The following is a 68,913-nucleotide window of genomic DNA, read 5'->3' on the forward strand; positions in this document are numbered from 1 at the left end:
CTATCTATCTCAGATTTAAATTCAGCAATTGAGCTAGCATCAATTGCCGTTTGCAGAAGAGAGTTCCAAACTTCTACCACCCTTTGTGTGTAGAAATGTTTTCTAATCTCACTCCTGAAAGGCCTGGCTCTAATTTTTAGACTGTGCCTCCTAGTCCTAGAATCCCCAACCAGCGGAAATAGTTTCTCTCTATCCACCCTATCTGTTCCCCTTAATATCTTATAAACTTCGATCAGATCACCCCATAACCTTCGAAACACTAGAGAATACAACCCCAATTTGTGTAATCTCTCCTCGTAACTTAACCCTTGAAGTCCGGGTATCATTCTAGTAAACCTACGCTGCACTCCCTCCAAGGCCAATATTGTGAATAATTGAGGCCCCAAGACAGATCCCTGCGGGACTCCACTAGTCCCATCCTGCCAATGTGAGTATCTACCCATTATCCCTACTCTCTGTCACCTTTCGCTCAGCCAACTTCCTAACCAAGTACATACTTTTCCCTCGATTCCATGGGCTTCTATCTTAGCTAACAGTCTCTTATGTGGGACCTTATCAAGTGCCTTCTGGAAGTCCATATAAATAACATCCATTGACATTCCCATGTCCACTACTTTAGTCACCTCTTCAAAAAATTCAATCAGGTTTGTCAGGCACGACCTACCTTTCACAAATCCATGCTGGCTCTCTCTGATAAACTGAAAATTCTTGAGGTGTTCAGTCACCCTATCCTTAATAATAGACTCCAGCATTTTCCCCACAACAGATGTTAGGCTAACTGGTCTATAATTCCCTGGTTTCCCTCTCTCTCCTTTCTTAAAAAGCGGAGTGACATGTGCAATTTTCCAATCTGGAGGGACTGTTTCTGAATCTAGAGAACTTGGAAAGATTATAGTTAGGGCATCTGCAATGTGCTCCCCGACTTCCTTTAAAACCCTGGGATGGAAACCATCTGGTCCTGGGTATTTGTCACTCTTTAGTGCTATTATTTTCTTCATTACTGTTGCTTTACTTATATTAATTTTATCGAGTCCCTGTCCCCGATTCAATATTAGTTTTCTTGGGATTTCTGGCATACTATCCTCTTTTTCTACTGTAAATACTGACACAAAGTAATTGTTCAACATGTCCGCCATTTACCCATTGTCAATGACAATATCCCCCCTTTCAGTTTTTAAGGGGCCAACACTGGACCTGACCACCCTCTTTTTCCGAATGAAACTATAAAAGTTCTTCGTATTGGTTTTGATATCCCTTGCAAGTTTCTTTTCATACTCTCTTTTTGTAGCTCTTACTATCTGTTTTGTGATCCTTTGTTGATCTTTATATCTTTCCCATTCGCCAGGATCTGTGCCATTTTTTGCCTTTTCGTATGCCTTTTCCTTATGCCTTATACTGTCCCTTACGTCTTTAGTTGTCCATGGCTGTTTGTTTTGGCATGTAGAGTTCTTGCCCCTCAGGGGTATAAACCGATTCTGTATCATGTTAAATGTTTCTTTAAACATTTCCCACTGATCATCAGTCATTTTACCCATTAACAGATTTGCCCAGTTTACTGTGGACAGTCTCTGTCTCATCCCATTGAAGTCGGCCTTGCCCAAGTCTAGAATCTTAGCAGCTGACTCACATTTTTCCCTTTCAAACACTACATTGAGCTCGATCATGTTATGATCGCTATTGGATAGATGTTCGCATACAGTTAAGCCGTTAACTAAATCTGGTTCATTACTCATTACTAAATCTAGTATGGCTTGCCCCCTTGTTGCCTCCAGGACATACTGCTGTAGAAAACTATCCCAGACACACTCAAGAAATTCACTACCTTTCTGACAGTTGCTAATCTGCTTTTCCTATCTATGTGAAGGTTAAAGTCCCCCATTAAGACCACTATGCCTTTCTTACACGCTTGTCTAATCTCTGCATTTATACAATCTAGTACTTCAGAGCTGCTGCTAGGGGTCCGATACACAATTCCCACTATAGTCTTAGATCCTTTCCTATTTCTCAATTCAACCCCTAAGGTCTCTGTGGCTGCTTACTTCTTGATGAAATCACTTCATTGAAGTGATTTCATCTCTAATCATTAAGACTACTCCTCCCCCTTTTCCATTTTCCCTGTCTCTCCTGCAGACCTTATAACTCGGTATATTTAGTTCCCAATCCTGACCATCCTGCAGCCATGTCTCAGTAATAGCTATCATGTTATACCCTCCAGTTTGAATTTGAACCTGTAGTTCATTTAATTTATTCCTTATACTTCATGCATTTGTATATAGAACTCTTAGTTGGGCCACACACCCTTGCCTGACCTTCAGCTTTGATGCTGGGTTAATCGCCTTACACCTTCTAGTTTTCACTTTATCTGTAGTGTCTAAAGTACACTTTCTTTCTGCTGCTCTATGCTTTTCCATTTCACTTATTCTTGAACAACTGTTTGTATTATTTGTATTGTAAATTTCCTCTGGGTCTTCCCCTCTCTTGCTGCTCTCAACTTTACTCCCTTCTGTTTCCCCGCTCAGGTTCCCATCCCCCTGCCACTCTCGTTTAAACCTTCCCCAACAGCACTAGCAAACACCCCCGTGAGGACATTGGTCCCGGTCCTGATCTGGTGTAACCCGTCTCGCTTGTACAGGTCCCACCTTCCCCAGAACTGGTCCCAATGTCCCAGGAATCTAAATCCCTCCCTCTGACACCATCCCTGCAGCCACGCATTCATCCGGTCTATTCTCCTGTTCCTATACTCACTAGCACGTGGCACCGGTAGTAATCCTGAGATTACTCCCTTTGAAGTCCTGCTTTTTAATTTATCTCCCAACTTCTTAAATTCACCTTGCAGGACCTCATCCCTTTTTTTACATATGTCGTTGGTACCGATATGGACCACGACTACTGGCTGTTCACCCTCCCCCTCCAGAATGTCCTGCAGCCGCTCAGCAACATCCTTGACCCTAGCACCAGAGAGGCAACATACCATCCTGGAGTCACGTTTGCGGCCACAGAAACGCCTATCTGTTCCCCTTACAATTGAATCCCCTATCACTATAGCCCTGCCACTCTTATTCCTCCCCTCCTAAGCAGCAGAGCCACCTGTGGTGCCACAAACTTGGCTCTTGCTGTTTTCCCCTGATAAGCTATCTCCCCCAACAGTATCCAAAGCGGTATATCTGTTTGAGAGGGAGATGGCCCCAGGGGACTCCTGCTCTACCTGCCTAGTCCTTTTACTCTGTCTGGCAGTCACCCATTTCCTTTCTGTCTGTATAATCTTTACCTGCGGTGTGACCATCTCACTGAATGTGCTATCCACGATAGTCTCAGCATCACGGATGCTCCACAGCGAATCCACCCACAGTTCCAGCTCCGAAATGCGGTTAGCCAGTAGCTGCAGCTGGACACACTTCCTGCACACATGGTCGCCAGGGACACTGGTAGTGTCCATGACTTCCCACATAGTGCAGGAGGAGCATATCACGGGTGCGAGCTGTGCTGACATTACTTGCCTTAGATTTACCCTGCGTTCACCTCTCAGACTCTCCTCCCACACTCAGTCTCTCCTTTTATACTGTGCTCACCTCTCAGACTCTCCTGCCTCACCTGTGACGTCGCACAGTAGTTTTCTCTTGTTGCACGTCTGCTGCTGCTTTTATTCCCCACTCTCAGTCTTCTGCCGCTCAGGTCCGCCACCTCTCTGCGGAAAAAGTTAGGAAAAGCAAGGCAAAGCAGCACCTCCATCCCCCACTTCACCGAGCTGCCACATTCACCAAACTCGCAGATGCTTCAATCTGTTCTGCCGCACTCCGTGCTGGTTACACTAACAGGCCCCTGTTTTTCTACAGTTTGTGACTCAGATGAGTCAGGCCTGCTCCACCTTCAGGAACCAGTATAATCGAGCAAACCAATTAACTTACTACAGCAGCTTCCTGCTGAAGCCTGACAGAAACTTAAAAATTTAAACTCTAAAATTGAACTTAAACAGTTGATGGCAATTTACACTAGATTTTAAAGAGATTAACCCTTAAAATCGCACACTCACCAAACTCGCAGCTGCTTCACTCTGACCTGCCGCACTCCGTGCTCAGATCTAGCAGCTCAAAACTGGGTATCCATGAGGCGCTGTGGGCATCAGCAGCAGCAGAATTGTATTCCAGCACAATCTGTAACCTCATGGCCCTGCATATTCCTCACTCTACCATTACCAACAAGCCAGGGGATCAACCCTGGTTCAATGAGGAGTGTAGAAGAGCATGCCAGGAGCAGCACCAGGCGTACCTAAAAATGAGGTGCCAACCTGGTAAAGCTACAACTCAGGACTGCAGGTATGCTAAACAGCGGAAGCAACATGCTATGGACAGAGCTAAGCGATTCCACAACCAACGGATCAGATCAAAGCTCTGCATTCCTGCCACATAGAATCATAGAATCATAGAAGTTTACAACATGGAAACAGGCCCTTCGGCCCAACATGTCCATGTCGCCCAGTTTATACCACTAAGCTAGTCCCAATTGCCTGCACTTGGCCCATATCCCTCTATACCCATCTTACCCATGTAACTGTCCAAATGCTTTTTAAAAGACAAAATTGTACCCGCCTCTACTACTGCCTCTGGCAGCTCGTTCCAGACACTCACCACCCTTTGAGTGAAAAAATTGCCCCTCTGGACCCTTTTGTATCTCTCCCCTCTCACCTTAAATCTATGCCCCCTCGTTATAGACTCCCCTACCTTTGAGAAAAGATTTTGACGATCTACCTTACCTATGCCCCTCATTATTTTATAGACTTCTATAAGATCACCCCTAAACCTCCTAATCTCCAGGGAAAAAAGTCTCAGTCTATCCAACCTCTCCCTATAAGTCAAACCATCAAGTCCCGGTAGCATCCTAGTAAATCTTTTCTGCACTCTTTCTAGTTTAATAATATCCTTTCTATAATAGGGTGACCAGAACTGTACACAGTATTCCAAGTGTGGCCTTACTAATGTCTTGTACAACTTCAACAAGACATCCCAACTCCTGTATTCAATGTTCTGACCAATGAAACCAAGCATGCTGAATGCCTTCTTCACCACCCTATCCACCTGTGACTCCACTTTCAAGGAGCTATGAACCTGTACTCTTAGATCTCTTTGTTCTATAACTCTCCCCAACGCCCTACCATTAACGGAGTAGGTCCTGGCCCGATTCGATCTATCGAAATGCATCACCTCGCATTTATCTAAATTAAACTCCATCTGCCATTCATCGGCCCACTGGCCCAATTTATCAAGATCCCGTTGCAATCCTAGATAACCTTCTTCACTGTCCACAATGCCACCAATCTTGGTGTCATCTGCAAACTTAGTAACCATGCCTCCTAAATTCTCATCCAAATCATTAATATAAATAACAAATAACAGCGGACCCAGCACCGATCCCTGAGGCACACCGCTGGTCACAGGCCTCCAGTTTGACAAATAACCCTCCACAACCACCCTCTGTCTTCTGTCGTCAATCCAATTTTGTATCCAATTGGCAACCTCACCTTGGATCCCGTGAGATTTAACCTTATGTAACAACCTACCATGCGGTACCTTGTCAAAGGCTTTGCTAAAGTCCATGTAGACCACGTCTACTGCACAGCCCTCATCTATCTTCTTGGTTATCCCTTCAAAAAATTCAATCAAGTTCGTGAGACATGATTTTCCCCTCAAAAAACCATGCTGACTGTTCCTAATCAGTCCCTGCCTCTCCAAATGCCTGTAGATCCTGTCCCTGAGAATAACCTCGAACAACTTACCCACTACAGATGTCAGGCTCACCGGTCTGTAATTCCCAGACTTTTCCCTGCCGCCCTTCTTAAACAAAGGCACAACATTTGCTACCCTCCAATCTTCAGGCACCTCATCTGTAGTTGTCGATGATTCAAATATCTCTGCTAGGGGACCCGCAATTTCTTCCCTAACCTCCCATAACGTCCTGGGATACATTTCATCAGGTCCCGGAGATTTATCTACCTTGATGCGCGTTAAGACTTCCAGCACCTCCCTCTCTGTAATATGTACACTCCTCAAGACATCACTATTTATTTCCCCAAGTTCCCTAACATCCATGCCTTTCTCAACCGTAAATACCGATGCGAAATATTCATTTAGGATCTCACCCATCTCTTGTGGTTCCGCACATAGATGACCTTGTTGATCCTTAAGAGGCCCTACTCTCTCCCTAGTTACTCTTTTGCCCTTTATGTATTTGTAGAAGCTCTTTGGATTCTCCTTTGCCTTATCTGCCAAAGCAATCTCATGTCCCCTTTTTGCCCTCCTGATTTCTCTCTTAACTCTACTCCGGCAATCTCTATACTCTTCAAGGGATCCACTTGATCCCAGCTGTCTCTGCATGTCATATGCCTCCTTCTTCTTTTTGACTAGGGCCTCAATCTCCCGAGTCATCCAATGTTCCCTACTTCTACCAGCCTTGCCCTTCACTTTATAAGGAATGTGCTTACCCTGAACCCTGGTTAACACACTTTTGAAAGCCTCCCACTTACCAGACGTCCCTTTGCCTGCCAACAGACTCTCCCAATCAACTTCTGAAAGTTCCTGTCTAATACCATCAAAATTGGCCTTTCCCCAATTTAGAATTTTAACTTTTGGGCCAGACCTAACATTCTCCATAGCTATCTTAAAACTAATGGAATTATGATCACTGGTCCCAAAGTGATCCCTCACTAACACTTCTGTCACCTGCCCTTCCTTATTTCCCAAGAGGAGGTCAAGTTTTGCCCCCTCTCTAGTCGGGCCATCCACATACTGAATGAGAAATTCCTCCTGAATACACTCAACAAATTTCTCTCCATCCAAGCCCCTAATGCTATGGCTGTCCCAGTCAATGTTGGGAAAGTTAAAGTCCCCTACTATTACCACCCTATTTTTCTTGCAGCTGTCTGTAATCTCCTTACATATTTGCTCCTCAATTTCCCGTTGACTATTTGGGGGTCTGTAGTACAATCCTTTCAAAGTGATCTCTCCCTTCTTATTTTTCAGTTCTACCCATATAGACTCAGTGGACGAACCCTCGGATATATCCCCTCTCACTACTGCCGTGATGTTCTCCCTAATCAAGAACGCAACTCCCCCTCCTCTCTTACCTCCTGCTCTATCTTTCCTATAGCATCTGTACCCTGGAACATTGAGCTGCCAGTCCTGCCCCTCCCTTAGCCATGTTTCAGTAATAGCTATAACATCCCAGTCCCATGTACCCATCCATGCCCTGAGTTCATCTGCCTTGCCCTCAGACTTCTTGCATTGAAATAAATGCAGTTTAATCTAGACTTCCCTTGGTCTTTGCCCTGCTTTCTCAGACCATCTGTCCGGTCATGTTTTGTACACTCTCCCTTACTGCCTTTTGTTTCTGTCGCTACTTTACTTCCCACTGACTTCCTGCATCGGTTCCCATCCCCCTGCCACATTAGTTTAAACCCTCCCCAACAGCACTAGCAAACACTCCCCCTAGGACATTGGTTCCAGTCCTGCCCAGATGCAGACCATCCAATTTGTACTGGTCCCACCTCCCCCAGAACCGGTTCCAATGGCCCAGGAATTTGAATCCCTCCCTCTTGCACCATCTCTCAAGCCACGTATTCATCCTAGCTATCCTGTCATTCCTACTCTGACTAGCCCGTGGCACTGGGAGCAATCCTGAGATTACTACCTTTGAGGTCCTACTTTTTAGTTTAACTCCTAACTCCCTAAATTCAGCTTGTAGGACCTCATCCCGTTTTTTACCTATATCGTTGGTACGTATATGCTCCACGACAACTGGCTGTTCACCCTCCCCCTCCAGAATGTCCTGCAGCTGCTCCGAGACATCCCTGACCCTTGCACCAGGGAGGCAACATACCATCCTGGAGTCTCGTTTGCGTCCGCAGAAACGCCTGTCTATTCCCCTTACAATCGAGTCCCCTATCACTATAGCTCTGCCACTCTTTTTCCTGCCCTCCAGTCGTGAATGGTGGTGGACAATTAAACAACTAATGGAAGGAGGAGGCTCTGTAAACATCCACATCCTCAATGATGGCGGAGTCCAGCACATGAGTGCAAAAGACAAGGCTGAAGCGTTTGCAACTATCTTCAGCCAGAAGTGCAGAGTGGATGATCCATCTCAGCCTCCTCCAGATATCCCCACCAACACAGAAGCCAGTCTTCAGCCAATTCGATTCATTCCACGTGATATCAAGAAATGGCTGAGTGCACTGGATAAAGCAAAGGCTATGGGCCCCAACAACATCCCAGCTGTAGTGCTGAAGACTTGTGCTCCAGAACTAGCAGCACCTCTAGCCAAGCGGTTCCAGTACAGCTACAACACTGGGATCTACCCGACAATGTGGAAAATTGCCCAGGTATGTCCTGGCCACAAAAAGCAGGACAAATCCAATCCGGCCAATTACCGCCCCATCAGTCTACTCTCAATTATCAGCAAAGTGATGGAAGGTGTCATCGACAGTGCTATCAAGCAGCACTTACTCACCAATAACCTGCTCACCGATCCTCTATTTGGGTTCCGCCAGGACCACTCAGCTCCAGACCTCATTACAGCCTTGGTCCAAACATGGACAAAAGAGCTGAATTCCAGAAGTGAGGTGAGAGTGACTGCCCTTGACATCAAGGCAGCATTTGACCGAGTGTGGCACCAAGGAGCCCCAGTAAAATTGAAGTCAATGGGAATCAGGGGGAAAACTCTCCAGTGGCTGGTGTCATACCTGGCACAAAGGAAGATGGTAGTGGTTGTTGGAGGCCAATCATCTCAGCCCCAGGACATTGCTGGAGGAGTTCCTCAGGGCAGTGTCCTAGGCCCAACCATCTTCAGCTGCTTCATCAATGACCTTCCCTCCATCATAAGGTCAGAAATGGAGATGTACGCTGATGATTGCACAGTGTTCAGTTCCATTCGCAATCCCTCAAATAATGAAGCAGTCCAAGCCTGCATGCAGCAAGACCTGGACAACATCCAGGCTTGGGCTTATAAGTGGCAAGTAACATTCGTGCCAGACAAGTGCCAGGCAATGACCATCTCCAACAAGAGAGAGTCTAACCACCTACCCTTGACATTCAATTGCGTAACCATCGCCAAATCCCCCACCATCAACATCCTGGGGGTCACCATTGACCAGAAATTTAACTGGACCAGCTATATAAATACTGTGGCTACAAGAGCAGGTCAGAGGCTGGGTATTCTGCGGTGAGTGACTCACCTCCTGATTCCCCAAAACCTTTCCACCACCTACAAGGCACAAGTCAGGAGTGTGATGGAATACTCCTCACTTGCTTGGATGAGTGCAGCTCCAGCAACACTTAAGAAGCTCGACTCCATCCAGGACAAAGCAGCCTGCTTGATTGGCACCCCATCCACCACCCTAAACATTCACTCCCTTCACCACCGGCGCACAGTGGCTGCAGTGTCTACCATCCACAGGATGCAGTGCTGCAACTCGCCAAGGCTTCTGCGACAGCACCTCCCAAACCCGCGACCTCTACCATCTAGAAGGACAAGAGCAGCAGGCACATGGGAACAACACCACCTGCACGTTCCCCTTCAAGTCACACACCATCCTGACTTGGAAATATATCGCCATTCCTTCATCGTCGCTGGGTCAAAATCCTGGAACTCCCTTCCTAACAGCACCGTGGGAGAATCTTCACCACATGGACTGCAGCAGTTCAAGAAGGCGGCTCACCACCACCTTCTCAAGAGCAATTAAGTGCTGGCGTTGCCAGTGATGCCCACATCCCATGAACGAATTTTAAAAAAACTTACCTGTCCTACCATTCCACTACCGTTGGAGCTGGACTCCTCCATCGTCTCCGCTATTGTGGAAAGTGTGCATGGAACTTTTCTCGTTACCTCGCAAAGTTGCTGCTGCACCTCTATCATTCTCACTCTCAGTGATGGCCCCCGGGTTTCAGCATCTATGTCCAGCTGAGCAGAGATTGGAGAGGACTGTGCCCCCAACGTGGCCACAGCTGCCCCTGCCACCAGTGTCTGCTCGTGCTCACTTGTGGTGAATCACCAGGTGACAACCCAACTAACTGTCCATCAGGGCCCACCGAAGTGTGAGTATCAGTGCTGGTGCATGGCTGTATGTCCTGTGACGGTGCACCCTCAGAAGGAATGAGCTCCTCTGAGGAATCACTTTCTTCCATTTCTGCTGATTCCTCGTGAAGACAACAGAAAGCAATAATAATGATTCATCGCAAAAGTGACAATCTTTCCAATGAGCATACTGAGGTCTGACACAGTTATATCATTGATAAAATCAATTCATCATGTGTGTGAAGGATGTTAAAGTTCTGTCACCAGCCATCTGGGGGTTTCCAGTCTCTCCATCTCTAATGGATGGGCATGCGACGGTCTGATTTATTTCCCGGGCCTACTCCTCCACATCTGTCATCTCAACTATGTGGTGGGCCACCTCCAGTTCTGCTCCTCTCCCTTGCGTTTTGTGCTCTCTTCTCCTACAAGGGGAGAAAGAACAGACCTGTGAGTGACTGAAGGTGACGTATTCATCCTATGAATGCATTGCTTTGGGTGAGGCTGACCATGAAAGAGGTGAATCAGAGGGTGACGATCAGACAGATACATCACATTGCATCAGGATTGGGGTGAATGGCAGTGGTGGGTGAATAAATGGGCAGTTGAGGAGGTGCACAGACAGTGAAGGATGATTGCTGCTGCTGACACTTAAGTGGGTGTAAGGAGTTATGTGATGAGGTAGGCGAGCCAACACAGAGTGACAGACGGTGAGAGGTGGGGGGGGGTGGTGGGGCTTGTTGAACAACACAGGACATGGGTGAATCAGTGAATCAGCAACTGTACTCACTTTTCCTGACCTGGTTAGGTCATTAAAATGCTTCCTGCACTGAACCCAAGATCTGGGCACCGTGCTCCTGCTGCTCACCTCTTCTGCCTCCTCCAGCCAAGCATTTTTGGTTACAGAGCCAGGTTTCTTTCTGCCATCCATTAGAAACATTACCTCCCTCTTGGCTCTCACTGCAGCCAGCAGTACACCCAGGGAGGCATCATTAAATCCTGGACTCCATTTCTCCTTTCTCCTTCAAAATCCATTCTTGGACTGGTCCTTTAAATAGTGGGCTTTAAATCGCGTCATTCGAGTGCACAGCTTGCAGACATGAAACCAGAAGCAAAGATAATTGACTGCAATTGAGACACGATCGCAGATTTAAACGCGCTCACTTTGCCTCTGATTTCCCCACGCGCAAATCCACCCACCCATTGCCATGCTAAAATCATGACCAGAGTCTCTTCTCCCCTCCCAGGAGGACTCGATGGTAGAGGCTGAGGAACCTGCCTGAAAAATTCAAATGGCCCTGAGGTCAAAAAAATCAACTGAGATCATGGGCAGACCCTTAAGACAGACGAAGATCCGCTGGGATGTTGCAAAAACAGAAAGTCCTCATTGTGCTCGTGTACATGACCTGTTCTCCACTCTTTGGATCATGCACATGGCAGCCAACTGTTGACTTTTTCCAGAACACAGCCGCAAGACACTAGCTTGAATTTTCCAATCGGGCTTGCCAATTTTCCGGCATAAGATGAGTGAAGCCAGTAAGAAAATTTGGTGGAGATCCATAACATCAAATCATCGCCTCCCCCCCCTCCCCCCCCCTCCCCCCCCCCCACCACTTATATGATAATCTGATCAGATTTGTGCTGATTCCAGGAATCATCTGCCAGTTTGTAAATGACAGCAAAATAATATAATTTGCATTATTTTTCATCATTTCCAGCTCTTTAACCTGTTTCATTTATTTGCCCATATTAACTGGCAATTCAATGTTGCTACGTACTGACCTCCATCTGGAAATCATTTTAAAGAGACCAATAGTAATATCGTCACATTGTCAGACCATTGCTGAAATTTTTTCTCGTCTTTTTTTCCTGTCGCATGACAGAATGTACTGGGGCTTGGTTTGTCATTGTCTGCTACGTCTAGGGAAAGAAATGAGGTAGACAGGAAGGACACTGGTGAGCAGCCTTCGCAAACAGCTTTCAGTCAAAATAGGGACATTGTAAAGGGCTTCATCGGATGCTGCACTAGTAGCTAGTGAATGAGAGAATAGGAAGAGATAGAAGATCAGCAGAAGTTGGCACCAAACACCAAGCGGCAACTCAACCACCATCCTACTTCCCCTACCTCCAGCACCTCAGTGATCTTCCCTCTGAGGCTTTTGAGGGCTTTTTCCTCATATAGGATGAGGTCCGAATTTTGGGTTCCACCAACTCTCATAAATCTTTCTTAGTTGTTATGGGCAGTCTTCTCCTTTAAAAAGTGTACAAGAAGTTTGAAGTTGTAACTGGTAAGGTGACAGGCAGTACTCCCCAAGTTTCAGCATGCAGTCCACAGTGAGTGTGGTGACATAAAAGAAGAAAGAACTTGCATTTATATTGCACCTTTCACGACCTCATGTCATCCCAAAGCGCTTTACTGTACTTTTGATGTGTAGTCACTTTAGGAAGGATGTGAAGGCATTTGAGAAGATGCAGAAGAGATTTACTAGAATGATTCCAGGGATGAGGGACTTCAGTTACGCAGATCGACTGGAGAAGCTGGGCTTGTTCTCCTTAGAGCAGAGAAGGTTGAGAAGAGATTTGATAGAGGTATTCAAAATCATGAAGGTTCTAGACAGAGCAGATAGAGAGAAACTGTTCCCAGTGGTGGAAGGGTCAAGAACCAGAGGACATAGATTTAAGATTGGACACAGGACATGGATTGGCAAAAGAACCAAAGGCGACATGCGGAAAAACTTTTTTATACAGCAAGTGGTTATGACCTGGAATGCACTGCCTGAGGGGGTGGTAGAGGCAGATTCAATAGTGGCTTTCAAAAGGGAACTGGATAAGTACTTGAAGGGAAAAAATTTGCAGAGCTACGGGGATAGGGCGGGGGAGTGGGACTAGCTGGATTGCTCTTGCAGAGAGTCGGCATGGACTCGATGGGCCAAATAGCCTCCTTCCGTGCAGTAACCATTCTATGATTCTATTCTATGATTCTAATGTAGGAAGCACGGCAGCCAATTTGCACACAGTAAGTTCCCACAAACAGTAACGAGATAATGGCCAGATAATATGTTTTTTAGCGTTGTTGATTGAGGGATAAATATTGGTCGGGACACCGGGGAGAACTAGAATGGGACTTGAGCCCAAAGCCTTCTGACTCAAAGGTGAGAGCACTACCACTGAGTCAAGGCTGACATGTACATGCAACGATCAGTTACACTAATGGAGAGGATTCTTTTGTGCCGAAGACATGTAAGGATGTGAGTGAAGGAAGACTTGTTGGTGATGGATGGGATGTAATCGGTAGCCATTGTCCCAGGGGTATTAATTGAGAGTTTTAATGTGTATTGTTCACTGAGGGATAAATATTGGCCAGGACACCGGAGAGAACTCCCATGCTCATCTTAGAAATAGTGCCATGGGATAATTTACATCTACTTGGGAGGGCAGAAAAGTCCTTGGTTTAGCGTCTCATCTGAAAGACGGCACCTAAACAGTGCAGCTCTCCCTCAGTCCTGAACTGGAGTGTGAGCCTAGATTATGTGTTCAAGTCCCTGGAGTGGGATTTGAGCCCACAGCCTTCTGACTCAGAGGTGAGAGCACTACCACTGAGTCAAGGTTGACATTTTTTTTATTCGTTCATGGGATATGGACGTTGCTGGCAAGGCCAGCATTTATTGACCATCCCTAATTGCCCTCGAGACATGTACATGCAATAATCAGTTGCATTAATTGGGAGGATTCTTTTGTGCCGAAGACATGTAAGGATGTGAGTGAAGGAAGACTTGTAGGTGATGGATGGGATGTAAAGGGTACCCATTGCCCCAGGGGTTTTAATTGTGAGTTTTTATGTGTTTTAAGACAGCGTGAGGGAGAAGTAATTGTATTTCCCTACAAACTTGGAAAACTGCACTAATGTAAAGTCATGGTGGGTTCCTCTTCCTTGGCTAACCTGGTACAGTCGTCGAACATTTTCCTGTGCTGCTTCCATGCGTATGGTGTTGTGGATGTGACCCTCTCCTATACTCACTTCTTGAAGAAGACTGTCTATTGCCCCATCAGAGAAACGGGCTTACTTGACTCCCTCAATATATTTTTACAACAAAAGCTTGCTGCTTTCTCCAAGTTGAAATTTCTGGATGCCTGCCCTTTTTAGCAGCTACAGGTATTTACATTCCTACAAAATGTTATTTCCTCGCCCCTGTACAGGTGAGGTCCCAATCAGTGGTATTTCCCACACTTGGAGCTCGCCCAACATTACTGGCATTAGGCTGACCCTCAAATTTCATGCAGATTCAGCACACTACAACCTGATTGAAAAATCTGGACATAGTTTTGATAGATTTTCACAAATAAAGGAAATATCTTGTTGAGCACTTTTCATTTTAGTTACATTATGCACTACTGACACTCATGCTGAGCACAAAACAAAACTTAGTCCTTGGCTTAACGGTGGATTGATACATTGCTAGTAGTGAGAAGATACTTAAAAGTTATCGCAAAACCCCTCTTCCTACCTCCATGTGATAGTCCAGCAATTTTATTTTAAATTCACAAGCTTTCGGAGGCTTCCTCCTTCGTCAGGTGAACGATGTGAAAAATGTTATTTTTCACCTGACGAAGGAGGAAGCCTCCGAAAGCTTGTGAATTTAAAATAAAATTGCTGGACTATAACTTGGTGTTGTAAAATTGTTTACAATTGTCAACCCCAGTCCAGCACCGGCATCTCCACATCATACCTCCATGTGGACTGCGCATCTATAGAATGTATGTCAGTCGAAGTGAGTAATGTTTGACCTCTTTGTAAGTCTGGAAAAATAGCAAGCAGTCTGGTCCCAGACAGCAGTTCTTGGAGGCATATACAAGAAACCCCTCATGAATTCATCAGCACACCCCACGGAGGAAGATGTAGGCTAACAGCAGAGAAAGACAGGTCTACGAGGCCAATCTAGGCATCACGAGAGTAAGGACATGGTCCCAGTGGCATTCGTAGACAAGGCAGAACAGTTTCTATACTTTCCAGACCAGTTACCACCTCTCCCCTAAACAAAACAACCCAATTCCGTAGTGTATAACACTACTCCATCAATATCAACAACTATGTCTTATATCAATATATGATCCTGTAAAGGAAAATTGTACAACAATGTGTGATCCAATGTAAAATTATACAGAAAAAAAATACAAATGGGTTCCGCTGTTCCAGATGTGCAGGTTAAGATTTTTGGCTCTCTCTGCACGATGTAAAGATGCGTAACCAGAACTGTGCTGTTTTCAATAATGTTCATTCCCACAGCTTCTGGAAATTTATACAACACATCTGTTTCTTGCCCTTTAATGTCAGAGAACTTTATAGTTTTTCAACAGAATAAGTTTCCTGTCTGCTGAAAGTTACATGATTAAAAAATGAACAGTCAATTGTTCCTGATAAGATTTCAGACATGTCTCCTGAAAATGTCTGAAAATGTCCGATTCAAAAGTTTTCCAAAAATCAGCACTCCCAAACTATTTAAATAACTTCACAAAGACAGACCAAGAAATACAGACTTTATAAAAATTAGTTTTCGCCTTTTTTTTATAGGTGCAAGAAATGATTATTGGATGACGCAGCTGACATCAATGAATTGAAACATGTTTAATGTAGACTTTCTCCCAGAGAACCTTTTCTCTTCAGACCAATCAAAAAAACCAAGGTATTTAAATCAATAGTGATTGATCGTTTTTGCTTAATGATATGGTTTAATTTCCACTGATGTGCCCCCACGAAGAGTCTTCCCCTGTATGTCCCATTATTGCTTGTGGAAGTCACATTTTTTGCATTAATACTGTAGCATCTGAATCCCTGCACAGGATCATCTTTTGTTAGATGTTATAAAAGTCTTAATTCTCTCTCCTTTCTCCTAGAATCCCTTTGCACCATTCGTTTTTGTCAGCTGAGAACGCAGGCTGAAAACCGACTTCCAGGCTGTTGCAAATGGCACTCCATAGATACCCACTTGGAAATGTGGAGGATTGGGCGTCACTTAAATTAGTTGGGGGTGGGGGAGGAGAGTCAAGGCTGTGCATAAGAACTGCTAGGATAATGGAAGTGATCAGGACTGAGCCAAGAATGCAGCATCAGAAGAAGTATCATTTTTTTTTATTCATTCATGGGATGTGGGCGTTGCCTTCTTGAACCGCTGGTGAAGATACTCCCACAGTGCTGTTAGGGAGGGAGTTCCAGGATTTTGACCCAGCATCGATGAAGGAACGGCGATATATTTCCAAGTCAGGATGATGTATGACTTGGAGGGGAACGCCTACTGCCATTGTCCTCCTAGGTGGTACAAGTCACGGGTTTGGGAGGTGCTGTCAAAGAAGCCTTGGCGAGTTGCTACAGTGCATCTTGCAGATGGTACAAACTGCAGCCACGGTGCACCAGTGGTGGAGGGAATAAATGTTAAAGGTGGTGGATGGGGTGCCAATCAAGCGGACTGCTTTGTCCTGGATGGTGTCGAGCTTCTTGAGTGTTGGAGCTGCACTCATCCAGAGTATTCCATCACACTCCTGTCTTGTGCTTTGTAGATGGTGGAAAGGCTTTGGGGAGTCAGAAGGTGAGTCACTCGCCACAGAATACCCAGCCTCTGACCGGCTCTTGTAGCCACATTATTTATGTGGCTGGTCCAGTTAAGTTTCTGGTCAATGGTGACCCCCAGGATGTTGATGGTAGAGGATTCAGCAATGGTAATGCCATGGAATGTCAAGGGGAAGTGGTTAGACTCGCTTTTGTTGGAGTTGGTCATTGCCTGGCACTTGTCTGGCGCGAATGTTACTTGTCACTTATCAGCTCAAGCCTGGGTGTTGTCCAGGTCTTGCTGCATGCAGGCACAGTCTGTTTCATTATCTGAGGGGTTGCGAATGGAACTGAACACTGTGCAATCATCAGCGAACATCCCCACTTCCCAGACAGCAAGACCAGAAAACCAGTTGGGGGCCTGAAATTCTAGGAGTCCCACTCTGCTGGCGGAAGTGTGGCAGAGCAGAACTCCTGGCCGTGCCTTGGAGGGCGATGTGGACTCTGTCCTAAATCCTGAGCGTGGGGTCATTTGCATGATCAGGGCAGGCAGTCTGTTCCTGTAAGAACACATCAGTGGCGCCTGCAAAAGCAAAGATTAGGTGCATGTATATGAATGCCAGAAGTATTTGCAATGAAGTGGTTAAAGTAGAGGCATGGGTGGCAACCAGTAATTATGGTTTCATACAAATGACAAATACTTGGTTAATCCAGAACAATGGAAATTAATATTATTTACAAGGATACGGGGAATTCAGGAAAGATAGGGAAATGGGAAAAGTGGAGAGGTTGCCTTACATACAAGGGACAACTGGGAGGTAAGGGAGTTGGGTCAAGAAATGCCATGATATAACACTCTCTGTATATGTATATATAATATATATATTATGTGGTTATGTTACTGGACTGGTAATCCCAAACCTGGACTAATAATCCAGAGAACATGAGTTCAAATCCCACCATGGTAGTTTGAGAATAGGTATTAGTGACCACAGTGAAATAACATTCAATCTGACTTGAGAAACGGTGCAAGCTAACAGCCAAATCCTAGTATACAGCCATAGATAAACAGATCTGGAGTATAAGCGCTAAGCTTGGTTACATAAACTTCAGAAATATTAAGCAGCTCATGCAAAATGTAAAGTGCAAAATAAATAAAGATGCTCCAAAACAGATCAACAAAGAGATTAGGGGAAAAAAAGGAAGATTTAATAAGCTTGTAGAAAAAATGTCAACCACTGACTTGAATAACAGAACCTAGTTAAAAAAATAGAGACTGGGGTGTCAAGAGAAGTGAAAATGAAAACTGCAGAATATGCACAATATAAACACCATAAAAATTCCAACATTGTAACTGCGACAGAATAGTCAGGGAGGAAGTCAAAACTCTAAAGAAATCATATGGTTACGCAAAAGAGGATGAACATAGGATAGTTAACATGTCAAATGACTACTTGAAGGCTTTTCTTTTACCAGGGAGGATATTAACAATATGCCATCCAGCATCATACATATGTCATGTGTCCATCAGAACTTTAACATTAGCAAAACAATAGTTTTAGATAGGCTTAGAAACTGAAAAGCAATACATCTCCCATTATGAATAAACCACACCTTCGGGTACTTCAAGAGACAAGTAAGAGATTAATGAAGCACTGTCATATGGAGAGGTTCAATTAATACATGGGAGATTTCAATAGACTGGCAAGAAACAAAAAATCTTCATATTCAAGCATGACAGAGCAATACCTGGCAACTATAAGCTCAATAACCTGACTTCAATAATTGAAAAACTAATGGAATCAGTCATCAGAATTAAACTAGAAGAGTACTTCTATGAAAATAACCTTTTTTGAAGAGTAACATCCCAAATTGATTGGGGTGGGGAAGAAACCATATGTGTAATAGATAGATTTTCATCTTCACCACCTGGGTGGTAATCTAGGGACAAATTGCTTTGGAATTCCTTATCTAAACCTCACTCTTTCTCCATTTCACTCTCCTCCTTTAAGACCCTCCTTAACTCACTTCTTTGAGCAATCTTTTGGTCACCTCTCCCAAAATCTTCTTCTTTCGCTTGGTGTGCATTCAATTCTGTCTACACCTCTGTGAAGTCCCTCTGTTAAAGGTGCTATGTAAATGCAAGTTTTTGTTATTGTTGAATAATAACTTAGGTGTTGGAAACTACAGGCAACCTACTAAAGTATTTAAACTGGGTTGTCTCCATTTTGATTTTTTGGGAATTATTACTTTCTCCTTATCCCATTTTACATCTCCCCACATGACTCACAATTACCTGGCCCAAGGCCTCGATCAATGCACTCGAAAACCAATCTCCAGAAGGTGCATGACAGCAGCACAAGGTGACTGAATGTCACAGTTTTTCTCCCCTTGGGTGGGAAGGTGCCTGGCCTCTATTCATTTCAATGCATTTCAATCAGCATTTCTGGGATTTAGAAGTTTTCACATCATGGGAAAGAGAGGGACCTAGCTTTAGATTAGCAGTTCCTCTTGTTCAAATAAACAATTAGTATTTCATTAAGGCTAAATTTTCCTACTTATTCAGGGTAATTCTCTCCAATGAATCTCGTGGTTACAATAGGCTTGATGACCTGTATGGCTTTTTCTTATTGTATGATTCTGATGTTAATATCTGCACTAGAGATATGTTAAAATGGGAATTTCAGAGTGAATGCTTCCATTATTTGAAGTATGAGAAGGACGTGATGTAAGTGAGGTTAATGTATATGAACAAAATTAAATACCCCTCTACCTTGATGCCTTTTGAATACGTTTGTAAAGCTTGAAAAGGCAACTATGAAGCTCTTCTTGTCCATTTGTCTGTCTGTCTCAAATTACATGAGCATTCAATAAGATATCAATTTGTTTTTATCTAGGTAATATAAAATAAAAGCCTACAATGTATTTTTGGAGTTCTCAGTCATTTCTAATCTAATTAAGATAAAAATTAACGGAGGGAGTCACCTGATTCTGTCAGTGAGCTGTGAACTTAGTTCCATTTCTTTTAAGACTATTTTACCACCTGTATTGAATAGAATTTCTATAATAATTTGTCAACAAGTGGTGTCTCTGCTCTTTGTACATAACTTTGTGATTATTCCAACACAACAGATATAACAGGTAATAAGTACAAGGGTTTTCTGCACAATTATATAACTACAGTTTTGCAATCTGCTGACAACTGGTGAAATGTTGTAATGGCTCAGGATTTAAAGTTCATAAAATTGAAAGAGAGATCTGAAAGCTCATTGGGTAAATGCAACATTCGATGTGTTATTGATTCATCTGAACCAGGAAGGTCTCGTGTTCAGTTTGCTGCATCAGTTGATTTAGCAGAGCCACAGTGGGGTGCTATAACTGGCCTCAGAATCCCCAGGGTTAGAGGAAGGGGGAAACAGCCGCGGTTTCAACTCCTCCTCACATTCCAGTGATCCTTAGGAAAGTACATATGTGAATGTTAGGTGAGGATAAGATCCTGCTTGGTTCTGCCATCCAAAAGCCTACTGGTACTCATTGTCCAGGGTATCTTTTGGGCAAGGTGTATACTGGAGGGCATATAGAACCATACAGCAGCATGTATTTACACTTTCAAGAAGAGGGAAGAAAACCTGAGAAGGGGGTAAAGGGAACATAAATACTTGAAACTTTATTCATAACAGACTTCCTTAAATTTCAGTTGTACAACCTAAAGCAGTTATCATTGCTGACAACTAACATGATATTTTATCAGCAGTAACTAACCAAAAATGGACTTAGGTCTTTGTCCAGTTCTGCAACCTCACTACTTTAACATTAACCTTTAGCTTTTTCGATAGTGGCTCCGTTTGAACATTAAGCTCTTAAACCACCATTACAAGGTCAGTAATCTGAAAAGCACAATAGTGTTACCACTATAATGTTCAGTGTCAAAATCTTCATTAACACAAGTTATGCACAAATGCAGTGCACCATAAAATGATAGGGCAGTGCCATATAGACCTGGGCCATATAGGAAGGTGGTAAGTGCAATACTTCCTCAGAGAGAGGGGACTTGTAAACTTAAAGGATAAGTTAACTCATGCCACTCCTGTGCATGTTGTAGAACCTATTGCAGAGTAGCACTGGCGTAGTGTGGCAGAGGTCACCTGGATATACACAGTCAGAAAATCATGTGCAACATTGATTGTTTAATTTCTTCCATGCACTAATTTTACACATGTTGGTATCACCCATCCGTTACTGTGATATTCAATTACTTATTTTAAATCGAACTAGCTAATTAATACTACAAAAGATACTTTTGTGTAGGGGAAATGGCAGTGAATCTGTTAATTTGATATTCAGTTATTTATTTAAATTTAAATTAACACAAAGTAACTGATTTAGAAGTCACAACAGTTACCTGGTTTTGAATGGAACAGTGGAATAAAATAAAATTTATTATCTTGATTGCGTTATAGTTATGCTTAGTATGCACTGATTAACATACTTTGTCCTGTCCATGAGGAACTTGAAACTGACTGTCTGTTCTTGGCCTGGCTCTTTCTACCCAGACATCTTTGAACTTCCTCATCTTGTTTCTCTGCTGTGTTTGTAACATCAATTTGGCTCTTTGAGGCCATTTTCTTCAGGCTAATGCCCCGTGTACAGCAGTTTGGCTTTAGGTAGAGGAAACTAGGGTGGAAACTAGTAACAACTGTTCTCTGCCCCATTTATGCTTGATACACATTTCCAGTTGCAGCTCCAGTACAGGCAGCGAGGGTTGCACCCGAAACAAGTTCTGAGATTTAAATTATATGTAAAAGAGACGAAAGTGGTATGAATCCTCCTTCTGCATCATTTTCCTTCCCTAATACTTGTCACAAATTACACGCTAATACTGCCCATTTGAACTGGGGGTTCTCAGTTGCTAGGTTGCACCTGAGATCCAAAGTTGTTTAAAGGGACTGACAGCAACTTGGATTGTAAATTACAAATCAACTTTTCGGCAGTTTGAAAAGTGAATTTGAAATTGTTTTTCTGCAGTTAATTGTACTGTGTCTCGGTGCTTTTAAGGGCAGCTCAGAAGTTACAGTTTTCTGCTCCCGACACCTTCCTTTGCACAATGGTTCAGAAAACCATTGTATGTATGCTACTTGGAGGATGAGGAAGAACTTTTGAATGTTTGGGATATGCAGCATCATTGCAGTAAGGGGGCTCCTACCCCAACCCATTGTAACCCTGCCAACTGAACATATCAGCCACAAAGAAATTATCTGGCCTAGCAGAGAAGCAATACCTTCAGAGATTGATTTACCAGGGAGGCAGTGACAGAGTTGTGCACCATGCTGCAGGAAGTCCTCCAGCTGAACTCCAGAGTCAGTGGGGACATCAGTAACATCAATCTGCAGTGCATCAATGCCTAAAACAGATGACTGATGCATTATTTGCCAGAGCAAGTAGTTACACCACTTATCCCATGGGAAACAGAAAACAACAGGAAAGAGCCATAGGATTTTTTCAAAGGACGGATTCCCAAAAGTATAGGGTATCATGATGGCATGCATATAGCTCTATGTGATCCTACACATAGGAATGCCCAAGTGTGATTCACCTCACCATGATACAGGACACTGTCTCCGAATGTCATCCTGGACCTTCCCCATTACCAGCCCTTCCTGTATCTTCCTCGTATTCTGCAATAAATAATAATCCTCAATATTTGCACTTCCACCCTACTTAGCTGCCAGACAGATCACACCTCATCAATGCACATCTTTTCTCAATTGTAAACAATTTTACAACACCAAGTTATAGTCCAGCAATTTTATTTTAAATTCACAAGCTTTCGGAGATTTCCTCCTTCCTCAGGCAAATGTTTCAAGAGCTCCTTGAAGCCTACGCATTTATACATATAGAACAATACATGGTGTTTACAGACTGCCCCTGCAACTGCCCGCAGGGGCAGTCTGTAAACACCATGTATTGTTCTATATGTATAAATGCGTAGGCTTCAAGGAGCTCTTGAAACAATTGCCTGAGGAAGGAGGAAATCTCCGAAAGCTTGTGAATTTAAAATAAAATTGCTGGACTATAACTTGGTGTTGTAAAATTGTTTACAATTGTCAACCCCAGTCCATCACCGGCATCTCCACATCATCTTTTCTCAGTCACACAAATGAAATTCTGTGCACACATTGCAACTACTGTGCCAACATATTTTATTTCTCAAAATGTATAGTGTCCCTGAATTCACAGGAGAGACAACATCTTCCATTGCCATGTCCAGCCTACCCTTGCTCCCAACCTCCTTGTCACCGTACTTGTTGAACTGTATGTGAGCAGATACCATTGCACCAATGCTGTAGCCTATATTAATGGCACTCTCCATCAAAATAATCACCTAACCTGTCTGAGAAGCAGATGGTTTGGAGCCTGAGGCATGTATTACAGCAGAGAGTATTCATGAGAGATGCAAAGGCTGACATAACTGCCTCTGCCATTAGGGTTTGTGGTTCAGATATCTTTGGAGGTAATAATCACTCCATAATCAAAAGCAAAATACTGCCGATGCTGGAAATCTGAAATAAAAATAGAAAATGCTGGAGAAGCTCAGCAAGTCAGGCAGCATCTGTGGAGAAAGAAACAGAGTTAATGTTTCAGGTGGAAGACCTTTCGTCAGAACTGGAGGATGTTAAAAGAGTTAAAGTTTTTAAGCAAGTACAGGGCCAGGGAAAGGTTGAGGGGGAGGAAAGAACAAAAGGAAAGGTCTGTGATCGGGTAGTGATTAAATGATAAAAGGGATGATGGTGCAAGGCAAGGAAGGTGGTAATGGGACCAGTAAAGAAACAAAAGATTGATCTGGAGTAGATGTAAATGGCAGCAGCAGAACCATTACCAGCACTAACTGACCGAAAAAATGGGAGCAGTGTTTATGATCTGAAGTTATTGAAATCAATGTTGAGGCCGGAAGGTTGACTGCTGTTCCTTGAGGAACAGCACCTCACCTTTTGGTTAGGCATTTTACAACCTTCCAGAACTTAAAGGTCTGACCACCAGCATCTTTAATGGAAGCAGCTGCTTGATAAATGTAGAGACCTATGCCCCTGGCAGAAACTTGCTTTACTGCTGCAGATCTTCTCTTCTGGATCTGTGAATGAGTTTGAAGCAAACCTGGGCTTTGTATTGGAGCACAGGTCAATTCTGGCATCATGCTGCTGACGATACCATCCCTGGTGACATGTACAATGGGAACCCCTTAGAATGTCTTCTCCCAGATCAGGCAGTGAATTTTGCCATCATGCGGCAGAGTGGGCAATGGGTGGGTGGCTGCAGATGGCATCAAAGGGGACAGAAGAAAATTCAGACTAGCATTTTTAGGGGCAAAGGTTTGGCGTCAGGGCTCGCTGGTCCATTTTCCTTCATTGTCTGCCCTGGGGCCACCTGGGAACATGCAGTGTTACGAAGGAAAATCTACTCCACGCGATTCTTACTGAACTATATTAAGAAGAGGAATTAATGTTCCAAAGAAAATATAAAGCAGAGTGGCTATTGACACCACAGCCGCCCTGCGTCGTGCTATTGACACACAGCTCGGGTTAGGATTAGGAGCTTAGGGTGTTAGGCTTAGGGTTAGGGGTTAAGGTTTCGGAGATATGGGGATTGTTAGCTCTATGTATTGAGTGAGATCTGAGCTGACATCGAGTTACATCGAGTCCACAGCACAGAAACAGGCCAATTGGCCCAACAGATCAATGTCGGCGTTTATGCTCCACACAAGCATTCTCCCACCCCTCTTCATCTAACCCTATCAGCATATCCTTCTATTCCTTTCTCCCTCATGTACTTATCTAGCTTCCCCTCAAAAGCATCTATGTTATTTGCCTCAACTACTCCTTGTGGTAGCAAGTTCCACATTCTTACCACTCTTTGATAAAGAAGCTTCTCCTGATTTCCCTATTAGTGACGATCTTATGTTTATGACCCCTAGTTTTGGACTCCCCCTCAAATGGAAACATTTTTTCTACATCTACCTTATCAAACCCTTTCATTATCTTAAAGACCTCTATCAGGTCACCTGAGCCTTCTCTTTTCTAGAGAAAAGAGCCCCAGCCTGTTCAGCCTTTCCTGATAATTATATCCTCTCAGTTCTGGTATCATCTTTGTGAATCTTTTTTGCACCTTCTCCAATCCCTCTATACCCATTTTATAACATGGAAACCAGAACTGTGCACAGTACTCCAAGTGCGGTCTAACCAAGGTTCTGTACAAGTTTAAAATAACTTCTCTGCTTTTCAATTCTATCCCTCTAGAAATGAAGCCCAGTACTTGGTTTGCCTTCTTTGTGGCCTTATTAACCTGCGTCGCTACTTTTAGTGATTTGTGTATCTGTACCCCTAGATCCCTTTGCTCCTCTACCCCATTTAGACTCTTATTTTCCAAGTAGTATGTGACCTCCTTATTCTTCCTACCAAAATGTACCACCTCACACTTACCTATATTGAAAGTCATTTGCCAATTACACGCCCATTCTTCAAGTTTATCAATGTCTACAGGCAATTTGACCCATTCTTACCTTTGTATTAACTACACCCCTCAATTTGGTGTCGTCCGCTAATTTTGAAATTGTGCTTTTGATTCCCGAGTCCAAATCGTTCATGTAAATTGTGAACAACAGTGATCCCAGCACCGATCCTTGTGTAATACCACTTCCCACCTTTTGCCAGTTTGAGTAGCTACCCTTATCCCCTGTTTTCTGTTTTGTAGCCAGCCTGCTATCCATTCTGCTACCTGTCCCCTGACTCCACACGCTCTGACCCTAGTCATGTGTCTACAATTAGGTATTTTATCGAAGGCCTTTTGAAAATCCAAATAGATTACATTTATTACCTTTCCCTTGTCGACTCTTTCTGTTACTTCTTCAAAGAATTCAATAAGATTGGTCAAGCATGACTTTCCCTTCTGAAATCCATGCCGACGACTCTTCATTATATTTTTGGTTTCTAGATGTTTTTCTATTACATCTGTGAGTAAAGATTCCATTATCTTTCCTACCACCGATATTAAACTAACTGGTTTTAGGTTCCCTGGATTTATTCTATCTCCCTTTTTAAATATAGGATTAACATTATCCGTCTGCCAGTCTTCTGGCACGATTCCCTTTTCTAATGAATTTTTATATGTAATAGTGCCTCCCTAACTTTTAATATGCGTGGATGCAATCCATCCGGACCAGAGGTTTTATCCTCTCTAAATTTGATTAGTTTATCAATTATCTCCCCCCTTTCTATCTTACATGTCTTTATACCTTTTTCAATCTCTTCTTCTAATGTCATGCCCATCTTGTTAGTCTCCCTGGTAAATACTGAGGCGAAGTAACTATTCCATATTTCTGCCATTTCACTGTCATTACCTGTGAGTTTATCTAGTGCATCCCTTAGTGGCCCTATCCCTATCCTGATTTTTTTTTAATTATTTATGTGTCTGTAGAATACTTGACTATTTCTTTTTATATTCCTTGATAATTTAATTTTGTGGCTCCTCTTTGGTTTCCTAATGGGTTTTTTTGCTTCTTTCCTAACCTCTTCGTATTCCCTTTTGTCATCCTCTCCTTTATTGTCTATGTACTTAGAGTATGCCTTTTTCTTTAGTTTCAATTTTATCCTTATCTCTTTATTCATCCATGATGTTTCATTATTGGCTAGTTTGTTCTTGTTTCTTAGAGGAATATATTTCTCCTGAACTCTATTGATCACTGTTTTAAATATTTCCTACTGCTGTTCTATCTCTTTGTCAATTTTCTTTTCCAGTTTACTTTCCTCAGTTTCATTCTCATCCCCTCAAAATTAACTTTTTTCCAATCTATTACTTTGGTCTTTGTCTTTCTCAATCATTATTTTAAACCTTATTATTATCTGCACGGTTACCTCTGCGTTGCACGGTGGAGCCAATATTGACTATGCATCGATGACTGAAGGTTTTTTTTTTATTAATTCATGGGATGTGGGTGTTGCTGGCATGGCCAGCATTTATTGCCCATCCCTAATTGCCCGAGGACGAAGGGACAGCGATATATTTCCAAGTTGGGATGGTGTGTGACTTGGAGGGGAACGTGCAGGTGGTGGTGTTCCCATGTGCCTGCTGGCCTTGTCCTTCTTGGTGGTGGAGGTCGTGGGTTTGGGAGGTGCTGTCGAAGAAGCCTTGGTGAGTTGCTGCAGTGCATCTTGTAGATGGTACATACTGCAGCCACTGTGCGCCGGTGGTGGAGGGAGTGAATGTTTAAGGTGGTGGATAGGGTGCCATTCAAGCGGGCTGCTTTGTCCTGGATAGTGTCGAGCTTCTTGAGTGTTGTTGGAGCTGCACTCATCCAGGCAAGTGGAGAGTATTCCATCACACTCCTGACTTGTAGATGGTGGAAAGGCTTTGGGGAGTCAGGAATTGAGTCACTCACTGCAGAATATCCAGCCTCTGACCTGCTTTTGTAGCCACAGTATTTATGTGGCTGGTTCAGTTAAGTTTCTGCTCAATGATGACTCCCAAGATGTTGATGGTGGGGGATTTGGCAATGTCGTTGAATGTCAAAGGGAGGTGGTTAGACTCTCTCTTGTTGGAGATGGTCATTGCCTGGCACTTGTCTGGCGCGAATGTTACTTGTCACTTATTAGCCCAAGCCTGGATGTTGTCCAGGTCTTGCTGCATGTCGGCACGGACTGCTTCATTATCTGAGTGGTTGCGAATGGAACTGAACACTGTGCAATCAATAGCCAACATCCCCACTTCTGACCTTATGATGGAGGGAAGGTCATTGATGAAGCAGTTGAAGATGGTTGGGCCTAGGACACTGCCCTGATGAACTCTTGCAGCGATGTCCCAGGGCTGAGATGATTGGCCTCCAACAACCACTACCATCTTCCTTTGTGCTAGGTATGACTCCAGCCACTGGAGAGTTTTCCCCCTGATTCCCATTAGCTTTAATTTTACTAGGGCTCCTTGATAACACACTTGGTTAAATGCTGTCTTGACGTCAAGGGCAGTCACTTTCACCTCACATTATTTACAAATGTCAATGCTGGATTCTAATTTGTAAAGTAGGAAAAGTTATCTCAGTGGCAAATGAGTGCACGAGATTTTCTTCTTCTCCCCATTCCCTTCCCACTGCCAAGGTAACTCAACTTCCATGACAGTAGTTTTACCCACCCATTTTAAATAGATTTCATTCGTGAATTTTTAGCCCTCTTTTTCTTTTTCAAATAATAAATGTACATGTGTACATAAGCACGGAGGAATCATGTCGATTGGGTCAGAATATCTTTTGAAAAACATCCTGTACGACGAGACCACTTCCTTCCGATGCTACTTTTGAGAAGAACGCGATTTTCTCACCTAAAAGTGCTGCTGCTTTTCGCGAACTGAACCCAGCACAGAATGCACTGCAGCAGCTCGCCAAGGCTTCTTCGACAGCACCTCCCAAACCCGCGACCTCTACCACCTAGAAGGACAAGGGCAGCAGGCGCATGGGAACAACACCACCTGCACGTTCCCCTCCAAGTCACACACCATCCCGACTTGGAAATATATCGCCGTTCCTTCATTGTCGCTGGGTCAAAATCCTGGAACTCCCTTCCTAACAGCACTGTGGTAGAACCTTCACCTGCAGTGGTTCAAGAAGGCGGCTCACCACCTACCTTCTCAAGGGCGATTGGGGATGGGCAATAAATGCAGGACTCGCCAGCACATCCCATGAACGAATAAAAAAAAGGGCTAGAGCATTATTTAAACTCTCTGCGGGACGGGTTCTGAATCGCGATATACAGTGGTGGTCCCAAGGGGATGAATGAGCGAGCGATCCGATGCTCTGGAAGCGGTGGAAAGACCACAATAACACTCAGCCGGCAATGAGGAAGCGCTTGCCTGAAGCCGCTCGGAATCACCGAGACAACCGCGACCAGTCGGCAACATTCAGCTGATTGACAGCGATGTCGACCAATCGCAAAAGCGCTGCCGCTGGCAACGGAATTGTCAAGGTGGGGGGGGGGGTGTATCGACCCAATGAGGAGTAAGTGGAGGCGGGATTTGGCGACAAGCTGCAAAAGGGTGAGAGCACATGGAGTTGCTGCAAGGGTGAGCCTGGCGCACAGCGGGCTGCGATGTGGGCACCGCTCTTTCAGGCGCTGTCCTTCTCGGAGGTATGCGCGGCCCTGGCCACTTTCGTCTTCTTCTTGCTGAGCCTGCTCCTGGTCCGGCACCTCCTGAAGCAGAGGAGACCCCAAGGCTTCCCGCCCGGACCGACCCCTCTGCCTCTGATCGGAAACGTCCTGTCGCTCGTCACTGAGCCGCACGTCTTCATGAAGAGACAGAGTGAAATTTATGGGCAGGTACTAAAAGTGTTTTGATAGTCGATTATAGCTGGAGCTGTATCGTTACAGTAAGTTAGTTTCCCTATAGTTGTGTTACATTTCTCATTTTTAACTTTTGACTTTAGATGTTGATACTGATTCTGAAGTGTTTTCATCTGCTGCAGGTCTCATCTGCTGTTGAGAATCAGTGTCATCGTAATCTAATCTAATTGTAAACTTTGAAAAAAACAGTAAGGACCTTTGTACTTTACTTATCCTGCTGGCAGAGTGATGATCAAGTGCACAACATCCTTCCATTACGTTAGTGTGAAAGGAAGAGGGAAAACCTCGCAAGTTACTTATAACAACCTGTATTTACATTGTGCCTTTAACTAATGAGACAAAAAATTACAATTGAGCCAAAGCAAGAGACGTTAAGAGGGGTGACTAAAGCTTAGTCAAAAAGCTAGGTTTTAAAGAAGGTCTTAAAGGAGGGGAAAGAGGTGGAGAGGCGGAGAGATTTAGGCAGGGTTTCCACAGTATAGGGCCTAGAGGATTGAAGGCACTGCTGCCAATTCTGGGGTGAAAGGAGTGGGGGACACACAAGAGGCCAGATTTGGAGGAACACAGCTCTCAGTGGGTTATGGGGATAATTTGAACATGAGAGTGAGCATTTTAAATTGGACAAATTGGGGGATCAGGAGCCAATGTAGGTCAGAGAGCGCAGGGGCGATGGGTGAGCGGAACTTGGATTTGGTTAGGATATTGCCAGCAGAGTTTTGGATGAGCTGAAGTTTATGGAGGATTGAAAATTGTCCAGGAACGCATTGTAATGGTCAAGGCTGGAGTTGACAAAAGGAGCTTGGGAACTTGCCAGTGAGGGGAGGGGAGCAGGAAATGTCTGCAGCTGAAAACATCAGACAGCATACACAAATATTTTTTTTTGCTGCCCCCACTGATAATTGTAAATCAAGCTATGTGGAAGGATCTCCCCTCAATCCATTTAAATGACTGAAATGACCATTTACATTTTCTTCCATGTTCTGCGTTGCCCAGCAACTCCAGTCACCTGTTACATATTGGCATTCCTAACATCTAGTATTACTTAGGCATTAATGATGGAAATTGCAATGTCACATTGTAATTTCTGCCTCACTTAAGTGCACCCTCCTATATTTTGGTGGGTGCTTTGGGTAGATGATAAAATGGATGAGAATGCAACAGTTTGGGTCTCTGTCTCATTTTTCATCCTTGCCAGCCCTAAAACTACCCCAAACATGGGCAGTAAAGTAAAGGACAATCCTGCCCACCCTAGTCTAATTCCAGTTTCCTGCTCATTCCTTTAATATTTCTCTTTTTCAAGCAATTATGTAATTAACTTTTGAAAGTACACATGGACTCTGTTTCATCAAAGGTTTGTGGCCTAAATTCCACATTCTAACTTCCCACTCACTGTGTAAAGACTTTTTTTCCAAACTCTCCTTTAATTTCTTTTTGTGATTATCTTAAATTTATGCTCTCTAATTACCATTTCGCTGACCGATGGAAACAAAATCACCATTTACTTTCACATAACTGGCATGTTTTGGGGTTTTTACGCTATTTTCTCAGGTTCAGTGACATCAACCGCTCCTGTAAGCGGTCTTTATGTCTCCTAAGATCCGGAGTGCATCTTTTCCTGCTCAATATAAAGGTAAACAATAGTATGACCCAAGCATCATAACAGAGAACCCTTACTCTATACAATGGCTGCTGAAATGTGTAATGTACTGCCATGTGATTCTCTTTTCGAATGTTGACTGGATATTCACCCTCATTCTCACGTTGAATCAATGTGTTTTTATTTATGTCAGATAGATGAATGAACAGTAAACAGTATAACATCGCGATATATATATTTCTCTACCTTCTTTGATACGTAAAATAATAAAGATACCACACAGTTTATCTCTAACATAAGGGGCAACTTTAAGTCTCCCAGATCAGTGGGAAAGGAGCGGGGAAGTAGTTAAAATGGAGCAGCTCCATTTCCCGTTGATTCCCCATTTTAATGCGGCTCGTTTTTGTAACAGATGAGGCTCCTCCCAGACTTGCCATTGATAAATGTAAATCTGGCTCCCATGATGTATGGTAACCCAAAGGCATTTTACCCGCTCCCGAGCAGGGCACCCACCGCAGCCTCCCCTCCAAGTGAAGCTTTTGGGAAGCCAGCAAGGCCATCTGAAGTAAGTTTAAAAAAAAAACTTTCCTTAATGGGGCCAGGAGGAGCAGGAGTACTGCATCAGGCCTGACAAGGAAAGTCCAGGCTTCTGCTGCCCCGGGTTCCCCCTCTTCCCAATCATGAGACCCTCAAAACAGCCCTTCTCTCCAGGACATACCTTGTTACTGACAGCCCTCTCTTGATGCTGGCGAGTGGCTGCCTGATCTTCATCCCCCTCCACTGCCCAGCTGCCGCTTTCCACCCAAAATGTGCGGGCTGTTGATCAGCGACATGAGGATTCAACAAAGGCTCCTGCACGAGATTGCCGTCCGCTCCCAGCAGGAGTTAAAATCGGCCCTATAGACTTAAACAGAAATTTATTTACTGCAGTATCAATCTGGTCTAACTCTCTTTCGAGACAGTACAAAACTTTAGAAACAACAATCTGGCTGCAAAACTCAAACACTGACAGTGGAGGCACCCCTGACCCTGAATATAATTCAGTTATGCGAGATCTCTGACCACCAAGATGCCCATCAAAGAGGACTCCAGGCAATCAATGACCTGTCCCCTTCTACAATATACCAGACTATTAATCATAGCTACTAACCCAGGCTGGAGGCTATTCTTTGATCTGTACCAAGGTGGCTTAGGACTAATATCCCAGTCTTGAATCAAGAGCAGTAGATGCCTACATCATTCATAATTAGATTAGATCAAACAGTCATTTATCAATATAGGACGCAGACAATAGTGACAATGGCAAAGATATTTTGATTGAACGTAATTGCCCTGGATTGATTAAACAGTTACATTTTAGAACATCATTGTGTAAGCTTTCGGATCTCACACCTCATGAGTGGTTGCCAGTCAAGATGGGGGTAATTTTGACTTTGGCTGATAGTGTAAAACGGGTGATATTGATTCAGCCACCTGTTATTCTATACATTTCTCCTAATTTTCATTTCCATTGCTTCTATATCCTTCCTACATAGAGGTTCCCAAAACTAGGCAGCATAGTCTAATTGCAGCCTAATTAAGGTCTTGTACAAATTCAACATTACCTCCTTGCTTTTGTATTCCATGCCTCTAGGTATAAAATCAAGCATCTGTTTGCCTTTTTGTGTGGCCTCATCTACTTGTGCTGCCACCTTTAAATCACCTGTATGTCTTCACATCAACATCCCCTAGCTCATCTATTCCAATTAAACCATTTAAGGTGTATTTCCTTTCCCTATTATTACTTCCAAAATATATTACTTCATATTTTTCTACACTGAATGGCATCTGCCACCCGAATGTATATCTTGCTAGCCTATCTATGTCCTCCTGCAGTCTTTTGCAATCCTTGTCACAATTTGCCATTGTGGGTAGATGTAGAGAAGATGTTTCCACTTGTGGGGGAAACCAAAACTAAGGGCCATAAATATAAGATAGTCACTAATAAATGCAATCGGGAATTCAGGATAAACTTTATGCAGAGAGCGGTTAGAATGTGGAACTCATTACTACAAGGAGTAGTTGAGGTGACTAGCATAGATGCATTTAAGGGGAAGCTAGATAAACACATGAGGGAGAAAGAAATAGAAGGATATGTTGATAGGGTTAGATGAAGTAGAGTGGGAGGAGGCTCATGTGGAGCATAAACACCGGCATGGACCAGTTGGGCAGAATGGCCTGTTTCTGTGCTGTACATTCTATGTAACTCCAATTTGGTGTCATGAGGAAATGTTGATATTGTTCTTTCAATTCCTAAGACCAGATCATTTCTGTATATAATAAAGTAACAGTGGCCCAAACAGATTCCTGTGGAATACCACTCACCCTCTCGTCACATTTTCCTGCATGGGAAATTCCCTTAACTCCTACATTTTGAATTCTGCCCTCCAACCTCCTATCAATGTGGTTACATTACCCTTAACTCCATGTACCATTATCTTTGCCATTCGTGGTATCTCAAATGCTTTTTGAAAATCCATATAAACCATATCCACTGCATTTCTCTAATCTATCCTTTCTATTACTTCTGCAAAGAGTTCTATAAGGTTGGTCAAGAAAGACCTGTCTCAGAAATATGTGCTGATTATCCCTGATTAACTCACACTTCCTCCTGTTATAATTCTACCCTTTTTTTAGTCTCTAGTAGTTTACCAACGACTGAAGTAAAACTAAGTGGCCTATAACTTCTGGCTTATCCTTGTCTCCTTTTTTAAAGAGGACAGACACATTCGGCACAATTTTCCTTTCCATGGAATTTGGGGAAATTATGGTACTAAATAAGTTATTCATACTGTCTGCCTTAAGTATGAATAACTTATTTAGTATCGTTTCTCTTTGAATAACAATTGCCTCTAACAGTTCTACACCCAGCTCTGATAGTTCTACAATCCCAATATCTAACTCCTCCTTGAAAACTGAAGCAAAGAGAGTGAATTTCCGTGGGGATTCTCCATCCACGCCATTTTTCTTCGGTTTCTGCGGCTCTTCCACTGAGTTACCAGACAAGCGGGAAAACCCCCACAGAAATTCACCCCCAAACTACTTATTTCTGCCATTCCTTCACTGACCACCATAGTGTGCCTGCTTCATCTTTTAGTGTCATTACCCCAACCTTGACTGTCCTTTTACTGCTAATGTGCCTATAGATACCTTTTTATTGCCCTTACATTTTTTGCTAATTTTCTCATACACCAAGGAGTAGTTGAGGTGACTAGCATAGATGCATTTAAGGGGAAGCTAGATAAACACATGAGGGAGAAAGAAATAGAAGGATATGTTGATAGGGTTAGATGAAGTAGAGTGGGAGGAGGCTCATGTGGAGCATAAACACCGGCATGGACCAGTTGGGCAGAATGGCCTGTTTCTGTGCTGTGCATTCTATGTAACTCCAATTTGGTGTCATGAGGAAATGTTGATATTGTTCTTTACTACAAGGAGTAGTTGAGGTGACTAGCATAGATGCATTTAAGGGGAAGCTAGATAAACACATGAGGGAGAAAGAAATAGAAGGATATGTTGATAGGGTTAATCTTTCTAATCTCCCTTTCTGCAGCTTTCCTACATATAGCCTGGCTTTAATTGTTATCTGCACTACATGCATTTTTTAAAATTTCAAATTTGATCTAATCTCCTTAATCATCCATGGAACTCCATGTACAGCTTGGGATTCAGGATGTTATAATTTTATGATGAGAGCAATAATCAGTAGTTATGGTTATTGGGTGGTGTTGCCTTATCGTGGATAAATCCTAAAGAGGTCACCAAGATCCGTTGGTATCGGCAGATGCTCTGAGGTTGAAAGAAACCTTTCTCGGCATTCAAATGTGCTACACAGGACCTGGAAGAGCTGGATGCCCAAAATGGCTAAGTGTTCATTCCCCAGCTTTCACATCCTTCACCTTGATGAGTACAAAATATGCCAAATTTTAAAAAAGCAAATAAAAAGTGCAGAAAAAAGTGAGGTGTCATATCTTCATAGCTTGTAAATAGCTTATCTCATTGGTACCATGTTATGTACAGAGTAATAAACATCCCACTGCCAAGCAAAATTATGAAACATATATGTGATCAGCTTGTAGAGTAATCCTAGTACCACAACTAACTTAATTGTATAGTATATAAGCAGGAGTTGATTGTCTATCTGTCATGACATCCATTGCGACAAAAAATAATCCATATATTTTAAAATGACGCACGCTGCTATCCCATGTATTTTTGTTTTGTGATGGAATGCTTAACCAGTATCTTAATTTCATTTATAAATGGCACTGGCTTGTTTTACAGATTTTCAGCCTTGATCTTGGTGGTATATCAACTGTTATCGTCAATGGGTATGATGCAGTCAAAGAATGCCTTGTTCGCCAGAGTGATATTTTTGCAGATAGGCCATCTCTGCCTCTCTTCGTAAAGCTGACAAACATGGGAGGTAACCAGATTTGAAAAATACCATTCGCCATAAACTTATAGTTGGGTATATCTTTTGTAGCCTTTCTTTCTCTTGTGGCTTTTAAATCGCGCAGTAAAGAGGGTCTGCACATTGGAAACACAATAAAAACAAAACATTTGGGAATGCACATGAATAGTTATTTTAAAACAGTTAGACAATGCTTTTGTCATTTGCAGGGTACCTAAAAGCAAAGTCCAGCAGTGGGTTGATTGCTGAGCAAAAGAAATATTTTGAATGCACAGCCCCCGCAGTGGCAAGTCCATTTACTTTTTTTAAATGTTGTGACCAATCAACATATTTAAGAAGAATTCGATGTCAGGATCACAAGTGTGGCTGAAACCACAAACAGTATATGTTCTTTCACTTCCCTATGTGCTTCCCTGCAGTGATATGGGTGTGATTGGGAACTCAGCAGTATAGAAATTGCAGGCAAAATTGTATCTTATCACACTAGGACACACAGATCATCAGCACTTCAACATATTTTGAGCCCACAGAGATTCCTATGCTGTATAATGGATGAGTGTGTTGCTCAAATATCATTTTTTCAGTCTGCCCTTTGCTCAATTGTTACTATATAGACCTTTCAGGAACTTTTCCTTTGTCAAGAATAGCTGTGTAAGCAAACCTATATTACATACAGGTTAAGAGGAAATTCTTTGAGTTTAGTTCCCTCCAGTGGTGTGTCCACAGAATTGCCATGCATTGCACCATTTGTACTGAGTTGAGTTTGGGTGGCTGTTTCTGTGAAATGTGATTGTATTGATTAAAACTTGTTTTTAAAAAATATCTATATTGAACGTCCATTACTGTCCTATGCGATTATGGGGTTGTGTAATGGGGTTTCTACTGTAAGAACAAAACTGCCAGCTCAGCTTGTGGCCTTATAACCCCATTATGTAAATAGAATTGCTGCTTCTTCCATTATCTTGACTAGGAGAGTAGCAAAACTTTAAAAACCTATATCATTTCTAATCACTAAACAATTTAGAAGACTATATTCATGTCATTTTAACAACGTAAAGGGGCACCATCCTGTGGAAGATATGGAATTGAGCAAGCAATGATTTAGGATCACTTAACAATGAGCTATCCAGTATGTTGGTAAGCAGTTTGCAACAGTCCATCTTGCTGTCTGCTGTGTTGAGTAGTGTTAATGAGTTTTGTTCATGTTCAGGATTTATGGCAAGCCAATATGTAAAATAACTTCAGCAATCACAATACCTCTTTAGACCAAGAATATAAACTTTTATTGACATTGATTCGAATGAAATTTAAGGTCTCCAGAGAGTGTTCTAACAAGAACTTTGTGATGCAAGAAGCTTTTGTATTATAATCCTCCATTTCAAACTCTCAGTTGATGGTAGCACAGCTTAGGTAGCGGGAGCATTTGCAGCAGTATCAAAAGATACAGTCTAATAGGAAACCTCACCAACTTAATTTAGAAAGTTTTGAGTATATAATGAAGTTAAGCTTTAGGTAGCATTATAAACCACTCAAATATTAGTGTTGTGTCTATTCCTTTCTTCAAGCCCTCAAGTGTTGCAACTTAAATCCACCCCAACTCATCATCTCGCTATGTAATAAGGAACAGTAATAAATGGAATAAAGTACTCTCTACCACACAGGGAGTACTGACACTGAAAGTGATTGTGCGCACCAATGGTTTTATACTAATCTGCCTCTTAATAGCATATTAAAATAGACAACAAGTTTAAAGGTGGGAAAATTGCTTGGCATTTTTTTTTAAAAAGCACAAATACATTTATTGGCTTGATATGGTGGTGAAGCTAAATGGTTTTTTTACATAGCAATTCTGCACTATATCTAATCTACCTGAACAATTTACGAATAACCATTAACAGAAGACTAAGCCTTTTGCTTGTCGCGATCAGTCAATTAGATTGCAGCTGTGTTGCTCTAACAAACCATTAGGGATGTAACAAAGCTTAAGTATTAATGAAAGTTAGCGTTAATGTTCCTTGCACTAATGATCTTTTGATCATCATGCTTAATAGAAATTGTGGCTAAGTAGCAGAATCAATCGGTGAGATAGAATGGGTTTTCCATCCCCCCACTCCCTACCCATGGGTTGAACATAATTTTGAAACTTGTCAAGGTAACAAAGTTGGCAAATCTGAGCACCAAAAGTTACTTGCCATTGCTGACCAAGTCTGAGGATGATGGCTATTTTTAAACTTCTCTAATGTTTCAGAATTTTTTTTCTTTCTGAATTGTCGTAAGTGCCACATTAAATTTCCTGTTAAACTGTGGCCTTTTTGAAGATTAAAACATAAGTCCAGTGCTCCAGCTGGGATTGCAGAATTTACCTATAGCTGTTTTTCTCCTGTTTTTGGATAGAATTTTCATTGCAATGTAAAATAAGTTAATTTTTTATTCCAGATTATATTTTGAAGCTTATAACTTTGAAAATGAAGTCTTTGATGCAAAAGTTATTATGCTACTGAAAAGTAGAACCTAGATATTCCTGCCTGATTTTTGGGCCATATTTCAGCAAGAGGGGGTGGAAATGGGGCAGGGATCTTTTTACTCCCACTTTACTGCCCACGTAGTTCTCTGCTACCATTTCTAGCAGATGGTAGAATCGCTCATCTTAAAATGTGCGGGTGTACTTATATGAGATGGTGTAGACATGGGGACATAATACATCATTACTGCCTCATTTACACTTAGCGGAAAATCACGCCCACATAGAAAGGACATCCAGCGTTGCTAGGTGCTGGGGGAAAGGCAGAAGTCAGTCAGTTGGCCGGTAGCTGCTGCAAGCTCTTCCTCCCCCTCTCCTTGTTTATAACTAGACTTCTTTCCACCACTGCCTCCTAGCTCTCAGATCTTGTCACCAATGGCCAAATTTGGCTTGTCCTCATCAAGAACTAGTATGGTTCACTTTCCTCGGCTTCACGATCATTCTGAGGAGCACAGATCACTACAGGCTCCTTTTCTGCACATCTAACTGGTTCCTCAAACCCCTCTATCCCTTCCCCTCCACCCTCACTCCAAATATCCAATGTGAGGAGCTCACGGATTTGTTTGTTTCCAAGATTGAGACCAACGCTGCAGCTGTCTCTGCTACCTCTCCCACTTAATCCTGAGCCCAGCCGCCAACCTCCCCCCAGTCTCTACCCAAGAACCCTGACTTTTCGCAGTTTCTCATCCATCTCTGTTTGCCCTGTCCAAACTCATCTCGTACTTGCTAGCCACCTCCTGTTTCCTCAATCCCATTCACATTTAATTCATGATCAGTCAGCTCTCCTTCCTGGCCCCCATGCTAATTAACATTGTCAATGATTCCCCTTCCTCAAGCACCATCCCTCTTTTCTTCAAAACTGTCATCGCAACCCCCTCCTCAAGAGCTGCACCCATCCATCCTCTGCAACTGCCACTCCACCTCCAACTTCTCTTTCCTCTTTAAGATCCTCAAATGTGTTGTCACCTCCCAGTTCCATGCTAACCTCTCTTTTCTGTTCAAATCCCTCCAGTTCAGTCATCACCCTTCTCACAGCACCAAAACACATCCTTTGTAACTGTGACCATGGTGCATTGTCCGTCCTTATCCCATTCAGTCTTTCCACTATCCTCCACTAAAACCTTTCTTCTGTCATACAGTTCCATGGAACTGCTCTTACATGGTATCCAAGTGCAGTCACTGCATTTTCAGCAATGCTTTCTCTTCCCGCCCCCACCGGAATCCCCCAAAGATCTATCCTTGGTCCCCTCCTCTTCCTTACTCACTAACTGCCCCTTGGCAACTCCATCTGCAAGCACGCGGTCAGCTTTCACACGTACGCTGACGATATCCAGTTCTAACTCTCCACCATTTCTATCGACCCTTTGATGGCTTCCATTCTGCATGTCTGACATCAAGTCCTAGATAAGTCATAACTTCCTCCAGCTCGGGAAAATTGAGGCCATTGTACAGCCCCTGCCACAAATTCAGAGCCAATTAGCAATTTTTTAAAGCTTTACAGGATCCTTATTTATAACTGATTTTGGGAGGCAAAAAATTGTTACCTTGTTACTGCCAACTGCCTTCCTCCTGTCCCTTTTAGACAGGGCACAAAATAGGTTTCCCACTGAGGATTTCCCTCTACCTTAGCTTCATGGAAGAAGAAGAGGAGGAAGGGAGGGAGGCCAGGCTGGTGAGGCTGCACCAGAGATGGATGCCATCTATCAACCTGCATGTAATTCCACAACTGAGGATGCAGGCTCCTATCTGTATTTGTCCAGGAAGCAGCAACAGGCTGAAGAGGATGCAGAGGACAATCTTTGCTTGATTGCAAGTCACATTCTTGCCACATTAATAAAGAAGACCTCTTGACTGACTACTGCATGAACAAGCCTGTGTACATTAACTTTCCCTTCTCACCACTAACATGCCATCATGTATAGGATCTTCCCTGTGCCAATCAACACACAGTTCCCATTCATGCCACCTCATCAAAGTCACTTACAAGAAGATCTAAATGTAACCATAATTTCAATCAAAACCTATAGTGTATAGGAACAGGAGTAGGCCATTCAGCCCCTTGAGCCTGTTCCGCCATTCAGTGAGATCATGGCTGATCTGTATCCTAACTCCATCCACCCGCCTAATTTAAAATTATTAATTGAGCTAGCATCTACTGCTTTTTGCGGAAGAGAATTCTAAAGTTCTACCACCGTTTGTGTGAAGAAGTGTTTCTTAACTTCTCGCCTGAATGGCCTGGCTCTAATTTTACGCTTATGTCCTCTTGTTCCTAAAAGTCTCAATCAAATCACCTCTTAACCTTCTATATTCCAGGGAATATCAGCCTAGCTTATGTAATTTCTCTTCATATCAACCCTTGGAGCCCTGATAACATTCTGGTGAATCTGTGCTGCATTCCCTCCAGGGCCACAATATCCTTTCTAAGGTGCGGTGTCCAGAATTGTACACAGTACTTCAGATGTGGTCTAACCAGGGCTTTATCTAGGTGTAACAAAACCTCCTCCCCTTTATATACGAGCCCTTTAGTTATAAATGCTAACATTCCATTCACCTTTTCGATTATTTTTTGTACCTGACTACTACATTTTAGTGATCTGTGTACATATACCCCGAAATCTCTTCAGATCTCCAGTGTTCCTATCTTTTCACCATTTAAAATATTCTCAGATCTATCCTTTTTTGGGCCAAAATGGATGACCTCACACTTAGCTGTGTTGAAATCCATCTGCCACGGTTTTGTCCACTCACTTAATCTATCAATATCTCTTTGTAATTTTATGCTCCCATCTACACTTCTTACTATGCCACCTATCTTTTTGTCATCGACAAACTTGGATATATGGCTCTCTAATGTGTTATCCAAGTCATTAATAAATATAGTGAGTAGTTGAGGCCCCAGTACAGATCCTTGTGGGACACCACTAGTCACCTCCTTCCAATTTGAGTACATACCCATTATCCCTACTCTCTGCCTTCCACTGCCTAACCAATCTCCTAACTAGGTCAATAATTTGTCTTCAATTCCATGAGCTTTAATTTTAGCTAACAGTCTCTTATGTGGAACCTTATCAAATGTCTTCTGGAAGTCCATATAAACTACATCCATAGACATTCCCCTGTCTACTACTTTAGCTACTTCCTTAAAAAATTCAGTTTGATTCATCAGACATGACCTACTCTTTACAAATCCATGTTGGCTCTCTCTAATCAGCTCAAATTTCTCTAAGTGCTCAGTCATTCTGTCCTTAATTATAGATTCCAATAACTTCCCCACAACAGATGTTAGACCAACAGGTCTATAATTTCCTGGTTTCTCTCTCTCACCTTTTTTAAATAATGGAATTAGATTTGTAATTTTCCAATCTAAAGGGACAATTCCTGAATCGAGAGAGCTTTGGAAGATTATGGCTAAAGCATCTGCAATTTCCTCACCCACTTCCTTTAAAACCCTGGGGTGAAAACCATCAGGTGCTGGGGATTTGTCAGTCTTTAGTGCCATTATTTTTTCTAATATTGTTTTCTTGCTTGCGCTAACTTTAGTGAGTTCCAGTCCTTGATTCATTATTAGTTTCCCTGGAATGTCAGGTATATTATCCTCTTTCTCTACTGTGAAGACTGACACAAAGTAATTGTTCAACAAGTCTGTCATTTCCTCATTTACATTTGCAATATTACACGCATCTGTTTTTAAAGGGCCCACATTATTCTTGGCTACCCTTTTTCTTCCAATATAATTGTAAAAACGTTTTGTGTTAATCTTGAGATCGCTCGCAAGTTTCTTTTTGTAATGCCTTTTTGCAGCTCTGTCTTTTTTGTCTTCCTTTGATGTTGTTTATCTCTCTTCCAGATCCCTGGATCTACACTATACTCTGCACTTTTATATGCTCTTTCCTTTAGTTTTATGTTATCTCTCACCTCTTTTGTCGATGATGGTAGTTTTATTTGGTAAGTACAGATCTTGCCTCTTATTAAGTTAAATTCCTTTTTGAACACCTTCCTAGGAACAGGAGTAGGTCATCCGACCCCTTGATCCTGTTTCGTCATTCAATGAGATCATGGCTGATCTGTATCCTAACTCCATCCATGGCTAACAAAAATCTACTGTTCTCAGATTTAAAATTATTAATTGAGCTGGCATCTACTGCTTTTTGCGTGACAGAGTTCCACACTTCTACCACCCTTTGCGTGAAGAAGTGTTTCCTAACCTCTCCTAAATGTCCTGGCTCTGATTTTAAGATTAATTCCCCCACCAGCAGAAAATTTCTCTCTATCTACCCTACCAATTCCTTTCAAAATCCTAAAAAACTCATTCAAATCACCCCTTAGTCTTCTATACCCGATAATAGTTTTGACCAGTTTGCTGTCGTCAGTCTCTGTCTCGTCTTGTTAAAGTTAGCCTTACCAAAATCTAGAATCTTAGTAACTGTTAAGTTTCTCCTCTTTAAACCTAACATTGAATTCGATCATGTTATGATCGCTGTTAGATAAACGTTCCCTTACTGTTAGATTATTAACTAAGTCTGGCTCATTACTCATTACTAAATCTAGTATGGCCTGCCCTCTTGTTGGTTCCAGAACATATTGCTCCAGAAAACTATCTTGAACTCAAGAAATTCATTACCTTTCTGACTTGAGCTATTCTGCTCTTCCCAATCTATATTAAAGTCTCCGATTAAAACAACTCTGCTTTTGCTACAAGCCTCTCTAATCGCTGAATACATCCTGCCACTTCATTGCTGCTATCAGGAGGCCTGTAGACAACTCCCATTATGGTTTTAAGTCCTCTCTTATCCTTCAGTTCTAACCATAGTTCCACTGATTGCTTTCCCGTATCTATAAGCAACAACAACTTGCATTTATATAGCGCCTTTAAAGTAGTAAAATGTCCCAAGGTGCTTCACAGGAGCATTATCAAACAAAATTTGACACCGAGCCACAAAAGGAGATAGTAGGACAAGTGACCAAAAGCTTGGTCAAAGATATAAGTTTTAAGGAGCATCTTAAAGGAGGAGAGAGAAGTAGAGAGGCAGAGAGGTTCAGGGAGGGAATTGGAAACAAGGATGAGAATTTTAAAATCGAGGTGTTCCTGGACCAGGAGCCAATGTAGGTCAGCGAGCACAGGGATGATGGGTGAACAGGACTTGGTGCGAGTTAGGATACAGGCAGCAGAGTTTTGGATGAGCTTAAGTTTATGGAGGGTGGAAGATGGGAGGTCGGCCAGGAGAGCATTGGAATCGTTAAGTCCAGATGTAACAAGGGCATGGATGAGGGTTTCAGCAGCAGATGAACTGAGGCAGGCGTGAAGAGGGGCGATGTTACAGAGGTGGAGTGGGTGGTCTTGGTGATGAAGCGGATATGTGGTCGGAAGCTCATCTCAGGTTCAAATAAGATGCCAAGATTGCGAACAGTCTGGCTCAGCCTCAGACAGTGGCCAAGGAGAGGGATGGAGTCGGTGGCTAGGGAACGGAGTTTGTGGCAGGGACCGAAGACATTTAGTTGGAGGAAATTTTTGCTCATCCAGTACTGGATGTCGGACAAGCAGTGTGACAAATCAGAGACTGTGCAGGGGTTGAGGGAGGTGGTGGCATGGTAGAGCTGGGTGTCGTCAGTGTATATGTGGAACCCGACGTGTTTTCAGATGATGTTGCCGAGGGGCAGCATACAGATGAGAAATAGGAGGGGGCCAAGGATAGATCCTTGGGGGATTTCAGAAGTAACGATGCTGCACCTGAACCGGGCTGGGACCAAGGTCCTAGTGGAAAGGATAAATGGGGTGATAAAAAGGATTTTAAACTAATAAAATGGGGGGAGGTCTCAGTCAGAAACAATAGTAAAAATGATAGTTTAAAGAGTTAAAAAAGGGATAAGAGCAGAGTTCAGGACAGAAACAGTGATCCAGATACTCCAGGTGAAGGGATTACTAAAATAACTTAAGTAGTTACAGCATGGGAAACATAGGAACATAGGAACAGGAGTAGGCCATTCAGCCCCTCGTGCCTGCTCTGCCATTTGGTAAGATCATGGCTGATCTGTGATCTAGCTCCATATACCTCCCTTTGGCCCATATCCCTTAATACCTTTGGTTGCCAAAAAGCTATCTATCTCAGATTTAAATTTAGCAATTGAGCTAGCATCAATTGCCGTTTGCAGAAGATAGTTCCAAACTTCTACCACCCTTTGTGTGTAGAAATATTTTCTAATCTCACTCCTGAAAGGTCTAGCTCTAATTTTTAGACTGTGCCCCCTACTCCTAAAATCCCCAACCAGCGGAAATAGTTTCTCTCTATAAACTTCGATCAGATCACCCCTTAACCTTCGAAACTCGAGAGAATACAACCCCAATTTGTGTAATCTCTCCTCGTAACTTAACCATTGAAGTCCGGGTATCATTCTAGTAAACCTACGCTGCACTCCCTCCAAGGCCAATATGTCCTTCCGAAGGTGCGGTGCCCAGAACTGCTCACAGTGCTCCAGGTGTGGTCTAACCAGGGTTTTGTATAGCTGCAGCATAACTTCTGCCCCCTTGTACTGTAGTCCTCTAGATATAAAGGCCAGCATTCCATTTGCCTTCTTGATTATTTTCTGCACCTGTTCATGACACTTCAATGATCGATGTACCTGAACCCCTAAGTCCCTTTGGACAGCCACTGTTTTTAACTTTTTACCATTTAGAAAGTACCCTGTTCTATCCTTTTTTGATCCAAAGTGGATGACCTCACATTTGTCTACACTGAATTCTATTTGCCACAGTTTTGCCCATTCACCTAATCTATCAATATCGCTTTGTAATTTTATGTTTTCATCTACACTGCTTACAATGCTACCAATCTTTGTATCATTGGCAAACTTAGATATAAGACTTTCTATGCCTTCATCTAAGTCGTTAATAAATATTGTGAATTATTAAGACCCAAGACAGGTCCCTGCGGGACTCCACTAGTCACATCCTGCCAATTGAGTACTTACCCATTATCCCTACTCTCTGTCGCCTTTCGCTCAGCCAATTTCCGAACCAAGTCCGTACTTTTCCCTCGATTTCATGGGCTTCTATCTTAGCTAACAGTCTCTTATGTGGGACCTTATCAAATGCCTTCCGGAAGTCCATATAAATAACATCCATTGACATTCCCTTGTCCACTACTTTAGTCACCTCTTCAAAAAATTCAATCAGGTCAAAAAATTCAATCAGGTGAATAGCAGGAGCGACAGATAAGAAATGTCTCAAGGCAGAGACATTTCCTGCAGATGCAGCAATCCGGGACAGTCTCACTTTCCACAGTTTCCCACATATCACAGTTCTGACATAGCCTGCACTGCCATTACTAGATTTTAAAAATATTTATTTATTAGTAATTTAATTCTACATATAATAGAATTACTTAAGATCTAGATTGTATTTAGTAGTAAGATTTAGCTTGATTTCAGATTAATTTGTAACTAATTAGTCTTGTTTTTTGTTTATTAACTTCCTAACTAAGGAAGTTAAGGATGGTATCAAGTTAAAAGAAAAGGCATACAACGTGGCAAAGATTACCGGTAAGCCCGAAGATTGGGAAAACTTTAGAAACAGCAATGGAGGATTAAAAAAATATAGAGGGAGAAAATAGATTGTGAGAGTAAACTAGCAAGAAATATAAAAACTGACAGTAAGAGCTTTTACAAGTATATAAAAAGGAAGAGAATAGCTAAAGTAAGTATAGTGCCTTAGAGGATGACACTGGGGAAATAATAATGGAAAACAAGGAAATGGCAGAGGCATTGAACAGATATTTTGTATCTATGTTCGCAGTAGAAGTTGCTAAAAGCATACCAATAATAGTAGATAATCAAGGAGCAAAGGGGAGAGAGGATCTAAAATCAATCACTATCACTAGAGAGAAAGTACTAGGCAAACTAATGGGTCTGCAGGCTGACAAGTCCCCTGGACCCGATGGCTTGCATTCGAGGGTCTTAGAAGAAGTGGCTACAGAGATAGTGGATGCATTGGTTGTAATCTTCCAAAATTCACGAGATTCTGGAAAGGTCCCAGCGGATTGGAAAACCGCAAATGTAACGTCCCTATTCAAGAAAGGAGGGAGACAGAAAGCAGGTCAATTAGCCTACCATCTGTCATTGGGAACATTTTTTTTTATTCATTCATGGCATGTGGGCGGCGCTGGCAAGGCCAGCATTTACTGCCCATCACTTGCCCTTGAGAAAGTGGTGGTGAGCCGCCTTCTTGAACCGCTGCAGTCCGTGTGGTGAAGGTTCTCTCACGGTGCTGTTAGGTAGGGAATTCCAGGATTTTGACCCAGCGACGATGAAGGAACGGCGATATATTTCCAAGTCAGGATGGTGTGTGACTTGGAGGGTAACGTGCAGGTGGTGTTGTTCCCATGTGCTTGCTGCTCTTGTCCTTCTAGGTGGTAGAGGTCATGGGTTTGGGAGGTGCTGTCAAAGAAGCCTTGGCGAGTTGCTGCAGTGCATCCTGTGGATGGTACACACTGCAGCCACTGTGCGCCGGTGGTGGTGGAGGGAATGAATGTTTAGGGTGGTGGATGGGGTGCTAGAATCGATTATTAAGGAAGTAGTAGCAGGACATTTAGAGACTCAAAATAAAATCAAGGAGAGTCAACATGGTTTTATGAAAGGGAAATCGTGTTTGACAAATTTATTGGAGTTCTTTGAGGAGGTAACGAGCAGAGTGGATAAAGGGGAACCAATAGATGTAGTGTATTTAGATTTCCAAAAGGCATTCGATAAGGTGTCACAAAGAAGATTACTGCACAAGGTAAGAGCTCATGGTGTTGTGGGTAATATATTAGCATGGATAGAGGATTGGCTAACTAACACAAAACATAGAGTTGGGATAAAGGGGTCATTTTCAGGATGGCAATCTGTAACTAGTGGGGTGCCGCATGGATCAGTGCTGGGGCCTCAACTATTTACAATCCATATCAATGACTTGGATGAAGGAAGCGAGTGTACTGTGGCCAAATTTGCTGATGATACAAAGCTAGGTGGAAAAGTAAGTTGTGAGTAGGACACAAAGGGCTCGATGTTACCAGGGCTGCGGGTTCGCAGCGGGGGGGCTATTGGACGCGTGGGTAACGCGCCCGGTGAAACTAGTCAGCCACCCGCGCGATCACAGCCCAATTGGATCCACTTACCTTGACTTCCGGGTTCCCCACTGCTGATCTGCGCAGCGGGCAGGCTGTGCATGTGCAGTAAGATCTGTCAGCTGGAGGAGCTCTATTTAAAGGGGCAGTCCTCCACTGACAGATGCTGCAACAAATAGAAAAAATTACAGCATGGAGCAGTCCAGTGGGAAGGCTGCTCCCAGTTTAATGATGCCTCACTCCAGGTATCATTAGATGGGGTGAGGAGGAGCGGCAGGACAGAGATCTTTCCCCCCCGGCGGGCGGGAGGAAGCGGCCTGCCTCTGCCACCAGGAAGGCCTGGCTCGAGGTGGCAGAGGAGGTCACCTGCACCACCAACATATCGCGCACCTGCATACAGTGCAGGAGGCGCTCCAATGACCTCAGTAGGTCAGCCAAAGTGAGTACACTTACTCATTCCCCTACACTCCATCTGCCACATCACTGCCCCCACCCCACACCTCCTTCTGCACTGCCAACACTACTCTGTCACATCACCCCTCATACCCACTCAAACCTCATCCTCATCTTACCTGCACTTACTCACCTCGCCAGTACTCATCCCGCCACTACCACTCAACCCAATCCTCATACAATCTCATGGCTCTATCTCATACTCACCCTCTCGTGCATCTCTTTCACGGTCAGCCTCACTCAACCTGCCACTACCTGTGCTGCAGCCACAGGGCATGCATCACATATGTGCAGTAGGCAGCGTAAGGCAAACGTGTCGTGAGCATGAAGGGGACACACAAGGGTATTTGAGGGTTTGTCATGGTTGTTACTTATATTGAATTTCTGACCAACTTACATTACATATTATATTGGCACCACTACTGCCATGTCTTTGTGAATCTTGTCTGGTTTGTGCAATAATGCCCTTTCCTGAGGATCACTATGAAGACCCACAACTGATGCCACCCATTGTGTCACTGCAGAGTGGGTGTAGGTGTATTTGCAGGGCTCTTTTGTGCAGACGGCTGAGAGACGTCGGCGATGTCCCCGGTGGCACCCTGGAAGGATGCAGAGGAGAAGTTGTTGAGGGCAGTGGTGACTTTGACAGCGACAGGTAAGAAGATGGTGCTCGGGCCAGCCAGGAGCAGCTTGGCATGAAGGAGGCTTCAGATGTCCACGACTACATGTCGAGTGACTCTGAGCCTCTGTGTGCACTGCTGCTCAGAGAGGTCCAGGAAGCTGAGCCTCGGTCTGTGGACCCTGTGGCGAGGGTAGTGCCCTCTGCAACGCATCTCTCTCTGCGGTAGCCCTCCCTCCTGCTGTACAGGTGGATGTGTCACAGCGCTCTGTTGTGGAGCTCCACGTGTCAGAGGTGGACGGCGAGGCTGGTGATGCTGTTCGCCCTCCGAGGAGGTCATGACTGCAGCTACGGCGGCCCCCATCCGGAAGATGTACATCAGAGGGGGTCCGCAAGGTAGGTACATGTCTCTGGACCACGGGGTAAGTGTGCAAGTTGGTGACTTTGATTGTCAGGAGGAGGGTGGTGGAGGCCAAACTTTATCCCAAGTGACAGAGTGGCCTCCTGTAATGAGTGAGGGTCTCCCCCACCCCACCTGTCAAATGGACCTTTGCAGCTGCCACAGGCTGATTTGCAACACGTCCATTTGAACTGGGAGTGTTTCCCCCAGTATGGGAAACAGTCCCAGTTTGCGACAAAATCCCACCCCTCCTCACATAATCCCTTAATCAGGTCAGTTAATGATCTGAACAAGCAAGTTAAATATTGTCAAGCGGCCTCCCGCTGGCTTTAATTGCCTGCGGGATTCCCACCAGCGGGGGCTGCGTGCGCACGCCGGCGCGTCAGTGGGGAACCCGGAAGTGGGCGGGTTTGGAGCCGGGCTCCGGTCCCGCTCCGGGATTCTCCGATTTTCGGAGCCCCCCGCCAGGAACGCACCCGATAGCGGGTGCTAAAATGATGCCCAAAGTGTATGTAAAGGGATATAGATAGGTTTAGTGAGTGGGCAAAAATTTGGCAGATGGAGTATAATGTGGGATAATGTGACATCATCCACTTTGGTAGAAAATAAAAAAGCAAAATATATAAATGGAGAAAGACTACAGAATGCTGTGGTACAGAGGAATTTGGGTGTCCTCGTACAGGAAACACAAAAAGTTAGCATACAGATGCAGTAGGTAATTGGGAAGGCAAATGGAACATTAGCCTTTATTTCAAGGGGGATGGAATATAAAAGCAGGGAAGTTTTGCTGCATTTGTAGGGTTCTGGTGAGACCACACCTGGAGTACTACGTACAGTTTTGGTCCCCTTATTTATGGAAGGATATACTTGCATTGGAGGCGGTTCAGAGAAGATTCACTCGGTTGACTCCGGGTATGGAAGGGTTTTCTTATGAGGACAGATTGAGCAGGTTGAGCCGATACTCACTGGAGTTTAGAAGAATGAGAGGAGATCTTATTGAAACATAAAAGATTCTGAGAGGGCTTGACAAGGTAAATGCTGAGAGGATGTTTCCCCTCATGGGGGAATCTAGCACTCGGGGGCATAGTCTCAGAATAAGGGGTCGCCCATTTAAGATGGAGATAAGGAGAAATTTCTTCTCTGAGGGTTGTGAATCTTTGGAATTCTTTGCCCCAAAGAGTGGTGGAGGCTGAGTCATTGAATATATTCAAGGCTGACTTAGACAAATTTTTGATCAGCGAGGGAGTCAAAGGATATGGGGAACAGGCAGGAAAGTAGAGTTGAGGCCAGAATCAGATCAACCATGATCTCATTGAATGGCGGAGCAGGCTCGAAGGGCCAAATGGCCTACTCCTGCTCCTATCTCTTATGTTCTTTATTTTAGTATCCCCTTAACTCCTATTTATTATTTATGTATACCAGATTTTTATTTAATGCAATTTGGATCCCTTTAACATTGGTATCCTCTATTTAGTTAATTTTAATTTTATCCTCTTAGATCTAATTAATTGTACTGATTATTTATTTATTTATATATTTACTGTTGCCCCTTGGTTTAAATTACTTCGCACCTCCTTCCTCCTCTGCACTTCCACCAAATACCCATCGCCACTCTGTTTAGCAAGTCGCTCAGGTTAGATTCACCCAAGCTCTGTGCTTTTTAGCACCTTGCTTCCACTTGGTGCCAGTGTGTAAAGTGTGAACACTTAACCTATCTAACACTTTCTCCTGCCTAAGTTGAAGGAGTGCATGAAGTAGCATGCTGTTGTGTGTTGATGTGAGCCTCATCACATGGCAGCTATGTCATAGATGGATCTACTACAGGCTGCACCTCCTGCTGTTGCATGGGAACCCTAACCCTGCCTCTTTTCTGCCCGTATACAGGCATCTGAGGGGTTTGACGGAGGGGCATACGAGTGCCATGATACTAAGATACAGCACAACAATATGAACGCTGTTATGTTTCAGGATTTTCACTGCTTTTCCACACAAAGGATTTGAAAAAAAAAGTTACTTATAATGCTGGGTTTTTAAAGGAAAGTGTATTCCTTTCAAAGAAAACAGCACGTTGAGAGGTGGTTCGTATGATGAATGGAAATTGTTTACCCAGAGCAATAAGCAATTCATTAGCTTGTCTGGATAATCAAAAACTACCTCATACCATTGTGCTGGAAAGTTTTGATCCCTGTCTGTGAATCGAGGGAGGACAGAGAGAAACATAAGGATACAAGGAATGGGGTTTTTATGAAACAGAAAGGCTGTGAGAGCAGTCAAGTTTGCTAAAGGGAACATTATGAGGGCTTTTGCTGAGGCAAAGAGTTCAGAAATACTGGAGGAAAATTTGAAACTCTTGTTTCTATCAAGTAAGGCAACCTAACGACGTGGGCTGGCGTGAAGTGTTCTTTATTTTGTATTCTTATGTGAAGATAAGTTACTTGTATTGAATTGAGTGAGTCTGGTCATAGTAGCTTTTCAAAATGTTCATCTTACTATGAAATAAAGCAGCTTAACGATCTGTATGTAGTGTCAGCCCAGAGGTGTTTGCTCAGTCTGCCTCTAAGTTACACCCCCCGGTTATGTTACCCTGCATGTAGATATACATGCAATGTTCAGATTTCTTACAGGAACAAGGGTACCTCTGGCAGACCCAAATTTGTAGCAAGCGCATTTTTAAAAAATATATTTGATCTCTGGATGTGGACGATGCTGACAAGGCTGCATTTATTGTCCATTCTTAGTTGCCCTGAGGGCATTAGTCAACCAAGTAGCGTGGGACTGGAGTCACATGTAGGCCAGACCAGGTACGAGTGGCAGGTTCCCTTCCCTGAAATACATTAGTAAACCAGCCACTCTCACAAATGGCAGCCCACAAATCAGCAAATTTAATGAATTCAATTTCCCAACTTGCCATGGTGGGAACTTACAATCTCTGGGTTGCTAGTCCAGTACCCATATCACTAGGCTACCATACCCATCTACTTTTCTGTCATGCCACTTGTGATAGGAACTGACTTTGTTTGACCACTTATTTGCAGAACAGAAACCTAATGGTACCAAAGAAATAAATGAAACCCTGTAAGGTATTTGTCTGTATCCCAGCCCCAGTCACTTGGAGGCTGGAAGAAACAGTCCTCTTCAATCTGGCATTCCAGGCCTCTATGACAACAGTCTGAGTATCCATGGATGAAACACAGACTTCCCTTGGGGCCCACGTCATGGGGTCTCTTCTGCAGATCACTCTAGATCTACTACCTGCTTCAGAGTGGAGTGCAGTGCTGAGAAGCCATCCATCAGGAGTAACAGATGTCAGTAATGACTCTTCCAAATGAGATTGTTACATGAGAAAAGAAGTGGTCCAAGCCAATCAATTAAGTCACATTTGAGACCAATCCTTATCTCCATAATTTGTGCTAGTTAACTTGTATTGAAAAGTGCATCAATATTGTTTTCTTTTTTAAAAAAAGGTTCTCTTCCTAGGGCTTTTGAACTCCAAATATGGTCGTGGTTGGACAGACCATCGTAAGATTGCTGTGAACTGCTTTCGCTGTTTTGGAACTGGTCAAAAGAGCTTCGAAAACAAAATTTCTGAGGAATGTATGTTTTTTTTAGATGCTATCGACACATACAAAGGAAAGCCATTTGATGCCAAGTGCCTTGTAACTAATGCAGTTTCCAATATCACAAACTTGATTATTTTTGGAGAGCGCTTCACATATGATGATACAGATTATCAGCATATGATTGAGATATTTAGTGAAAATATTGAATTGGCAGCCAGTGCATGGGCATTCCTGTACAATGCTTTCCCTTGCATTGGGATCCTGCCTTTTGGAAAACATCAGCGTTTATTCAAAAACGCAGCAGAAGTCTATGACTTTTTGCTAAAGATTATACAGCGATTTTCACAAAACAGAACCCCTCAGAAACCCCGGCATCTCATTGATTCATATTTGGATGAACTGGAAAAGAACAGTAATGATCCCGAATCTTCATTTTCTACAGAAAACTTAATTTTTACCGTTGGAGAACTTATTATAGCTGGAACAGAGACTACAACCAATGCACTCAGATGGGCCATCATGTACATGGCATTGTATCCAAACATTCAAGGTGAGAAAACAGTCATTTCACAGATATTATGAGATGATAGAACACTTAGTTACAATTCTTATTATGAATTTTAACTGGCTTCTTTCTGCCTTAGATCCTTCTGGGAACGCTTTAACCTACCTTAAATTTAAATGATTAAATATCAAAGTTCATTTGAGTTCATTGACAATGCACAGTTGTTTTTCTAGTAAATCTTGTTTCTCAGTTCTACTAGAAGAATTGAAGACAACCATTTTGATTAGTTAAATTCCAATAATTGTATGGGATTTCAGTTTAATAAAACTAGTATACTCAGTGCAGTTGCCTTGTTATAGTTCTAAAAGTAAATTTCAATCAATACAAGCTTTATTTTTGCCAAATGTATAAAAAGTCATTTGTAAAGTAAATGCTACATAATATTTATTCATATAGTATATAGACAATGGTGAATTCTTGAGGTCCCATATCATTTGCATTATTGCCCAATGGGAGTGAGAAAAAATGTGGCACCATAAGTTAAATGGATGAATTGACAGCTCAAATAGAATCAAATATGTATGATCTGATAGCCATTACAGAGACATGGCTGCAATATGACAAAGGCTGGAACCTGAATATTCAAGGATACTTGACATTCCAGAAGGACAGGAAGCTAGGAAAAGGTGGAGGGGTAGCTCTGTTAATTAAGATGTGGAGATGCCGGTGATGGACTGGGGTTGACAATTGTAAACAATTTTACAACACCAAGTTATAGTCCAGCAATTTTATTTTAAATTCACAAGCTTTCGGAGGCTACCTCCTTCGTCAGGTGATTTTTCACATCGTTCACCTGACGAAGGAGGTAGCCTCCGAAAGCTTGTGAATTTAAAATAAAATTGCTGGACTATAACTTGGTGTTGTAAAATTGTTTACAATCTGTTAATTAAGGATGACATGAGTATAATAGAGAGAAATAACCTTAGTTCCAATGACAAAGGTGTAGAATCAGTTTGGGTAGAGATAAGAAATAGTAAAGGCAAGAAGTCACTTGTGGGAGTAGTTTATAGGCTCCCTAACTGTCGGACAGGATATACAGGAAGAAATAATGGGGGCTTGTGAGAAAGGAACAGTGATAATCATGAGTGATTTTAATCTACATATAGATTGGAAGAATCCGATTGGCAAAGGTAGCCTGGAAGATGAGTTCATTGAGTGCTTTTGGGACAGTTTCTTAGAGCAGCACGTTCCAGAGCCAACTAGAGAGCAGGCTATTCTAGATCTGATAATGTGTAATGAGACAGGGTTAATCAATGACATCATTGTAAAGGAGCCTCTAGGTAGCAGTGATCATAATATAATTGAATTTCACATTCACTTTGAGGGAGAGAAGAGTAAGTCTGAGACTAGTGTTTTAAACTTAAATAAGGGCAATTATGAGGGCATGAAGACAGAGCTGGCTAAAGTGAACTGGGGACTTAGGTTAAGGGATATGTCAGCAGAGATGCAGTGGCAGACATTTAATGAGATATTTTATAACACTCAGCAAAGATACATTTCAATGAGAAAGAAAGACTCCAGGGGAAGGACGTACCATCCTTGGCTAACTAAGGAAGTTAAAGATAGTACCAAATTGAAAGAAAAAGCAAACCATTCTGCAAAGATTAGTGGCAGGTCAGAAGATTGGTCAGAATATTTTAAAAAAGCAAAGAAAGACTAAAAGAATAATGAGGGAGAAATTAGAGTACGAGAGAAAGCTAGCTCGAAATATAAAAACAGATAGTAAAAGTTTCTACAGGTATTTAAAAATGAGCGTTGGTCCTCTAGAGAGTGAGTCTGGGGAATTAATAATGGAGAATAAGGAAATGGCAGATAAATTGAACAGATATTTTGCATCCATCTTCACTGTAGAGAATACAAATAACATGCCAGAAATAATTCTAAATCAAGAGGTGAAAGGGAGGGAGGAACTTAAAACATTTACAATCACCAGGGAAAAGGTTTTGAAAAAATTATTAGAACTAAAAGTTGACAAGTCCCCAGGTCCTGACTGACTTCATCCTAGGGTCTTAAAAAAAGTGGCTGTAGAGATAGTAGATGCATTGGTATTAATTTTCCAAAATTCCCTAGATTCTGGAAGGGTCCCATCAGTTTAGAAAATAGCGAAAGTAACTCCTCTATTCAAGAAAAGAGGGAGACAGAAAGCAGGAAACTACAGGCCAGTTAGCTTAACATCTGGCATCGGGAAAATGCTGGAATCTATTATTAAGGAGGTTATGGCAAGGCACTTAGAAAATCTCAATGCAATTAGGCAGAGTCAACACGGCTTTGTGAAAGAGAAATTGTGTTTGACTAATTTATTAGAGTTCTTTGAGGAAGTAATAAGCAATGTGGATAAAGGGGATCCTGTGGATGTGGAGGACTTGGATTTCCAGAAGGCTTTTGACAAGGTGCCACATCAAAGGCTACTACACAAAATAAGAGCTCATGGTGTAGGGGGTAACATATTAGAATGGATAAAGGATTGGTTAGCTTACAGGAAACAGAGAGTAGGCATAAATGGGTCATTTTCAGGTTGGCAAGATGTAACGAGTGGAGTGCCACAGGGATCAGTGCTCGGGCCTCAACTGTTTACAATCTATATCAATGACTTGGATGAAGGGACCGAATGTATGGCTGCTAAATTTGCTAATGACACAAAGGTAGGTAGGAAAGTAAGTTGTGAAGCGAACATAAGGTGTCTGCAAAGGGATATAGATAGGTTAAGGGAGTGGGCAAAAATTTGGCAGATGGAGTATAATGTGGGAAAATGTGAACTTGTCCACTTTGGCAGGAGGAATAGAAAAGCAGTATATTATTTAAATAGAGAGAGATTGCAGATCTCTGAGGTACAGAGGGATCTGGGTGTCCTAGTACATGAATCACAAAAAGTTAGTATGAAGGTACAGCAAGTGATTAGGAAGGCAAATGGAATGTTGTCATTTATTGCAAGGGGAATGGAATATAAAAGTAGAGATGTTTTGCTACAGTTGTACAGGCCATTGGTGAGACCACATCTAGAATACTGTGTGCAGTTTTGGTCTCCTTATTTAAGAAAGGACATAATTGCTTTGGAGGCGGTTCAGAGAAGGTTCACTCGACTGATTCCTGGGATGAGGGGTTATCTTATGAGGAAAGGTTGGACAAGTTGGGCATCTTTACACTGGAGTTTAGAAGAATGAGAGGTGATCTTATTGAAACATATAAGATCCTGAGGGGACTAGAAGGGGTAGATGCTGAGAGGATGTTTCCCCTTATGGGAGACTAGAACTAGGGGCCATAGTTTAAAAATAAGGGGTCTCCCATTTAAGATGGAAATGAGGAGAATTTTTTTCTCCCAGAGGGTCGTGAGTCTGTGGAACTCCCTTCCCCAGAGAGCCATAGAGCCATTGAATATTTTTAAGGCTGAGTTAGATAGATTCCTGATTAACAAGGGAGTCAAAGGTTATAGTAGGTAGACAGGAAAGTAGGGTTGAGGTCACAATCAGATCAGCCATGATCTTATCAAATGGCAGAGCAGGCTCGAGGGGCAGAATGGCCTACTCCTGCTCTTAATTCGAATGTTCGTACAGTAATATTAAATAATGGATGAGTGGGAGAAGAATACAGGCAGTAGTCGATTCATGCCTTAGACAGTGGAGAAACATCTCAAGTTTTCATCTTGAAGATTACAATGTCATTTGAACATCTCGATTGGATTAGTACGTTCTTATCTGTTCTCAGTTATCCGGTGTCCTTTACATGATAGTTCTAAAGTGCTCTCTTAGCAAGTGTACTTTCTCAATTGTGCTTTGAAAGAAACCACTAACATTTTTATTCCTCTCCTTACACAGAAAAAGTACATCACGAAATTGACACGATTGTGGGGAAAAATCAAATACCCTCTCTGGAAAACAAACCACATATGCCATACACAGAGGCAGTTCTACAAGAAGTTCTTAGATTTTGCAATATAGCTCCACTTGGTATTTTCCATGCAACTGCCAAGAACACTATTGTTCGAGGTTATTCCATTCCAAAGGGAACTACAGTTATAACAAATCTTTACTCTGTACACTTTGATGAGAAATATTGGAGTACTCCTGACATATTTTGTCCTGAGAGATTTCTAGACAACAACGGACGATTTGTGAAGAAAGAAGCATTTGTTCCATTTTCTCTTGGTAAGAAATAAGCTGTGAGGGCATATTGCATTTGGATAATGAGCTGGCTGAATTGAATTGAGGCAGAGTGAGATTTGCTGAGATAGTTCTAAAATTATTTTTAAAATTTTGAAGTGAACATTATTAAATGTTTACTGCAGAATTTTAAACAGCTGAATTACTGTACAAGGATGTATACTGTAATTGCAAAATGGAACTGTTCCGCTCCTAGTCTTGTGTGCAATATAGACTGCTGTACTGTATAATGGATTCATTGGTGGTATGTTTTATGGAATGCATTCAAAACAAAAGAGTGCCCCTTTAGTGGTGGTACTACATTCATACTGCAGCTATCATGGAAAGAGGCATGCAAAGTCTGAGTTTCAGAAGAAGAAACATGTTAGAATGTGCTTCTAGGGAGCTCTACCAATGGCCCAGTGGACTAAGGAGCAAGCATATGGACTAGAAAAAGTTCCAGGTTCAAAATTAGCTGGGATACTATAGTTTCTAAGAGAAAATTCAGCCAAAGTTCCTGCTCCTGATCACAACCTATTAGCTGCTACTGCAAAGTAGATGTATGTGGATGTCCGGTGAGAACAGGATAAGGCTTGACTTTCACTTTTGAGCAGCTTGCTGTCATGGTTTCCACAAGAAAAAATACATTTGGATGGTTCACTTGCGGGCTACCTGCTCCTGTGGAATCATGTCACAGCTAGAGTCAGAGCCTTCAGGAACCAATGGGAGCAAATTAGCTTTTAAAAAGAAACTGCAGTGCTTATAGGATTTCCTAGTTTGGAGTTGCATGATGTTCTCATAGTATCATAATATTCTATATGTAGCATAAACATGTTCATAAGTGCTAATTTTCATACACTTTTGAGTGTTTTCACACCTGGGTTTTTATGTATAATATATACAAATTCTTTAGTCATGAGCAATGGTGTTGGGATGGTTCAGACTAAGGCTAATAATATTGAATACTTTTGGGAGGAAGGATTATTACACAATTAGATGGTTTTCATTTTTTCAAGAAAATTTAATAACTTTTCTTCAATTTTATTTTTAAAAGGACGAAGACATTGTCTTGGAGAACAGCTTGCAAGAATGGAGCTATTTCTGTTTTTTACCATGTTATTACAAAGATTTCATCTTCATTTTCCACCAGGAACTATTCCAAATCTGAAACCAAAATTGGGAATGACATTGCAGCCTCATCCATATCTTATCTCAGTTGAAAGGCGCTGACAAGAAGGGAATTTTAATCCAGATAATCACCTATTAAAACTAAGAATTTCATAATGGTGGGTGGGGAGGTGGGAGGAAAAAAGAATCTAGAATTCTAAATGTCCAGTGTAGCCAAATTCTCTTTGTTTTTCCAAATCTGTGCCTTAATGTTGAGGTAATGTGATATTTCCCCAAAGGTCATAGCATCATACAGCACAGCAGGTCATTCAGCGCATCGTGCCTGTGCAGGCTTTTTGAAAGAGCTATCCAATTTGTCCCACTCCCCTGCTCTTTCCCCATAGCCCTGCAGATTTTTCCTTTTCAAGTATTTATTCAATTCCCTTTTGAAAATGCATTCCATATCATAACTACTTGCTGCGTAAAAACATTTCTCATCTCCCCTCTGGTTCTTTTGCCAATTATCTTAAATCTGCATCTCTGGTTACCAATCCTCCTGCCAGTGGAAACAGTTTCTCCTTATTTACTCTATCAAAACCCGTCAGCATTTTGAACACTTCTATTAAATCTCCCCTTCATTTTGAACACCTCTTGTAAATGTCCCCTTAACCTTCTCTGTTCTAAGGAGAACAATCCCAGATTCTCTAGTTTTTCCACATAACTGAAGTCCCTTATCCCTGGTATCATTCTAGTAAATCTCTTCTGCACTCTCTCCCAGGCATTGACCATTCCTAAAGCTTGCAGATGATACAAAAATTGGCCGTGTGGTTGATAGTGAGGAGGAAAGCTGTAAACTGCAGGAAGATATCAATGGACTGGTCAGGCAGGCAGAAAAGTGGCAAATGGAATTCAATCCGGAGAAGTGTGAGGTAATGCATTTGGGGACGGCAAACAAGGCAAGAGAATACACAATAAATGGGAGGATACTGAAAGGTTTGATGAAGTGAGGAACCTTGAAGTGCATGTGCACAGATCCCTGTCGGTAGCAGGACAGGTAGATAAGGTGGTTAAGAAGGCATATGGAATACTTTCCTTTATTAGCCAAGGCAGAGAATATAAGAGCAGGGTGGTTATGCTGGAACTGTATAAAACACTAGTTAGGTCACAGCTTGAATACTGTGTATAGTTCTGGTCACCACATTACATGTAATTGCACTAGAGAGGGTACAAAGGAGACTGGAGAATTTTAGCTATGAGGAAAGATTGGATAGGCTGGGGTTGTTTTCCTTGGAACAGAGGAGGCTGAGAGGCCCTTCAAAATTATGAGGGGCCGAGATAGAGTGGATAAGAAGGACCTATTTCCCTTAGGAGAGAGGTCAGTAACAAGGGGGCATAGATTTAAAGTGATTGGTAGAAGGATTAGAGGGGAGCAGAGGAAAAAAATGTTCACCCATAGGGTGGTAGAGGTCTGGAACTCACTGCCTGAAAGGATGGTAGAGGCAGAAACCCTCAACTCATTCAAAAAGCACCTGAAGTGCCATGACCCACAAGGCTACGGCCCAAGTGCTGGAAAGTGGCTCATTTTCGGCCGGCATGGACATGATGGGCCGAATGGCCTCCTTCTGTGCTGTAAATTTTTAATGATTCTTTGTGGTGTCCAGAATTGGACACAACACTGCAGCTGAGCGTAACTAGTGATTTATAAAGGTTTAGCATAACTTCCTTACTTTTGTACACTATGCCTCTATTTATAAAGCCAAATTTCATATGCTTTTTTAAAACAGCCTTCACAACTTGTCCATCCATCTTCAAATATATGTGCATGTGAATTCCTAGGTGTGTCTGTTCCTGCAACCCCTTTAAAATTGCACCATTTGGTTTATATTGCCTCTCCTCATTTTTCCTCGTAAAATGCACTTCACGCTTCCCTGCTTTAGTTATGTAAAATGAAAAAGTCATTTGTTGTATCTTTAAACTGGGTTGTTAAGATTAGTAGCTGCATTGCTATTTCAACTACAACATGCAGAACATAAGACAGGTACATTGATTTATGTAGGAAAACAGCCTTGCATCAGGTTTTAACCTAAGTTTCCAACAAACTTGGGCATTTTTCCCTCCACCCTCTATTGTCACTCTAATGCAAGTGATCAGCTATCAAGCCTCTGCCAGCAGTGGTCTGTAACCAACTACTAGATAATATGCAAGAGTGGCCCTCAATAACCAGATATTCTTCCTTCCTATAAGGAAGCACTTTCCTTTGTCAACCCAGTCAAAACTGGATACTAATCATATGTCGAAAAGCAATGCACTCCTATTCACAATCACTCTTCCAGCAAGAGTATTTTCAAGTTGTCTGGAACAGCACACCTTTTGCTGAATGATAGTTATTAACAGGATTGTGGAATTGACTGCAGCACTGTTTCAAACCATGTTGTTTAATAGTTGGTAGTGGAAGCAATGTGAGAATGAAGAAAGTAGTCCATATATTCTTTGACAGTAAGTATAATATGCTTGTAGCAGTCAGATTTTTCTTGCCTTTTACACCCTCCATCCTTTTTGGCACTGGTGTTAGAATTCTTGTTGTGTTACACAGGACAAAAACCATTTTGTGGGGTTTAGTGGAACTAATTTTTTTTTAAAGTGTGAATTCACTAAGTGAGACTAAACATCTCAATAGCCGAGATATAAAACTAAATGTAGGAGATTAAGGACAGAGAGCAATGTGAGGCTGTGGAACGCAATATGGGGAGTTGGGGATTGAAGTAGAGACCACGTCAAGGTTTAAGAATAGGATATGTGATTGATGGAAAAGTGGAATAAAAGGATCTGCATATAGGGGAGGTACATGGAATTAGGACTACTGCTTGTGTGAAGGATAAACACTAACACTGGTTAAGGTGACTAGCCTGTTTCCATGTTGTAATTTTTGTGAATCTAATTCTGTGATTTAGCTTGATTTTATCAGCTATTTATATGTAACTTGTTCGTTAACATTATTTATATTTTTAAAATGTTTCATTTTTTGAGAAGTATTAAGTACACAATAATACAGAATAAATAAGGTTGTTGATATTCATATTTCAGGTGATTTCTTGAACCGTGGTTTCCTTTTTCTTCCTTTTTGCTTGAGGGTTGGGAATCAGCTCAATTACTCACTTTTCCCAGGTTTATTTGAACACATAGCAGCAGTAAAGAGAAATGTGAAACTGAAAAAAATCAAAAGATCACCTGTCCCTTTATTGCCCTTTTTAAGGATTGCTCCAGATATTGACATTTAAATCTGTATTCCTGCAGCATAGAAGCAACAAGTATTTTGATAGCAATTTCACAAACTAGCAGATAATATCTGGAAAGGTTCTCCGTTGCAATTGACCTCCAATGAAAGACCACCCGCTGAACACAACCAACACCCAGGCTATTTTATTGCAATTAACGACCATGCCAAATTGTATGCTAATCCAAAACCACTATGTTTTGTTTTGTCTTGGTTTCTTTGTGAGAGTAGTGTATTGTAGCTAAATGTGAGACAACTCCAGAGACATTTTAACATTGACCTTGTTTGCTTTCCCTGTTTCTCTGACTGATTAGAACGAGAGTAGCTGTCTCAGAGCTATGCATTGAACAAGTTTAATCTCCCCCAGCAATGGACAGAATGGTTTCAAACAATAAGGGCACCAGCAATTGCCATATAATTACAGTATGGTGGGTGCTTCCTAAATAACAAGAATTTATTTGCATTATGATATTTTGTGGTTCAAAACATCTCGACTATAAAGATGTTTGGTCTCTATCAAAACATTGATGCAGTGGAAGCAATTTCTGTTCATGTAGGTTGAGATAAGTAGCCCAGTTTCTAACAGGGTGCCATCTACTATGCCGTGGCCTCTTGCAGCCAAGTGAAAGTTTTGCATAAAGGCTGGCTGATGCTTTCCACAGGGAAAGTGGTGATGGTGTTGACAATGTAGCATCTGTCACATGCTCTGGCTTCTTTCTATCTGTCCTTAGGGGAGTGAATGGGAGTAAAGGGGAGAAATGGATGATGGGTTTAGAGTGAGGTGAATGATAGTAGAGTGAAGGTAAGAAAGGATACAGCAGGTAGCTCAAAGGAGGTAGAGGTCGTGATGCGAGTGGTAGGGGTAGCTGAGGAAGTGAAGGAGGTAGTTGGAAGGTGAAAGGGCAGTGGAAGGGGTAGTTGGAACATGATGGGAGCGAGGGAGTGGAAGAAACTTGGGTACGGCTTTTTCATATTCTAATCATGCAATACATGAACTATTTTTGGCATATGCATACAGTTTCTACTATAGAATCTCTGACAGTTCATCATTCCCTGGTAATGGAAAGTTTTTACATTACTATTGGTCCTCAGTTGTATTGGTTAACGCGCTTGCAGACCGATGATCAGGGCATCTGATTGACATCAGCGTCTGTATTGCAGAATCACATTGGTGAAACTGCCTTATTACTAATCCAATGTTATGACAATTATAAGGGGAGTATATGAAAATATCACTGTTATGACATTTTCTTTTGCCATACAAAAAAAGACGCAAACACATTACTTCTGTTTCCTTTTTCTTTCTCTTCTCTTTACCCCTTGCAGGCCCTTCTCTTCTGTCACCTCCCTTTCCTATGACCCAGTCATGCCTTCTTTCATTTTTTCCCTCTTGGATACTTTGCCCCACCCCACCCACTAATCCCTACCTCAAACCTTCAGTATTCCTGTACCTTCATACTTCCCTACTGCCATCCCAGACTTGATCCCTCTTGGATAATCCCACAGCTACCCTCTGTGCCTCTCAACATTCTCCAAAGGACCCATCTAGCAACTTGATGGTGCCTCCTTACAACCTGCAACCCCAACTGCCCCATTCTCCTCTCTCGCCAATTTTCACACCCAGCATACCTGCTGGGGGCTAATCTTGACAACCTTTCAGTCCCACTCATCCCTCTCACTGCTGACTCCAAGAACTCTGCCAGCAGATCAACAATCATCACCCCTCTCCGCATCTCCTTCCAGAATGTCTGCTCACTTGTGAACAAGGCCCTTGGCATCCAGGACCTTATTGTGGATGATTGCATTGACATCATGGCCTTGACAGAAACTTGGGTCACCTTGCCCCTTACTAAAGTCTCCCCAACTGACTCTACCTTCCACCACCGACCCCACCCAAACCACCGTGGTAGCAGTGTGGCCCTTATCTCCCCGAATCCTCTGGCACATCTCTTCCTTTGAGCACCTCACCTTCTTCCAGCCCTCTTGCCTCTCCTTTAAAATCCTTGTTGCCTACCATTCCCCTAAGCCCCACCCAGAGTTTCTCACCAAGATATCCTAACTTCTTTCCTCTTAAACTTCTGCACTGAGTGACTCCTAATCCTTGATTATCTCAACCTCCATCTCAACTCACCTTCCCCTCTCTTCTAAGTTCACTGCCCTCCTGTCTTCCCTTAATCTCTACCTTCATATAAACCTTCCAACCCATATTCATGGCCATTCCCTCGATCTTGCCACTTCACGTGGCTTCTCTATTCCCATCATAGATAAGGTAATCTCTGATCACTTCTTTGTATCCCTCACCAATCTCATCCCTTCCAACCTCAATTCCTTCTGTGTCCACCTTTGGAAGAAACTCTTCCCCCCCACCCCCCCCCCCCCAGGCCACTTTCAAACTTCCAACATCTGAGCCATCTAATCGCCATCCTTTTGCAGCTGTCGGTCTGCTCAATTACTCCCTCCCACCTTTGATGCTCTTGTCCTCAGTAGAACCGTTATGCTCTCCCACCCTGGTACGGCCCCATCTTTGCTCCCTTAAGTCCAAGGGGTGCAGATTTGAATGTATATGGCGCACAACTAGTTGAGCCATTTATTGCCAGATCTGACTGGACCACATCAAGTACTTTTGAGCCCTGCTCTCTTCTGCCAAAACTGCTCACCACTCCACGATCATTCTGGAATGCAGATGTAACCCCCTCTTTTCTCCACTACCAATCGCCTTTTTAAATCCCTCTCCCCATCACTCCAACAAGCGCGAGGAGCTCATGAATTTATTTTTGTCACCAAGATTGAGACCACCCATTTATCTGCCTCTGCTGCATCCCTCACTTCCCCTTGCCCACCAACCCGATTCTTCCCGCCCCAGCCCTGAACCCGTATATTTCTCTAATTTCTCTCCTATCTCCCCTCTCTGAGCTCATCTCATCTCTGAGACTCACCTCCTGTTCACTTGATCCTATTCCCACTAAACTGCTGACCACCCAACTGCCCTTCTTCGGCCCCTGCCACAAACTCCGTACCCTCGCCATCGATTTCATCTCCCTCCCACTGTCTCAGGCTGAACCAGACTGTTCACTTGGTGTCCTATTTGACCCTGAACTCAGCTTCCAACCCCATATCTTCTCCATTACAAAGACCGCACTCTACTTCCACCTCCGTAACATCACCTGCCTCAGTCTGTCAGCTGCTGAAACCTTCATCTATGCCTTTGTCACCTCCAAACTCGACTATTGCAATGGTCTCCTGGCTGGCCTCCCATTCTTCACCCTCCATAAACTTCAACTCATCGAAAACTCTACTGCCCTTATCCTATCCCACACCAAGTCCCGCTCACCCAACACCCCTGTGCTCATTGTCTCCCAGTCCACCAAAGCCTCAAATTTAAAATTCTCATCTTATGTTAAAATCCCTTCATGGCCCGGCCCCTCCTTACCTCAGTAACCTGCTTCAGAACTCCAGTTCTCTGAGAACTATGCATTCCGAGAACTCTGGCCTCTTCTGCATCCACCATTCCCTTCGCTCCACCAGTGGCGGCTGTTCCTTCAGCCATCTAATCCCTAAACCTCTCCACCTCTCCTTCTTTAAGGCCCTCCTTAAAACATACCTCTTTGACCAAGCTTTTAGTCACACCTCCTTTGGCTTGGTGTCAATTTTTGTCTGATTAAGCTCCAGTGAAGAACCTTGGGCCTTTTTCTGACGATAAAGTCGCTATATAAATGCAAGTTGTTCCCGTTGTAAAATAAAACATCCAAGATACAGAAGTAAATTACCAAGTGAGAATAATTTTCCTGTTTGCAGCCTTGTAACTTTCCACATGTGGCCATGAACTACAAAATTTTCTTAAGACTAAATTGCTAAACCAGACGATTGGTGTAGAGCAGAATTTATGTTAAATGATTATACAATAGAATCCCTTGCTGATGACCAAAACAGTGGCTTTAAAAATGAAATATAACCCAAACAACATTGTCCTTTTCCAATATCCAGTTGCAGTACCAAAGGGGAAGACCAGATAAGAATTGTATCAGGGGAGGGAAAGAGAGAGAACAGGAAGACTTCTGGTTCAATGCATTGGTTTGCCATCCTCTGTGGATCCTTCACTGTCCCATGAACACTCGTTACATCAGTTGACATTCGAGGAATGAATGTAGAACATTTTCTTAGATCTATTGATTTACTAATCCACTTCTTGAATAATAAATCACCAGGTAACCAGAAAAAATTTTATGGAATGGGAGCAGAGAAGTTAGGGATCATAATTTTAGATACATCCCGAAGCATCCCAAGTCTGAGCTCATCAAAGGAAATTAATTAATTCTGAAGCCAACAATAAACTTTCTGGTGATTTCATTGACGATGCTGAGGATCGCCATGCGGGGCTGACCTTGGGTAAGTAATTAATTAAATCTAATTCCTTGATTGAGGACATCAAAACCATACTTCGACACATTAATTTGAGCAGTCAGGGTTGGTAATGCAGTCCCGTCTGACCACCATCACTGTTAATCTTGGTACTTCACTCCCACACTGAAGCCCTATCTTCCTTGGGAAGATAGGGCTTCTGACTACTTCTCAGAGAAAAAGCTGAAGAGGGAGATGCCAAGAATGGTCCCACCCAATGAAATTGGTCATTTACTTCACATTCATAACCAAAATTGCAGCATTGAAACTGGCTATCCTCAAATGGCCATTTACTGAAGATAGAGATGGCATTGTAAGATTGCTCTTTGCAGTTTCATAGAGTCATAGAGTCATACAGCACGGATAGAGGCCCTTCGGCCCATCGTGTCCGCGCCGGCCATCAGCCCTGTCTACTCTAATCCCATATTGCAGCATTTGGTCCGTAGCCTTGTATGCTATGGCATTTCAAGTGCTCATCCAAATGCTTCTTGAATGTTGTGAGGGTTCCTGCCTCCACAACCCTTTCAGACAGTGAGTTCCAGACTCCAACCACCCTCTGGGTGAAAAAGTTCTTTCTCAAATCCCCTCTAAACCTCCCGCCTTTTACCTTGAATCTATGTCCCCTTGTTATAGAACCCTCAACAAAGGGAAAAAGCTCCTTAGTATCCATCCTATCTGTGCCCCTCATAATTTTGTACACCTCAATCATGTCCCCCCTCAGCCTCCTCTGCTCCAAGGAAAACAAACCCAATCTTCCCAGTCTCTCTTCATAGCTGAAGCGCTCCAGCCCTGGTAACATCCTGGTGAATCTCCTCTGCACCCTCTCCAAAGCGAACACATCCTTCCTGTAGTGTGGCGACCAGAACTGCACACAGTACTCCAGCTGTGGCCTAACCAGTGTTTTATACAGCTCCATCATAACCTCCTTGCTCTTATATTCTATGCCTCGGCTAATAAAGGCAAGTATCCCATATGCCTTCTTTACCACCTTATCTACCTGTTCCGCCGCCTTCAGGGATCTGTGAACTTGCACACCAAGATCCCTCTGACCCTCTGTCTTGCCTAGGGTCCTCCCATTCATTGTGTATTCCCTTGCCTCGTTAGTCCCTCCAAAGTGCATCACCTCGCACTTTTCCGAGTTAAATTCCATTTGCCACTGTTCCGCCCATCTGACCAACCCATCTATATCGTCCTGCAGACTGAGGCTATCCTCCTCGCTATTTACCACCCTACCAATCTTTGTATCATCAGCGAACTTACTGATCATACCTTTTACATTCATATCCAAGTCATTAATGTAGACCACAAACAGCAAGGGACCCAGCACCGATCCCTGTGGTACCCCACTGGCCACAGGCTTCCAGTCACAAAAACAACCTTCGACCATCACCCTCTGCCTTCTGCCACTAAGCCAGTTTTGTATCCAAAGTGCCAAGGCACCCTGGATTCCATGGGCTCGTACCTTCTTGACCAGTGGGGGACTTTATCGAAGGCCTTACTGAAATCCATGTATACCACATCCACTGCGTTACCCTCATCCACACACCTAGTCACCCCCTCAAAAAATTCAATCAAATTAGTCAGACATGATCTTCCCTTGACAAAGCCATGTTGATTATCCCTGATTAATCCTTGCTTCTCCAAGTGGAGACTAATTTTGTCCTTCAGAATTTTTTCCAATAATTTTCCTACCACTGATGTTAGGCTCACTGGCCTGTAGTTCCCCGGTTTTTCCCTACTCCCCTTCTTGAATAATGGTATTACATTAGCGGTTCTCCAGTCCTCTGGCACATCCCCTGTGGCCAGAGAGGTTCTGAATCTATGTATCAGAGCCCCCGCAATCTCCTCAGGCCAACAGTCAAATCCTTTAAGTTGGTTAAGAAATTCACAAATATATTCCTAGTTCCTTCAAAAGTGGAAAAAATAAAATGTTATATAGTACTAAAGAAGCACTGCATTGTCAGAAGTGCCATTTTTCGGACGAGCACATGTAAAACCAAGGCCCTGTCTACCCTGTCAAATAGATGTACAAGATTCCCTGACACTTATTCGAAGAGTAGGAGAGTTATCCCGGTGCCCTGACCAATATATGTCTCTCAATCAGCATCAATAAAACAAATTATCTGGTTACTAATCTCATTGCTGTTGGTGGGACCTTGCTCTGCACAAATTACCACATTTCCCTACACTTCAAAAAATACTTCATTGGCTGAGAGGTCCTTTTGCTAGGAACAGTTCACGTTGACGTTTACAAATCTGTCTGCCAAATTTCACACCTATCAATTTGACAATTGAACTAATTAAATTAATGGACCCAGAACTCAAAAACTGGATAGCTGTGTGTCTGAAGATCATAAAAAGATTATTGTTACTGCCTCGGCAGTCTACGAGATTAAAATTTGGCTCATCACTATTTAGGACACATTTGCTCAGCTTCTGCTGGCACTACTCTCAAAAGTTGAAATTCTCATTGTATCTCGGTTCAACAATGAGGCAATGTTCTAAATAAGTCTCTATAAGCCACTTGCTGGTTGAGGCCCAGTTGTTCTGTGATGTCAGGCACTAGATTGTGCTGATGTCTCAGCACATGGCAGACATGAACTTCATCAAAGATTTGATTTTTCAGGAGGGCTGTCCTCAACCTGGCCTCTTCATCTTAGACGGTAAGCTCAGACCTTTTGGTTCAGGAGACTGCAACCAATAAATAGGCCCATCATCTGCTTATATTAAAAGCTCCTGTATGTCCAACATAACCAATCATTTCAAAGGAAACTTCAAAGATTCAAAAGAGTAGGAAAATAGCTAACCATTACTTCACATTGGCTTTGAAAACCATGGTTTTCATACTTATACCTCTTCTGCCTTCTCCCAGTCCCACGTCCACTCTCTCACAAAGTGGAACGATTGTTAATGATTGTTAATCATGGTCAACTTGAAACTGAATGTTCAGTTACTGAAACTAATAAGGTGATAACCTATACATGCTTAACCTAAGTCATCCACTCAACTATTCTAGAACTACATGTTCACCATGGAGGTATCAGAGCTCCATATTCTGCAATATTTCCCACATGGTTTCCAATCAACAAGGAACTTATGGTATTACATTAGTAATTACATAGTAGCTAAGTGCACCAGTTTTTTCTGGTGCACTTAGCTACTATGCGCCCTTTCCAGCACTCTGTGGAAGAGGGCTTTTGGAAGGGGTCAAAAAAAATCTCATTTTTGATAAAACAACTTTTTTCAGAGTCCTGAACTAGATTTTTCACAAGTTCATGTGCTCTTTGATCTTTCCCCAAGATACTGATAATGCGAAGTTCCTGTTCTACTCATTACATGTATGATATTGCATTTCAATATAAAATAGACAAAAAACTGGATAAAACAAACCCATAAAATTATAATAGAAGTTAGACCTTTTCAGGGGCCTGATGGCATTTGTTAAACAACTCAAGCTTAGCTTGTATGGTTTATGTTATCAGCTGAATCCTTTGATTAGTTGTTTGTAATTACTCTCAAAATTTTCATTCTTTACATAATACATCAGTAATTAATTTTTGGAACTATGCTAAAGCTGAATGCAGATAGTTTTCATTCATGATTTTGGAAACGCCATTCTATTTCACTATTTAGAACATGTGCATCTTTTATCAGTAGGACAGGTATTTCCTTTAAAAATGCTTACTGTTGTAAGCAGCAATTTATTGTTTGAATAATTACTTCATTTTTATTAATAATGTTAATGCATTGCCTGAAAT

The 68,913-nt window shown here is 42.6% G+C and overlaps 1 protein-coding gene across 2 annotated transcripts; it reads left to right on the top strand.

Annotated features, from left to right (window-relative positions):
* The first annotated feature begins 28,670 nt into the window (after positions 1-28,670).
* cyp2r1 (cytochrome P450, family 2, subfamily R, polypeptide 1) lies at positions 28,671-60,559 on the top strand. 2 transcript variants are annotated; one of them, XM_067993903.1, is made up of 5 exons: positions 28,671-28,950; positions 34,895-35,036; positions 51,593-52,225; positions 56,053-56,382; positions 57,431-60,559. In XM_067993903.1, the coding sequence occupies exons 1-5, from the start codon at positions 28,723-28,725 to the stop codon at positions 57,604-57,606; spliced, it is 1,509 nt and encodes a 502-aa protein (XP_067850004.1). In that variant the 5' UTR covers positions 28,671-28,722; the 3' UTR covers positions 57,607-60,559. The 2 variants fall into 2 exon arrangements, with proteins under 2 accessions (XP_067850004.1, XP_067850005.1); XM_067993904.1 differs by having other exon boundaries at positions 52,118-52,225.
* Positions 60,560-68,913: the final 8,354 nt, after the last annotated feature.

The sequence above is a fragment of the Heptranchias perlo genome, chromosome 12 (assembly GCF_035084215.1).
Source record: "Heptranchias perlo isolate sHepPer1 chromosome 12, sHepPer1.hap1, whole genome shotgun sequence".
In the NCBI taxonomy this organism is placed as follows: Eukaryota; Metazoa; Chordata; class Chondrichthyes; order Hexanchiformes; family Hexanchidae; genus Heptranchias; species Heptranchias perlo.

What these genes read in the sequence shown, in the direction of transcription:
- cyp2r1 (XM_067993903.1), top strand. Translation starts at nt 28,723, where the DNA reads ATGTGGGCACCGCTCTTTCAGGCGCTGTCCTTCTCGGAGGTATGCGCG. An exon ending in AAAGCTGACAAACATGGGAG is followed by an intron (nt 35,037 to 51,592) that starts GTAACCAGATTT and finishes TTCTCTTCCTAG; the next exon opens with GGCTTTTGAACTCCAAATAT. An exon ending in ATTGTATCCAAACATTCAAG is followed by an intron (nt 52,226 to 56,052) that starts GTGAGAAAACAG and finishes CTCCTTACACAG; the next exon opens with AAAAAGTACATCACGAAATT.